Source organism: Rhamphochromis sp. 'chilingali', assembly GCF_963969265.1.
Source record: "Rhamphochromis sp. 'chilingali' genome assembly, chromosome: 3".
Lineage (NCBI taxonomy): Eukaryota > Metazoa > Chordata > Actinopteri > Cichliformes > Cichlidae > Rhamphochromis > Rhamphochromis sp. 'chilingali'.
The window spans coordinates 31,862,504-31,923,451 of NC_137931.1; the positions used below are offsets into that span (position 1 = coordinate 31,862,504).

The 60,948-nt window shown below is 39.1% G+C and overlaps 5 protein-coding genes across 7 annotated transcripts; all 5 read right to left on the reverse strand.

Annotated features, from left to right (window-relative positions):
• Nucleotides 1-1,476: 1,476 nt before the first annotated feature.
• On the reverse strand, nucleotides 1,477-30,269 carry gng12b (guanine nucleotide binding protein (G protein), gamma 12b). Of its 3 annotated transcripts, XM_080878696.1 has the most exons (4): nucleotides 30,029-30,269; nucleotides 25,747-25,810; nucleotides 3,617-3,737; nucleotides 1,477-3,515 (listed from the first exon to the last, which is right to left on the reverse strand). In XM_080878696.1, exons 3-4 carry the CDS (start codon nucleotides 3,707-3,709, stop codon nucleotides 3,390-3,392), a joined length of 219 nt encoding a protein of 72 aa, XP_080734822.1. In that variant the 5' UTR covers nucleotides 3,710-3,737; nucleotides 25,747-25,810; nucleotides 30,029-30,269; the 3' UTR covers nucleotides 1,477-3,389. The 3 variants fall into 3 exon arrangements, with proteins under 3 accessions (XP_080734822.1, XP_080734823.1, XP_080734824.1); XM_080878697.1 differs by lacking the exon at nucleotides 25,747-25,810; XM_080878698.1 differs by lacking the exons at nucleotides 25,747-25,810; nucleotides 30,029-30,269 and adding an exon at nucleotides 7,334-7,783.
• Nucleotides 30,270-31,920: 1,651 nt separating this feature from the next.
• On the reverse strand, nucleotides 31,921-36,299 carry LOC308394011 (protein wntless homolog). Its single transcript, XM_080878105.1, has 12 exons — nucleotides 36,120-36,299; nucleotides 35,264-35,527; nucleotides 35,041-35,165; nucleotides 34,794-34,949; nucleotides 34,545-34,681; nucleotides 33,780-33,948; nucleotides 33,596-33,693; nucleotides 33,457-33,520; nucleotides 33,219-33,362; nucleotides 33,008-33,091; nucleotides 32,708-32,873; nucleotides 31,921-32,599 (listed from the first exon to the last, which is right to left on the reverse strand). The coding sequence occupies exons 1-12, from the start codon at nucleotides 36,223-36,225 to the stop codon at nucleotides 32,499-32,501; spliced, it is 1,614 nt and encodes a 537-aa protein (XP_080734231.1). The 5' UTR covers nucleotides 36,226-36,299; the 3' UTR covers nucleotides 31,921-32,498.
• A 128-nt stretch (nucleotides 36,300-36,427) lies between these two features.
• On the reverse strand, nucleotides 36,428-39,707 carry dr1 (down-regulator of transcription 1). Its single transcript, XM_080877606.1, has 3 exons — nucleotides 38,791-39,707; nucleotides 38,503-38,666; nucleotides 36,428-37,622 (listed from the first exon to the last, which is right to left on the reverse strand). Exons 1-3 carry the CDS (start codon nucleotides 39,008-39,010, stop codon nucleotides 37,476-37,478), a joined length of 531 nt encoding a protein of 176 aa, XP_080733732.1. The 5' UTR covers nucleotides 39,011-39,707; the 3' UTR covers nucleotides 36,428-37,475.
• Nucleotides 39,708-41,420: 1,713 nt separating this feature from the next.
• On the reverse strand, nucleotides 41,421-43,942 carry LOC308393799 (retinol dehydrogenase 8). Its single transcript, XM_080877807.1, has 6 exons — nucleotides 43,689-43,942; nucleotides 42,762-42,923; nucleotides 42,484-42,663; nucleotides 42,314-42,407; nucleotides 41,758-41,941; nucleotides 41,421-41,673 (listed from the first exon to the last, which is right to left on the reverse strand). The coding sequence occupies exons 1-6, from the start codon at nucleotides 43,783-43,785 to the stop codon at nucleotides 41,443-41,445; spliced, it is 948 nt and encodes a 315-aa protein (XP_080733933.1). The 5' UTR covers nucleotides 43,786-43,942; the 3' UTR covers nucleotides 41,421-41,442.
• A 421-nt stretch (nucleotides 43,943-44,363) lies between these two features.
• Nucleotides 44,364-55,777, reverse strand: scinla (scinderin like a). Its single transcript, XM_080877806.1, has 17 exons — nucleotides 55,621-55,777; nucleotides 54,578-54,770; nucleotides 54,323-54,477; nucleotides 51,809-51,970; nucleotides 51,544-51,693; nucleotides 51,343-51,429; nucleotides 50,138-50,270; nucleotides 49,145-49,233; nucleotides 48,825-49,037; nucleotides 48,614-48,747; nucleotides 47,718-47,808; nucleotides 46,969-47,139; nucleotides 46,698-46,872; nucleotides 46,503-46,618; nucleotides 46,285-46,362; nucleotides 46,130-46,190; nucleotides 44,364-45,566 (listed from the first exon to the last, which is right to left on the reverse strand). The coding sequence occupies exons 2-17, from the start codon at nucleotides 54,753-54,755 to the stop codon at nucleotides 45,421-45,423; spliced, it is 2,139 nt and encodes a 712-aa protein (XP_080733932.1). The 5' UTR covers nucleotides 54,756-54,770; nucleotides 55,621-55,777; the 3' UTR covers nucleotides 44,364-45,420.
• Between the last annotated feature and the right edge of the window lie 5,171 nt (nucleotides 55,778-60,948).

The following is a 60,948-nucleotide window of genomic DNA, read 5'->3' on the forward strand; positions in this document are numbered from 1 at the left end:
CACGAGACAAAGGATGCATGAGTCAGGGCTATTCAGCTCTATTGCTAGAGCTGTACAGTACTTTAGCTTTATGCCTAAAAATAGCCACATGAATAGAGGCATACCCTCTGACCACTGGCAATAATAGTTCTTGTAATTAACATGCAGTGTACGCACAGAGACTGACCCACTGAAGAGATGTCAGTTTGCAGGCAGGGATATCACAAAGACAACATTCCTGTCAAGCGGAGGGCTAACAGATGGGGAGGGAAAACTGGGTCAAAAAGGGACTGGAAGACTGAGGAGGATTGTGGGGTATGACAGAAGCTACACGGTCTGTGGTTGTCTTAAACTGACCGCAATAAACAAGAAAATTTTGCAAATCTGATAAACTGTATAGAAGTCTGTACATGTAAATAACGTTAACCTTGATAGAATTTTTAGATCTGAAGAGGTTTTTTAGGTTGTTAAACAATATCAGAAATAGTAGAGTCTGATCTGTATGACATGACACCTCCTGAAAATCAGTTTGATCACTGAAAGGCCTTCCTGACACTGAGGGAGGAGCTTCTAAAAGTAGGTGAGATAATGGAGATAGTGGATTATTGGCTTATCCCAGGGCTTCTTCATTACCAGGTAACACTATCACTGCAAATGATGCTGCTACAAAAGCCAGCCATGTAAGTCATCTGACTCGAGTGGGGATTACATGAATGTGGGCCAACAAATATGGCCTGACCTGATTGTGGATGTAACATCGCACCTGAGAAGACTGAGACAGGAGATAAAAGGGTGCTCACAGAAGTAGGGATTATTGCATAACATGGTACTCATGGCTTACGGGCATGTAAACAACTTTGCTGAGAAATTAGAACAATCAAAAATGTTTGGGTCTTTGACCTGATTCACTCACCCACTTGTCTAAACATTGTGACTTGTGATTCAGACAAAGGAGTAATATTCATGTTGTTACAATAAGACATTTTCTATATAATTACAGTGGTGGGCGTGCATATAAAACATGCTCAAACTCTCAATTAATGAGGTCAGCAACCCCTCATAGCCAAAAGCTCAAGCTCCAAATTGCTTTAGATGCTCGATATCAGGACATTTTTCTGCTCTCGGCTCTACATAATGTCAGTGAGAGTGGATATCCCTACTATGAATTTCTTAATGTCAGGAACACAGCTACAGCTACAACCACAGCTGTTCAAACCCTGCTGTTTACAAGGGGCAGCCAATCAGCAGATAGCTTGCTTAAAAGGTAGTTCAGTTTGTTTTAGATGTTGGATTCACTTAAGATCTGCACCAATGCTCAGTCTAAGACAAATAAGGATCATCATGAACTTTAAATGATGAAAACCTACTATTGTAAAGTCCAATATCAAACATATGGAGCCGAAAAATGAACACTGTAGACCCTCCATTTGATTATATAAATGATGATTCATGCAATGAAAATGTCTAAAACAGGCTTATGTAAATTTAGTTGAATAATTTAACTTGTTTTCCATATTTATTTGCATTGAATATATGCAACAACAGGCAAAGGTTTGAATATGACAGTAAGCTGTTATTGACACCACGTGTGAGAAACCACAGACTTATCAACAAAAACATAAATCCATACAGACTGATCAAAATCAACCAGATGTATCGTTAACACAGCAACACGTAACACTTTTTAATCCCAAACATTGAACTCATGAAACAAAATAGAAAGTCAAATGTTAAGGTTTGACTGAAACCTGAAAAGAACATTTACAAGCAAGCACATACTCTGGTACATGGGCACAGTGTTACAAGCCTTTAGTAAGATATACCCCATATATCTCTTAATTCACCTAAAGAATCTTATAATTCACAGTTTTAGACAACAGCACTTATGTGACTTAAAGGTAGTCAAGAGGTTAAAGTAGGATTAACTTCATTATTAAGGCCCTGGCTGGTAAAATTACAAAAGTAGTTGCTCATGTTTTAGCAAGAGTATAGCTCACAAATGACATAAAGTTGCAGCTATGTCAACATGATATAATCAAAGGAAGTTTGAGCTGTAAACATGAAATGTTTCAAACTCATAACAGTCATTTGGTGTTCATTAGTTTCACAGTGCCTGAAGTGTACAAACAAGAAGCCTCAGGTCTGCAGACAGAAGCAGCGAAACTAGATCTGATGAGTCTGATTACTGTAAATATTTTTCTTCTACAGTAACGGCTTCATGGCAAGGTTAAGGTTTACTCCATTTAAGAGTGTCATCCTCCAAGTACTTGCATCGTAAGACTTACAGATATCATGTTCGTGTTCTTTTATCGCTCTCCGCTGAATACAACCAAAGTTGCAAAAACAGCAAGCTTACAGCAAAATTAAGCATCAATTCATCCTGAAATATTGGCACTGCACTGTACAAGTGCACCACATCATTTTTTGAAATGTCTAAAAAAATCAAAATCTGAATTATATTTGAACAAACTCTTTGCATCTCTGGAAAGGTTATATAAGGTTAGATATAAGAGACACGTATGATCGAGTAATCCCTATGATCTAAAAGCTCAGCCTTCAGACTGCTCTAAGCACAGCTTCAGGCAGTCCCCCTCCCTCTTGGGCAATAAGGTATGGTGCAGAAGCCCCACCTACTTGTGAGAGGCAGCCAATCAGATTAAACGTGACATAAGAGGAGGGGAATAGGAAGTAAAGTAGAATGCATAAAAACTAAGGAATATTTTAAATTGTAAAATCATATAAAACTACTGTAGTAGAGTCTAAGGATAAAATGCGGAGCTGGAAATTATCATAATGGGTCTCCTTTGATGATTCTAGACCATTTCTTCTGAGTCAAAATGCGTGACAATAAAAAGTACATCAGTGGTTATGGACCTCCCTTTCTGTTTATCCCGGAAATGCAGGTCCATTAGAGTTTGGACAGTTAACTCATCTGACAGGATATCATTATCTTGTTAATTGTCTCATTCTGAACAGAATACAAACAGTTTCCTGATGAAAGCAAGAAGTGAAAACCCAAAGCCTAAATCTGATTAGACCAATGACTTGAAGGGGGCTTGTTTATACGTGCTGTCATAATTACAGTCATCAACTCTCCCAACTCTCAGCTCCTTTCAGGCTGAGGTCTGTGGCCTTCCAGATCCTGTCAGATTACAGTGCAGACAAACAAAAGCCACCACTTTTAATCATCTTTGTTAGAGCCGCAGCTTTGATCAGAGGCAACGGCTTCAGCCTTCTGCCCGTTCTTTGGTGTCACAGCTATTTGACTAAAAGGCAGAGAGGACTACATTCCTTATCAAACTCAAGCAGGCATGTGAAAAAGTTAAGGGGTATACTGGCCTTAAGGCAAGTTGTGAGCAGAGCTTTTACACATAGGATTTAGCATCAAAAGCAAGAGTTCAGGTGTTTCCCTACAAAACTGTGCAAGGCTTCTTGTCCTTGAAAGGGTTTTCTGAAGCAGGGATACCCATTAGCAGCGGGTCATTCTTGGCGTGCTCTCCACAGTAGCGCATCAGCTCCGATGAAGCCTTGGACACCTGCAAAGAAATCAGTAAATACACCAATCTCCTAAAAAAAAGAAAAAAAAAAAAAAGAAAGTGGAACAGTCATAGTGGTGTGAATGTGACTGCAGACATACCTTTATCCTCTCGATGCTGGCTTCTATCCTCAGCTGCTGCACCGTCCGTCTGGCCTGAACTATGCTACTGGAGCTCTGCATTTTTGATGACATTGCAGTTTTTAGACAGCTGTGCTTAAACCTGTGTAAGACAAAATATGATCCTTACTGAATGCACGTTAATTAGTGTAGAGATGCATCTGGTATTTAGATAAAGGAAACCAAATAAACCACAGTCTAATTAATTTGTTGATATGCTGACTGGCAACAAGATGTTCCTGCGGGAGATTAAAGAAGTGACACAAAGGCCAAGCTGCTGCTAAAAATACATGCGAGGCTATAACAGCAACAAAACAGAATCTAAGTTGATGAACATAGACTTGATGCTATTAGTATATAGAGACGAATGAGCTTAGCATCAAGTCAAATTGCAGTTATTTGGCTTAAAAGCTGTATTCGATACCTCCCATGTCCCAGCTGCACATTACCTTTCTGCTAAGGTTACAGCATTTAAATGCAATATTAAGTTACAAAATTAAATGTTGAAAAAAATATTGTTTTAAAATGATACCAATAAGAGGAAAGATGTGAAATAGAGCTATAAAAGTTGAAACGGAGCAAGAAGGAATCTGGCTCGGACTAAAACAAAAGAACACAAAAAAGTCTCTTCTGCCAAAAAATTAATGCTGATGTACTAAGTGGGAAGTGCAATTTTATTTCATGACCCAACGACAAATCATTGTGGCATGATTTGTCATACCTGACATCAATTGGCTTGATTTTCCTCCACCTGCCATAAGATTCTCCCAGGAAAGTAAAAATCCAATCAAATGACAGATCACTACACGAGGTGGTTCTAGACAAAACATCAAGGACCAATGGCTTTAACCATCTTTGAGATACAGTCTATATCACTGTGTATGTCTGCATAAAAATGTTGCAACAATCTATGTAATACATGAAATATTTCAGTTATTGGCAAGCACTCACTAACAAAAAAGGGCTATAAGAAAAAATACAAAGCTGCATGTTTACGCATTAGAGGTTTTATGCATGATGTCCTTAGATATAAGAAATCAAGTTACTAAAATGTGGAAGCTGAAACAAACTCTATAACTGTGCAACTTCTCAGAAGTGGCAGTTGACCAAATCCTGAATTCATTCAATATGCATAAAAGCTGTGACCCAACCCAGTTTCACAATTCCCATTTCCAGGATACATTGGTTTGCTTTTACCGACTCATTACGTCATTGCTCGTAGGGGAGGCGACACGCTGGCCATTTTTTACATTTAACTTTAGCCAACTGTCAGGCAGAATTCAAAGGGGAAGCAGTCTTTGAACAAAACCTTGTGTTTCCTTTCTGTTTTCTCCACTAAAAGCAATTTCCTTTAAAAACCAGAAACAGTCTCTAACGCAAGAGTAACACAATGTCTTGTATTCAAAGTTAGAGTAAAACACAGTAAATGCACTGTTGAGCAATTTTATTGAGAACTTAAACTGTGCATAGCAATTGTTCAGCTGATAATTTGCAGCTTTTGTTCCTGGAACACATTAAGAAAACACAGCAGAGAGCAGCTCTGTGGGACTGACAAAAATAACCTTTGGCATGTGGTGCAGTAAATGTTAGCTCTGTGCTCTGATGCAGGATATTACGGAGGAGGGGAACACGCTGAAACGGAAGGGAGATGAAACATGGGCAACTGCAGAACTGCCTACAGAAAAAAAGACAAGACCATACATCTCTCTAACCCCCCCCCCCCCCCTCACCCACCCACTCCTTTCCGCTTCCTCCACAGGAAGCAGTATCGCCTGTTACCCTCCAAAGTATAAATGATTAAATATGGGGTGGAGGTGCTAAAAATAGAAGCTACAGACATGGGATAATAACCTAGGATAGAGAAAGTGTAGCTGTTATTGCTGGAGTGCAAGGCTTTTGCAAGGCAGTTGTCAAGGTAGCTTTCCTGAAAACCTGCATGCTGACATTAAAACCAAAAGCACGATTGCACATATTTACTGTCAGGCTCGTGTACAACATTCTGGACCTGTGTACTCATTGTACAAAGGAAGTTACCACTTCATGTCATGCATCTCTCGTCAACACAGCTGTGCTGGCCAGGCAGGAGTGGACTCTGAAAAAGGTTAGAGCTGCGTCACAGCAGGGTTAGTAACTACCCACTAACGTCTGCATGGACACTGTGTGACGCTGGCTGTTACTATCAAGCCCTGAGACCAGAAACATAAAAGTGCTGGGTAACAGTGACTGTTTACACTGATCTAAACATTAGATTTTTGAGATGGAAGTGTAGAGACCTTTCATCTTGCAACACAAGTCACAGACTAAAAAACATCTAAGGTATTTAGGGCATCCATACCTATCCTGGTATGGCTGTGTAGGTTTACTTGCAGCTTGCATGTTTAATGTTAGTATAGCAAAGGGCACTATGCCCTAAAAAACTGTGACCCCCTGTTGCATATTATTCCCCATACAAACTGCCATAATAAGTACACTTTAGAGTCCAAAAAACTCTTTCCCAACTAAGCAGCTTATCCTTCTAAATATTGCAATCCTGCTTAGCACATTTTATGCCTAAATGAAAAGGAATGCTGCACAAACATGCTACAGCTAGCATGAGTAACCTGTTTGGAATTTCAAATATTATAGCAGATATACTGATCCAAAAGAAAACTTCTATAGGTGTACTACTTTGCTCATATAAAACTGGGTCAAGGGAATTAAAGAATTTAATAGATAAACAAATTCAGTAATGGAATTGCTGTCAATTAGACGCATAATTAAGAAGATCCACTTAAGATTGCACTAGTTGTATGACAGCTTTGAAAGTGAAGCAGATTGGTGGCTTTCAGATTGTTTAGGTGAAGCAACTTTTAGCTATTGTTCCCTCACTGGTTATGCCTTAAACCATTAGGCAAGAAAGCAAGTAAACCTGGCTATGCCTCACATTTCCAGCAGACCAGGTGTGTCTACCCTGGAGCAGAGTACCTGAACTTAATCAAAACCCTGACCAAAAACAAGCCACACTCCATTCTTCAGAGAGATGCTCCACCCTGCATTTTTCTGGAGAATGATACATACTGCAGCAGGACAATGAATCCAAACACACCTCAAAGCTTTGAGGGCCTACTTGAACACCAAAGTAGACCAGGGAGTGTGGACTGCTACCTGACCTCAACCTCAAAGAGCATTTGTGGGGGCACTTCAAAGACAAGTATTCCTGGCATCTCAAGAAGTTCAGTGGAACACTGTCAGATCATGCCAGTTTGTGTCCATGATGTTATTAAAATACAAAGAGTGAAATAAAAACCCATTCTGAAATAAATGTACTTTTTTTCTAGAGATTCAGCTTCTCACTTAAACTATTAGGCAAGAAAGAAAGCAGAACTTATTTATACAGCACATTTCATTCTAGGTGGATTCACAATGTGCTGCACAAAGCACGAGCTACAACAGAGGCTGCAGGCACAAACCTAGTCAGATAATATGAAACTAAGTCAACAGACTGACGTGAGCAAGTGAATAAATAAAATAACTAAGAATATACCCATAAGATCCATAACACTTCACCACTTTTGACTGATGTCCCAGAATAAGCAGGCAATGAAGAAGAAAAAAAGTATTAGGGGTTTAGTTCTAAAACAAGCAAAAGCCAATACAATGACCTCAGTACAGGTGCTATAGTGGTCATATTTCCTGTAGAGCTGAAATTAGGATGTTTACCTGATAATCCTTTGAGCTGCACATCCAGACAACTAAAAGTAAAAGCATGGACAATTCTTTCTGCACATTAAACAGATAAAAGGTTTAAAACCTTTGTGCTATTTCCCGATTTATCAAATTGCTTGATTTATTTTGGCTCTGCTGCTGATTTGTGAAAAGATTTATAACCTATACCACTTTCTATAGAAAGCTGTAAAAAGTTCATAAGAAAAACAAAGTGAAATTATTTGCAATAAAAAATAAGTTCCAGGTTACAAAAAAAAAAAAAAAAAAAAAAAACTCATGAGAACAGCTAAAAAGTAGCTGCTGGGAGGTGATCGTCCACCAGTCACAGAGACGTGGAGACCGCAGAGACCAGATGTGGCATACTGTCTTCAGCAGCCAGACTGAAAGAGGTGAATGGGTTTACAGATCCTTCCAGCAGGATTGGTTCATCACACACAGACTCTGCTGTGCAACTTCGTTCAAAGGAACTGTCTGATACAGGGAGGTCCCTCTCCTGAAATGAGCTGGATTCCAAGTAATCCCTTATTATAAGTCAAGGCAGTGACTAGTGTTACAGTAACCCTGCTGCTTCTGAGGGATCAAAATAAACTAATTACTTCTAAATTTCATGCATGTCAATAATGTGACTTTTGTTGTAGGTTCTCCTTAAGATTCTGACCGTACTAAAGCTATTTGAATAAAATGAGTATTTTTATATTTCTTGAAGAAGAAAAAAAAACTCCCATACTTTTCCCGTAATATGTATGTACTGTAGTGAGGCAAACCGGACTGGTTTATAGCATGCATACTCAAATACAAGAAACGTTTAACCTGGATTTGCCCCAAAGTCAAAAAACATAAACAAGCTCATTTGCCCCGAATGAGCTTGTTTATGTTTTATACTTCTTGAAAAACATGAAGTATTCCTGAGTTAAAACCACCACTGCACTATATGCAGATAGTTCCTACTGCAAGGAACACTTTTTAGTACACTAGAAATTTTATTTTTGAAATAAGACCTCAATTAAACAAATGCGTGGTTTAAAAAAAAAAAAAAAAAAGTGCACTCATTCCAGTAAAACAAACATAAACAAGTAGTGAACTTTTATCACTGCGGGTGTGTGATTCCAAGTGCGGCAGAGTCTTTAAGATCCTGCTAGCCAAAAGAATGTCTGAAATGTCTTCAGCTGTGTTGCGCCTGTCTGCATCTAGCGTGTGTGCTTATGTGTGGCAAATGTAAACATGTGGCATACTGAAAGGATTGATGAAAACATATTTGAAGTTTTACAGCAGAGGGCTTACTTTGATGTGGCTTCAGGGCTTTTGCACAGGTGGGCCCTCACAGTGCCAGCACAGAGGTCCTGCAGAGTTTATGACAGCAGCTTTTGCCCTTTAGTGTGTAATAGTGCACACAGATCTGCTGCCTGACCAAATACTCTAATGACCTAATGACATATCATATGCCCATATGTGTACTGAAATACTCCTTAGCTGTTATTATCATTTCTTTGGTCCATATGGTCCTCCCTAACCCTAACAAGCTCAAAGCGGGAGTGATTGCTACAAAAATTTGCAAAACTCATTAATGAAAGCTCAAACTATTCCCGTTTCCATCCGTGACTAGCAAGAGTTCAAGAATTGGCTGTTGGTGCTGCAAATTCTTCATTTTTTAAAATTATGTTCTGTGTTTAACCTTTCTGAGACAATTCTTTTTTTTTTTTTTTTTCAAGAGTGAAATGGTCAAGAGGGTGGAAAAAGATAGGCACACGCAAACATACAACTGAACAAATTAATTTTCGGTGCAACATTCAAAAGCATGGGTACCGTTTTCTTGATGCTTTACAAATGACTTAAATTGCCCCACTGCATGCTTCTCATGCTCTCTTTTTTTTTTGGCATGTTCCAGTTCCAAAGCCTCACTTGGCATCTCCCTTTCTCACCTACAGTGGCTCCAAGACCCACAGTTTGAGAAGTGAACTTGTTATTTAACTGACATTTTGGTCTGTTTTCTGGTTTTTGACGTGCAAACCTTAGGCTAATTAGAGATTTATTGCGCCGTTATATCGATACACCTCGTTCTCATTCCCCAGGCACCATTTAGTGGTATTTTATTAAATTTGTGACTCATTTAGGTACAAAGTGTCCTGTCCTGTGGCACTGGGTAATGGCAGGTTGGGTTACTGAAGTGGCTTTCATTTCCAAACAGAGTTACTGTGAAGTGAGCAATTTTAAGCTTTTTTTTTTTTTTTTTTTAAACACGAGTTATGAGAGTAACCACAAAAGTAAAAAGCTAGTGAGAACAAAAAGTAACAGAAAACCAAACTGTAAGAGTTCCCAAGGTGATGCACTTCCACCTGCATGTGCGCCCAACCTGCAGTGTCTCCATGCCTCCATGCTTTGAGAAGCACTGCAATAGAATACTGAAGCCTGTTATTTAGCTGGCTTACAGCCCACTTGCTGGTCTTTGATTTGCATGTTTCAGGCTAATTACAGCTCTAGATTTTTATGCATCGATTCAGCTCATTCTCATCCCCAGGCTTTTAGTTCTGTTTTACTAAATAAGCTCACATGGCTCATTTAGGAACAAGGTTAGCTTCCGGACCCTTACGCACTGGGTGATGACATTAGTGATATGTGGGTGTAACGGAAAACTCCTACAAGCAAGGTTACTATTGTGAGAGGGCATATTTCAACTTGAAAAACAGTATTTTCCTAACCCTAATCGACAGGAAAAGGACCTTGAAAAATAAAGCAAATCAGCAAGTGGAGAAAATAAAGTGCAAGCAGGACACGCACCAGGGTATTCATCCTGATAACAGGGTTTGGGTTAGAACTGACGCATTGCCTGTCAACAGTGTGGCAGTGTCATGAAAAAGCACTCCCCCCCTTCCTGATTTCTTTTTTTAATATTCATCACACTTACAGATAATCAACAAATAACAACAATAGACAAAGATAACCGGAATAAAAACAAAATGCATTTTTTACATGATGATTCAATTCAGAGTTAACTCATTAATTAACCATATTGTTTGGAAAGCTGAGCTCAATTTCAATAGAGACACAAGTGTAATTATTTCAAATACTGTTGAATCAAGAAATCACTTAATCTGAACCTGTCTGATAATATGAAGTAAGCTAAAAGATCTATAAACGCAACACATCATACCACGATCTAAAGAACAAATGAGAAACAATGTTATTTATATCTATTAGTCTGGAAAGACTAATAGCCAGATTGCAAGCCGTTCAAGGTTCAAGGTTCTTTATTTGTTATCCACAAATGACAAAAACTGGGATCAGTGGTGAAGACTAAGGAGCTGGTGGTGGACTTCAGAAGGGGTCAGCACAGAGACTACAAGCCCATTATCATCAATGGAGCTCCAGTGGAGAGGGTGCAGTCCTTCAAGTATCTTGGTGTCCACATCTCCTCAGACCTGACATGGGCTGCCCACATTCAGGTCCAGACCAAAAAGGCTAGGCAGCGCCTGTATCACCTATGACAACTGAGGAAGTTCAGGGTCTCTCCAAAGATCCTCAGGATTTTCTATACAGGCGCTGTGGAGAGCATCCTCACACAGAACATGACATCGTGGTTTGGGAACAGCTGTGTGAAGGACCAAAAGGCTCTCCAGAGAGTGATCCGTACAGCAGAACGCTGCTGCAGGATTGCTCTCCCCCCGCTTCAGGACACCTACACCAGGAGATGCCGGACTAGAGCAGCGCAGATACTGAAGGACCCGTCCCATCCTGGCAACAAACTGTTCCAACTTCTGCAATCTGGTAGAAGGTTCCGCATCTTCCGGGCAAGGACAGAGAGACTCAAGAGGAGCTTCTATCCCCAAGCCATCCGTGCCCTAAACACACACACCCGCCCGCTCACATCATCTATAATTGACTGAGACAGGACTCTCTTCCAGACACTCTAAACCCAGGCACAATGTACATTTCAACTCCTTTAATTTTAAACATGTTTATATTGTCTATCCTGTAAAATAGTCATATTAATGTACAGAATTCGCCTGCTTGCAGTATTCACTGTGTGTTATACTTGTATAACTATGCATGTGACAAATAAAGAACCTTGAACCATCCCAGGAGTGGCCAGCCTACCAAAATTACTCCAGGAGCAAGAAAGAACCCAGAACTACGGACATGCAGCACTCACTTGTCTCTGTTAAGGTCAGTGTTCAGAATATTTAAAAGAGTGGGCAAAAATGGAATCTACTGGTGAGGTCCAAGGTGAAAACCACTGTTGACCAAAAACAACACGGAAAAAAACATTTTGATGAATAGATTCTGTGGACTGATGAGACAAAAGTTGATATTTCTGGAAGGTTTGCGTCCTGTTATATCTGGCATGAAACTAACACTAACACAGAAACAGCTCATGTCCTGAAGCTCAAGCTGGGCAACTCAAGAGTTGGGAGTTCGCCTTGTAATCGGAAGGTTGCCGGTTCGAGCCCCGGCTTGGACAGTCTCAATCGTTGTGTCCTTGGGCAAGACACTTCACCCGTTGCCTACTGGTGGTGGTCAGAGGGCCCGGTGGCGCCAGTGTTCGGCAGCCTCGCCTCTGTCAGTGCTCCCCAGGGCAGCTGTGGCTACAATGTAGCTTGCCATCACCAGTGTGTGAATGTGGGTGCAATGTGCTTTGGGGTCCTTAGGGACTAGGAAAGCGCTATACAAATACAGGCCATTTACCAAGTACAAATGATTCTGAAATACTCCAGCAAATTAAATGAATAAATTTTTTTTTAAATATGTAAAAGTCAAAGTCTGGACTTAAATCACATTGAGATGCTCAAAACCCCTCCAAAGTGGCTAAATTGAAAAAAATATATATATCAGCGAAGAAGCTATCACAGCTATCACAAACACGATAGAGTGCAAAGGGTGGCGCTACCAGTTATTACGTCTAGGGGGTAATTACTTCTTCGCAAAGGACCAGGTTTGGATATTTTTTGGCTTTTAATAAATCATATTTTCATTTCAAATCTTCATTTTGTCTTTACTCGGACTGTGTATGTCTAACATTACAAATTCTTTGATGATCTGAAGGATTCAGCACACATATGATAATATGTCAGTAAGCCATTAAGAGTGTTTGGTCAGGCAGATCTCTGTGCAATGTTACAAGCCAAAGGGGAGCAACTACAGCTTTGGATGGACTATGTAATTTCAATACTCTGCTGCAATATATCACTATTTATAATACTTAATTGCTTCAATAAAGAACAAATGCTTCATTAACTCCTATCTATTGCATACAAAGGTGTTATTCATTGTTTTGCCCAACTAAAGGCAGGCTACTAACCATGTCCTGTATGATTAGTTATCAGCTGCAGTTACAAAAGTGTTGCTCCGTGGGACACAGAGCACCTCTGTTATCTGTCCCTTACACTGAGACAACCCCGGCAGGCTCCACAGTCTACTCCTGGGCCAGGATCTGTGGCAGCCTCTACAATAAGCTCTGAGGCTTAGGCTCATTTGAGAGGCACAGTGACAATGCAGACAGGCTATCAGTATTGTGCCACACTCACAACAGCTATTTTTGCATTGTTCACAGCAGAGGCAACTGGGACAGGAGTTGTGAGCTTTTACAAGTTTAACTGCGCCCTCATGAGCACTAATCTCAGACAGCCTGATGTTATCAGGGAACCAGACTGCCCAGTCAGGCGTGCAGAGGAAAGAGACAGAGGCCTCCCAAAGAGAGACAAACACACAGCGTCTCTTCTGAGTGTTGGAGGAGGCAAACTGTATGACTAATGCTATAACATTTCAATGTGTGCATGAGCATCATCGATTACAAGCTTTGATGGTGACAGACTTTAAAGGCGTCGGCGGTGCTGTCCAAAAAGCTTTGAACACCTAACTGTGTGAAGTCAGCAGACATGAAAAGAATCACAGAAGGTGTCGGTGTTTGCGCTGCAGATTAAAAAGGAGATCGGGGTTCCGAGCCGCTGAGTCACAGGCTGCAAGTTTCTCTCTGAGCTTCTCACTTTACTTTACATCCATTTCCTGAACTACTGGCATGCAGATTTTTTTTCATTTTTTTTTTTCTAAAACCAAGGGTGAGGTCAGATTTAGGACAACAGATTTTCACTCCAGTTTCCGTCTGCCTGTCCTTTCTTCCCACCTGGGCCCCATGTGCGGAAAAACAGGTTTCTTTTGAGAGCGTGTGCATGTTCGGTCACACAGCCTGCAGACAGGCGCAGCCGTTTAAAAGTTCAAAGCTTTGACTAATGTGCTTCTGATTCCCTGAGATATAAGTTCATCTTGGTCTTTTTCATACACACCCTGTGGAGAGGTACAGTGAATGACATCTATAGATTAGAATGCTCTTTGAAGTTCTGGCAACTTGTCTTTTATGTACTTGGAATTTAGTGAAAGACAAGCAGCTAAAAAGCCCCAAACCAGGTGCTGCTCTCTTCTACTACACTTTATCATGCTGTATTCAGTTTCCTCCTCCCTCTGCTTTGATTATTTTCCAAAGAAATTAGATTTGGCTTTGGGAGATATTGCCTTTATTTGACAAATACAGAAGAGCAACAGACGGACAAAAAAGGAACTACCCCACCATGTCTGAAGCTAAATCTGGACGGCCAGATGCAAGACAACATGCCAGCCAGCAGCTGTTGCTATTAATATGGAAATTAATGTGGGTGGGGGTTATCATGCAAACCTGTTGCAAAACTCACTTTGAACATGTGTAATAAAAAGAGCTTTGAAACAACACTTTAAAAACTTGTTGATTTTTTCATCCACCCACTTTGACTGCAATCCATCAACAGTTGTTTGATGGCTAACTTAAAAAAGTTTTCCATCTAAATCAGGGATGTCAAACTCATTTTACATTGCGAGCCACCTACAGCCCACTTTGATCTTAAGCGGGCCGGAGAAGTGAAACTCCCCTTTCTGAAGCCACATATTGGACTGTTTTCTACATCTTAAAGAAAAAGTTGCTGCGACAAAGAAAAGAAATCTGTCAGAAAGTTGAAATCTCTTTAGTACTGAATAGCAGAAATTAGGCTCTCTTGTCAGATGTCATTTTTTGGAGGAAAAAAAGGAGGCCAACAACACTGTACACAATGATAAACTGATGCGTAATGAGCAAGCAAATAAGGCAGAAAATAGAGATTTTTGATGGGAAACTGGTCTCAAAGTACACTGAGCGAAAGCTGTGAGGGAAGACAGCCAAAGTAAGTGGGAATTCATTACAATGTTTTTCAAACGTAAGGTGTAAAGTAGTCGTCTCCTTTTGCTGCTGGTTCAGTGAATTTTGGTTGGAGAGTGACAAAATCTGTAGTTTTGGAATCTGGGAGATGTTGGCTTCCCGCACCTGTTCGTTAATTGTTTGCCGATTTAGCTTTTTGGTGGTTGTTGAAATGGTTTTATGAGCTTTTAACTGAGATTCTGATGTTTCTGTTGTCTATATTCAAACAACAGATCTGGCGGTACATCACATTAAGCTAGATGTTCTCCCGCTTGCCCCCGATTGTTTAAAGCGATGTTCAAACAATCAAAATGCATTGTGGGAAATGTAGTTTATAGCCAACATATGCTTTAAGCAGCATACAGTAAATGTATTTGAAGACAATAATGCACAAGCTTTCGCGGGGGTTACGCTTGCAATATGTGAACTAAACGATCATTTGAGTCTTGTTACTAGCATCTGAAATGATGAACTTTCCTGAAATAGCACACATGAGTTTCCACTTCAAAATTAGTGACAAACTCCGAGTCATCACAAAGACATGTTATAGAGTGTGCACTCACATTTTTTACCACCTATTTGTTCATTTTAAAGTTAGAAGGCAACTATCTACTGATCCCAAGTAGTGCAAAGAAATGTATTCAGTATCTTTGTTTGACAGTAGTGAAAAGTTTAACATTTTAATATAATCGCCCAATCCTCCCTGACACCACGTTACTAGCGCCCTACTCCAGACAAGCCAGACATCCAGATTGAAGGGGACGGGGCGTCTGCAGGGATATTTCTGTGTTTATCCAGACTTTATTATCGTCACTTAGATTTTGGAAATGGTTAATAAGTCTGCTGTCAACCCTAAATCCTCCAGACAAGAATCTGTCTTGGCTCCAGGAAAGAGCCCTCAAGGCATGGCTGAGTGTAAGAGTTAATGAACCCTTAGTTAGTTCTGTCTGCTCACTGACAGTCATCGTCTTTGACTTATCTTGCTGCAAACAGCCACTCCGAGACAATTGAGCCACACAAAGGACGTCCATAATCAGAAAGCTAAAGACCCGTTTTACTTGTAAAAATGTTCTAACTGTGATCCAACTGTGATGGGCCCTACACAAAGTGGCTGAGTGTGTATGCATCTGTAAATGTGAGTATTCAGGATGTTATTTCCTGGTGAGTGTGAGACATGAAAGCAGTGGGATTTTTATGCCACTGATATCACTGCACACATGCACCAAGCTGTCTCCACCCGATCATGGGAGAAAAACTCCCACCACCACCAACAAAACAAAAAAAAACCCACTCTCAGCAATAGGCTGCATTTGCTGAAATCCCCAAAGGAAAGAAAAGTGAGCAGGATGGAGGAAAAAAAAATAACAGCCTACTCTCTCCCACCAATACTTCCTGGAGCCTGGGGCAGTCCTGGATCTGCATGGGTCTCCCCGACAACTGAGCTTTGTCTAGACAGAAACCAATGCACCGCTCACCAGATAGGAATTCAGTAAACCCACAACCCCTCAGTCTCGCACCACCTTTAGCTCTCACATGGCACCCAACGTACAAGTCACAGCTCTCATTGTTTAAATAATCCAGCATTTACACTTCTAACCAACTGCACCACCCTGTTATTCATGAACAGAAATGGATGCATTTAGCTCCAAAGGGTTCTTTCTCTGCAAGAAGACCAACCCGTTTTACTCCCTACTTTGTGGGAAAATAAACAGGGAGAAGGAAATTCCTCTCAGTCCACATTAAACTGCAGCATCACATCACAAGACGCTTCACATTTAGCTTCAAAAACAGCAATACTGAACACAGACAGGGGTGTGAATGAACAGTTGAATAACATGTCAAACCAAGTAATCTACAACTTTTTTTTTTTTTTTTTTTTACATGCTCTGTTGCTCAAGGATAAACGTCAGCAGGTCGTCCTCCCTTGTATCACCATTACACATTCAGCCACATTCACATTTTTTTTACTATTTAATTTGTAAAAATGTGTATACACACACACACACACACACACACACACACACACACACACACGTAGGAAAATATTTAGTATACACATCCAGAAATGCATACACTATTATATATTGTACATATATTTATTAGTTTCAGGTTGGCCATTCTTGTATTTTGCTCGTTTGTGTTGTTGTGTTTGCACATCTCTGTTGCTTGTGGGGCTCGCACACAAGAATTTCACTCGCATGTGCTGTGCCAGTGTGCCTGCACATGTGATGTGACAATAAAAAGTGATTTGATTTGATTTGATTTCAGCTGACACTTCCATGCCATTCCTCCAAGGTTACCAACACACAGTGCTCTCACCTTTTCCCCACTTCCCCACACTCAGCATGCCTAACCATCACACATACACTTATTAGCTTACATGCATGCAAAGGTTGTTCTTTCTTTACTGGTTCTGCCAGAGAGGAAGGCTAACTCACTATACCTTTACTACTGGGTGGCAGGTTTAAACATTTTATATACATTCTATTATAAAATAAAATTTTGAGAACATTTAATAGCAGGCAGTACTTCACACTTCACTCAACCATTAAAAAAAAAGTGCAAAATAAGAAACCACATTTTGTGGCAACTCATTAGCATACATTTTATCAATGCTCAGTGCACATTTTCTGCAAAGAAAGCATGCGATTAAAAGGGTAAGAACGTGTAGGAAATTATGAGCATCCTGAGTCTAATTCTGAGTCTAATGATGGTAAAAATCTAATCTAGTATATTTTTTATTTATATTGTGGAGGGTGCAAAAGACTCCTGCAAAGACAATGCAGTCCATTACTTTTATAGATGATTTTTGTGTCCATCTTTTCAGATATTACTCTCCTTTCTACTCTTTTCCACTGCAATGCAAAGCAGGTCAGTGGAAAGTTGCTCCAATTACCCAGGATTAAAAAGGGAAGTTTATCTGAAGCTACTACTCATTTTTTTTAAATGTTATTTCTTTAATGATTTGTTGCTTTTAAATTTTAGTCACTTTCACTTTAAAAAAAAAAGAAAAGATGATTATTCTGTAACTGACATCAGCAAACACATTCATTCATTTGATCAGCTGCTGTGCTCGCAATTGCTACCAAGGTCAAAATGACCCCTTCCTCCTGAGGTTTGTCAGGACATTTCAATGAGACCCAGTTTATCTTCATGTAAGAACTCCATCCTGCAATTTAAAAAAGCAGGGATGATAACTGATCTACAACTAAAATAAGTTAAGCACTCTAAATGTGCTTGATTTCAGCACATAGACTTTGCAGACTCAAAGTTTTGGTGTTATCAGTGGTGTAGCACTAAAGTCTGAGCCCTATACATGTGCAGGCGCAGTGCCACCCCGCTTCTTTTGATGACTCCACTATCACACCTCCTACATAAAGCTAAATCTATGTGTCTGAAGTACTTATCCAGATTGTCAGTAAATGTTAAACTACATTTAAATATATTCTTTCAACATACTTCAAATACTGTGTGAATTTTTTAAGCAAGAACTGTACATGAACATAGCCACTGTAGCATCATCTATTGGTTACTTTGTTCTAGACTTCACATCATGAGGCGTTTTCAAAGTGGGCATCATGAACCGGATCAGGTGGATCTCAATGGGAAACCGTCAGTAACTCTATGCTCTTAAGGTAGCAATTTCTCAGCCGATTCAAAGAATGCAATTGCACAAGATGCAACACAGAATGTTTCATAAGCATCTGAGAAACAGCACTTCCCTTCCCGAAATATATGTCGTGTCTGTGACGGAATCAGACTCAAGCAAGACAGATCTGAGTCAGAAACATAGAATCTGTAGTCCATCCTACATCAAAAGTGGCCAATGGAACAAAACCTGATGCACTCACAGGTCACATTTGAGTGATGGGAGCAATGTAAACACAAATCGATTAAATGTTTTAATTTAACTATGCAAGTGTGGATTGTTTAATGAGCCATTTAAAAAATATATATAGTTTTTATTAACAAATTTATGCGATAATTAGACAGTTAGACTGCACATATTTATTGCATTACATTGTTTGACTACATGGCATGACTTACAGAGCAAGCTGAGCTTCGAAAGCTGGACCTGAAGACCTGCTAAGTTTAACACATATTTACACATACAGTAACTGTATCTCCATACCAATATCAAACACAAACAAGTTTAGCAGCTTACATCTTTTATGGGTGTTTTTGAAATCTAAAACAAACACTTGAAGTTTGAAAAACTCTTCTCTTTATTATGCTAAGCTGATGTTCTGGTTTTTCATAAACTGGAAAAAAATTTGTTGTCAATAATCAGTGACTCTAACATGCATTGGGTGCATGCTAGATTTTGAGGCAACCAAAAAATTTATTCTGGTATGGCATACCACGTTGCATGGCAGATTACAACCTGTAAATATAATACTGTCTGCACAAATAAAATGAGAGTCTGGTTTTTAGTCAAATGAGAGCTTCCTGTGGTTTTTGTAGAGAAGTTGATATAATCGCATGATGTAATCAAACATGCCCACTAGTGAGAGAAGGTGGTGTTAAGTGATAGTGGCTGACAGGGAGACTACTTCTGCTGCCACCTGACTGCTTATCATGACGAACAAAGGACAGAGAGGCATAAAAAGAGGCTAGGGATGGGAAAGAAAAACACAGCCTTCTGACCTCACACTAACAACTCTCCCACCTCCCTCTTCTTCTCCCTCCGGTGAACTCTAGAGCACCCCAGAGCTGAGTGAGCACACAATGAACAGCCGTGGGAGAGGCAGAAGACAAGGCTGCAGACGTAAGAGCAGATAGGGTGGACACCGTGCAAAAGTGTCCTAATAGGGACACTACACAAGTGCTTGCAGCTTATGTCTCGTGACACCTGATTGTAAACCTGCAGTCCTAACCCATTACTAATCTGCCCTTTGGACTAACACGTTATTACCAGAGAGTTTGCATACACTGAGTTGAGAGCAATGAAACAGGTATTATTAACTGAGAAAGAATTCGAAACATCCACCTTGCCCATCTCTGCACAAGGAGGCAAAGTACATTTGGGAAAGTTTCAGGATGACAAAAACCTATACAGCACATCACTGAGGATTTAGTTTTCACGGAAATTCAAGTTTAACTGGTCTGAATGCAACTGCAATCTCAGTGGACATTTTGACTGAACCCAAATAATAATAAGAAGAAGAAGAACAAAATTACTATTTGAAAGTACATTAGTTTATTTAGTTAAGCATTTGTCTTTAACTTGTCCATTTATAATGTGTCACCTTAAACAGTCACACTTTCAATCATAAATATTTTAAATGTATTTTACAGGAGCAATTATAAAGCGCAGTTAAGCAAATACACTTGTTCAACAGATTTCCTGAAAAAGAAATTAAAAATAATAATCATATTTTATACCTTTTTAAGTTTGTATGCGAGTTACTCTTTCAGCTCTGTTTTTGTTTTCTATCAACTTACAAAAGTTGTTTTGTTATAGACACCAGATGTTTGCCAGCTACATTAATAACATAGTTACAGCTAAAATGAAAATAAAAGCATGTCTTTACTAGTTAGGGCACATATCTTTGACTGGGCAAAGGACAGAGAGACCTTCAGAGTCTACAAGGCAAATCAGTTCTCACTTTCACATTAACTGGCTCTACCATTAACCTCCTAAGACCCGAACTCTTCCACGACATGCATTTTTAATTTCTCTTTGATATTTGGGCATATTGGGGCCCGATGAATGTAAAAACAAAGAATTACCTGATTTTTTTTTACCTTAATTTTGTTTTGTTTTTTTAAAAATAAGAGCCACATGAGGATATTCGTTTAAAATTTCGATAGAACAGCAGCAGTATAATGTCCTCATAAGTGGATATCAGGCCGTTGTAGAGCAACATTGAGTATTTTGGTCGAAATACCCCAAAATGTGATGTCCACATATGTGGACGGCAGGTCCTAGGAGGTTAAACATGGCGTCATTGTGCAGTAATCTCATAATAACCATTAATATTGTCATTCCAGTTCTGTAAGATATAAGAAGAATTCTGCAACCCCTCCTGCCTTCATCTCCAAGACAGAAACAATGAAGTCTGTAGTACGTCTTTCCAAAGAGAAAGCATTGAAGGGAGGGATTATAAGACTTCAGATTTCCATGCACTGCAGCTTTAACAAGGTTTTACAATGTAGTGTAGGTTTTGTGTTGTAGTCATGCATCATGCATCATGGCTCATGTCAGAAGCATGCTGAGCAATAGATCAGTCAGTGATACTGCTCATTTCCAGTCATGACAGTTAAAACACCAAATAAACAGGATTTACTGCCGCCACCAACCAGTCAAGCTGCAGTTCACATTTTCCCCTCTAGTTCCTAAACAATGCACAACGGACAGAAAATCATTTTTGCAGAATATTATAAAGTGAGGTTGACCTTTTGCATTTAAAAATTAATTACTTTATCACTTCATTCTTTCTTTTTTCACTCTTCATACATTTAGTAAGGTTAAAGCAACTTTTGAACACCAAATTTGAATAATTTCATTACTGACTTGCATTTCACTCTCAGCATCTTCAGCAACTTCAAAACTTCAATGTCAGTTTGTCTGCCACATGTTCTGACCTGCTGTGTCACTGTTGAGAAGTGAATCACAGCTGCTTCGATTTTAACAATGAAAGCTAAACAGAGCGCTTTTCAATATATAATCTCTTGGCAATTAAGCATTTACATCAGTAAGAGCATTTATGCTGTCATTAGGTTACAAAGACCTAGACAGGTCTGCGATTTCAAAAGTGCAGAAATCTGTAGTTTCATGCAATAGCGACCTGCTTATTATCCAAAATAAGCAATTTAACTTCCCAAAAGATTACCTCAGTCTGCCTACATGACCTACATGATATGACAGTCAAACCCGGTCCAGTGCAGAGAGTTCAGATGGTGGCTGAGCCTTTTTCAGTCATGCATTTTGGAGTATTATAATGCTGCATTCATTCAAAGCACCGACCAGGATCTCACAGGGAAAGTATGTGCGCACCAGTTGGAGCGGTTTGTTTTGAGAACAGTGCAACTGCATTGGAACGTGGCTGCAGTGCTGAGCTGCATACCACCCTGTTTCATCTCTAATGAATGTCAATCAAAGGCACATTTTTACAGCAGCGCAGACCACCAAGTGTATACTTGTAAGGCAATGCAATTAAAAGCAACTTATTTCTGGACTGGAAAATATTTCGCTGTGCCACTGTCTGGTAGAGGAAAATGTTTTAGGAAAAAAAAAAAATCAAAGCAGGAAAGAGCAGCTTGTACAAAAGAATCCCAGGCATGCAACCAGTGGCTAGGCAGAGTTTCTGGGCAGGATGACATCCCGACGGCTGCTTGGCCTCCCTCTCTTAACTGCCAAACCCTTATGTTTGTTAACTGGACGCCAACACTCCCTGAACGGCTTCCGCAGCAAAGATCAGGGTGGCTGGAATTCTCGTCTGGCAGACATGTGGCACAGGAGCGTCTCAAAGTGGACACCACAGCACACGAACAGATAAAGCAGCCTGTGTGCACTGTTTATTGTCAGGGCCCTGAAACCATGATTAGAGCGTTGGGGTTTTTTTTTTTGTTTGTTTGTTTTTTTAAATGGGGCACATTTGTTGCTATGCAGAAGCACTTTCTAATGCCTTCTATACAATAGCATGTACAATGACAGATACATATGAAAACAAGCAGCTGCTGCTTTGTCTCTACAAGGGAAAGTCACCCATGCTTTGTATGAACTATAGCTGGAGTGGACAGGTACTATAGTTGCATGCTCAAAAAACAAAACAAAACAAAAATGCAGGTTTGCAGGATAAAAATATGCCTTTAGTTGCATTTATGTGTACCAAGGACAGAAATGGAGCTAAACAATGCATGGAGCCTGTGCAGACAGCTGCATGCATTGATTAATGAAGATCATTACTACATCATCAGATATGCAGTACAGGGACAACTGAACGCTTCCTGTGTGGACACAGCTTAACTGCCTATTGCCGTGTTAGTACCTCCATGAGGATGTACACAGTCCACAACTGGGGTAATTACAAAAATCTTGCTAACCTACCCACATAATGCTAATGTTGAAACGGATCATGTTTACCATGTTAACCATTATTTACAATTATTTTTTCTATAAGGAAATGGCAGTGGATCATCTTTCAGTTCATCTTTAGAAAACAACTCTGTTGTTGCAGACTGGAGAATGTATTCAGTTCTTGAACCATGCATGCGTGCGCAAAACTTCATGGCAGTTGCATGAAAATTCTATTGATGGAAACTGGATATGCAGTGACCTAGTTGTTGACTAAGCTGATATTTCATCGGGAGCAACAAGAGGGCGGCATTGTAATTACACATCTGAAACTGTAGCAATAATTCATTTGTGGCTTTATGTCTACATAATGATGGGTAGACTGGACGTTCTGTTTTATTCTCACAAAGCATGCCATGGAGAAGGTTCCTGTGCTAACAATAAACTACATAGTAGATTTATAGTATTAGTCTAATGCATATGGTTCCCACTGAAAAGGGTTTTACAGGTAAACAAGGAGCAAGTAGAATCAGTGGCTGAAGTAGCCCCAGCTGCACACTTCTGAGACTTTATGTTCTTTGACTTGCAAACTTGATGAATCTGTTTGTCCTACTTCAAAGCCAACATGTGTCTACATTATAGTTCTGCAGATAGAAGAGCTAATCTCAAGTGGCATCTGCAAGCCTTCGGGGCAATCAAAGGCCACCCAGTGAACGCCAGTCCATGTTAGAGGTACATAAATAATACTAGAACTTAAATCTCTGTTTCACTGCAGTTTCTGGGAACACGGGACCAGTGCAAAAGAAAGTCCAGATGAAAAAGAAATGCTATCGAACGCATTCACTTCCCATACACTTCAAATACGTTTTCCAAGAAACAACTTGAAGCATGGAATGTGCGACATGAGAGGAAAAAAAACTTCGCAAAGCAAAGTACAAAATAAGTGCTACCCGGCATGAGAACTGGTGAGCAAACTACTTCCTGCAGAGGGGCCGGCCACTCCTGCCTCAGCCCATTGCTAACCGGCATGAGTAGGAGTGTGCGTGCATGTTTGCGTGTACAGTAAGTGATTGTGGGGTGAGAGGGAAATTCGAAGGGAGGGGTGGGGTTGTTGTTCAGGAAGTAGACAGTGCAACAGAGGAGAAGGAAGGAAGGAAGATGCCCATATATGAGCAGGCGCTTACGAAACAGGATGGAGGACATGACTGAAGAGGCCTGGGATCTCCCGTGGGTGCAGAAATAATTAAGTAAATGTGAAAAAACCTCCTACACATATAAAAACACACACACTGTCAATCAAAAAATGCCAAGCCCCAATTTTCATGCATCCTGACGCTTGCACAGTAAACTGCTGTGTTCAGTTAAGATCTCACATTAAACCTGCTCAGTAAGAAAAAAAAAGGTGTTAGAAATTGAAGCAGTTATTGAGGAACCAAGATAGTCCCACCAAATGCAAGACATTGCCCCACAAGGTTTCTGTTAGCACAGTGGAAAGACTATAGACAGAGGCCCTGCAGCCAATTAATAACACACCTGCACACAGGCAAAAAGAGCCTTTGTTTAACACCTGCATGTAGACTGGGTCACCTTTTTTCACTTGCTGTTTGATTTAAATTCAGGTGAATGCATATTTTTCAAAGTACTTACTTTGGACCTACAACTGATTTAAAGCTTTTATTTCCTGAGGGGCTGCCCCCACAAATTGCACAGTAGTTTACATTACACACACCATAAATTTCACTATACACCCACAGGTTCCTATAAAAGGCAAAAGGTTTGTGTTGTACCCCTACACAAACATGTAAAAAAATAAAATAAAATAAAAAACCTACACGTTATTAACAAATGCAAAGTTCTTAACAGGGTCACTCTGCACAACACATGAGTATTCACACACAAGAGTCCCAACACAGCTGCAACAAATGAGCAGATGTGCATGCTTATGGAGGTCCCAGTGTGGGACATTTCAGATTCTCAGTGTTTCAATGGCATAAGCGAAAAAGGAAAAACAAAGCGGTTTCTACATCAGTTATTAATTTAACAGACCTTCAATATGCTGCAGCAATGAAAGGGTTATCTCACGCCTAACATAAGGACAAACCTATAGACTGTATAATACTGCCACCATGTGGGGGAAATTTGTAGAATTGAGTCATACAACTATCTGTAAGAAGGTATCCACAGAGAAACTAATCTGAAACTAGCTTTTTCTTTCATTTCCTAGATTGATATTGTGTTAGCAGCAGATCTCTTAATTAAAACAGATACAAGTAACAAAGAACAGATTGTTTCCTTATTAGTACATGTGTATTGATTGGCAAACCTGAGACTTTTATTATGTGTAATATACTTTTAACTGAGTTATTAGCCAAGACATTTTTATTATATTTAGGTGCATATTTTCCTGACCAAGAAAATAACAAACATTAGTTCAAGTAAGTATCCAATGCACCTAATCATAGGTAATTATTTAGAGAAATTAATTCATTAATGCTATCAAAACAGCTTCTATTTCTAGTTAGAGAAGATTCTTTGGATCTAAATCATGATTTTGTAGAAATGTTTTAAGTACTGATATCATTTGGAGCCAAAACGTGTACAGGCTTTTCTTCCTTTCTTCTTTCTGGCCTGAATCTAGTAATGTTTCACATTTTTCCCCTCTAATATTAAATGAAGAACCACTCAGAAAATAGGCCATTTAAGGCCCTCACAGTAAATTCATATTAAAGGGGTTATCAAGTATAAAGTTGGATGCTTGAAAACAGGGGCAGGGGTGAGTAAGATCCAATTTCATACAGTTAAGTGAAACAAATTATAAATGTTATGTTTCACTGTGTTTGAAGCATACATTACCAGTAATGTAATCAGTAGCATGTATTTGTATCTTACAAATTCCACACCTGTGATGCCTTTTTGTAAATGTAGGACCCAAGTCATAATCCTAAAGAGCAATCCCCTATGATTTAAGAATATAAGAAGATACAGTGTAGACTCTTTCTAAACACAAGAGGGCAGCACCTCACAGATGGTCCTTAAGTCTGAAGATATGAAATACTCAAACAGGCTGTGCCTAATTAATAATGAATAGGCTGGTGAAACAATGTTTGCAACCTGAGCCACCTTGCAATTACAGAAATGGCTGGTGGCGATAGTTGTTTTAAAGATGGGAGGCAGCCTATAAACAAGGACACAGACCTGTGTGCGAAATGTTCTCAGGGAGCATGTACTTGGTGTTTCTGTCTGAGTGGGCAGCATAAATCTGGAAAGAAAAAGCAAAGAAAATATTATTTTTCAAAAAATTAGCCAATCGTGGATTCATGTTTACCATTTCTTCCAGATGAGGCCAAACAAAGAGCTGTGAGCTCCCACGGTGTAATTAATGAATGCTAGCCCTCTGACACTAGTTTCCACATCATTTAGGACAAAATGTGAAGCAGTGGTGGGTGGGGTATACCCAACCCACTGCTCTACTTGCATTCATTACCACATTCCAGTGAGACCAGTTAGATGGCCAGTCCTTTAGTCAGAGAACTTTGTGTCTGGGCAGTTTGTCCCAACAACAGAGAAGAGGCAGGACTTGGTGGTTTAAAGTAAGGAACAGATATCCTCAAATATTTTTAGTACTTTCCACTGTTTATTATTTTCTTTCCACAGTAGTAATTCATCTTACACATTCTTCAAGCCTGAGCAATACTCGGAAGAGTTGGTATATAAGCATTAACATATAAATAATATTCTTAACTGAAACAAATGCAACAATTAAATACAACATAAAAGGTTTTTGCACAGAGTAGTAGAGTTTTTGGGGACAAACATTCATACTGAAGGTACCATTTATTCAAACGCACAAATTAACTTGGATTCACTTTAAATGTGTAACTGTTATTTAGTCATTATTTACAGTAGTTATACATGTTCAATATCAAATCAAAGCACACACACACAGTCCTGGAGTTGGTTTATGCAATTGTCAGTTGAGCTGTACATCATGTAGAACTGCTCAACGAAGCACGTGTCTATAAATAACCCACTGCAGCAATATGACAAGTCCCAAAATGTCACTGAGATCAGACACAGGGTGACACGAACAAGTAACCTGGCTACTGTCACACAGGGTCTGTGTGTTGCTCTGCGGGTCAGGGGGAGACGCGGCAGATGAGATGTTAATCCTGCCACAAGGATGGGAAAAACAACAATGAGGCTGCAATTTCTGCTCCCGCTAAAGGAGTTTACAGCAGATGTTCGGCGGAAATAATTTGGAAAATTAAAGGAATCTTTGATGAGAACGCAGAAGTAATAAAATTTCAACACGCAATGTTCTAAGATGCTAATATTGGGAGCAACAAGAAAGCCAACAAGTAAGGCGAAGTAAGAGACGAGAGCGTGAGTTGGTTTGGATAAAACAACAACCTCCAGGGACTATCCAACAAAGAAAAAAGCCAGGACTGAGGTTTCAACATGTGGAATCCCAAAAACAGATGACGTCATGGTGGCTACATCCATCTTCTACATACCATCTATGGTTTATAGACAGATAAATGAACTGAAGTGGCACAGCAGTTATAGTCAAATATACAGAGAGTTTATTTGACTACACAATCATCTTGTTCAATCAAACCACCTAAATATTGTGCATGCGTTTCATTCTGAAATGTTACATTATAGGGCGCTCATTTCAAAATTGCTTTCCAAGTAGACAAATAGTAAAAGAATACACAATCCCAAGTGACATCTTTGTTCATTTATTTATCCGAATATTGACATAAATCCTAAGTATTTTTATAAAGGTTTAAACTGGAAAAAAAGGGAATCCTTACACTTACAGAACCTTTATGAATTGCTGCTTGATGAATACCTGCATCAATTAACTTGTAGCTGACTAGTTCCCTGCATTAAAATATCTGTTAAATGTCCATGCTTTTAACTGTCTCCATGACATCTGGAGGAAACAGCTGCTGTGTGAACAACGGTCTGATTTTGATTAACTGATTAAGAGCTACACTGGTTTTATTGTAGAAGGTCTGAATATTACAATATTAATAACAAAAGCCCTTCTCTAATCTAATAACTTTAAATAGAACAGTACACTGCCTGGTGGCCATCACACAGTTTTCAGAAATGCCGCATCTTGTTTGAAGACAGAGAGAGTCAACACTGTAATTACAGGGTGCATGTAACTAACTATCGGTTTAAAAATGGAAAGTATTTGAGAGGTAAAGTCATTGAAAGCTAATTGTGAAAGCCTTTCATCACTTGCTGATAAGCAGTTAATGCCTTGTGCACTAAGCAGCCCTCTTACGTGCGACATATTCTCCTCGTTGAGGGTATAATACCTTCATCACTGCGACACGCTCCAGTGAGGAGGCTAAGAGAGCTCTGACATACGTCAAAGCAGGAGGACATTTTTCACATATTGCTGTGGACTAACAGCTCGAGGGTGCCGGCGGCGACTGTGCTGTGTTGACTGGAACTTCTCTCTAAAGGTCTTTGTGACCAGAGCTGTGACGCACAGACGAGTTCCCCAGAGGCTGAGCGTGGAATTTGAGTCAAGGGATAGAAGGGGGATAGGGGGGGGACCTTCTCACGAGATTAAACCACGCTAAGGTCTGCACCAGTAAGTGTGGGGTAACCAGGCAACATGACCATACCCACGTCAGCACCACAAATGCACTCAGGTGGAGTCACGCTGGACTGCCAGAAGCCATGACAAGATAATTCTCCTGAAAGATGAAAATCATTTGTCATGGACACACAGAGTTACGTTGCATGCTCTCCACAAACATGCTCACAGGTTCAATAATAATAACAGCCATACCAAAATTATCTCACAGAAACGTCATCATACTACTGAAAGAAAGTAAACACGTGTAGCGCTTAGAAAAATATGTAGCATCTGTTTATGCAGTGTAAAAGACAGCTGTTTTGATCAAAACTTTGCCAGTTTTACACTCAATTTTTATATTAGATTTTGGCATGCTGCACTTTCCTTTGGGGTGGACCGAACATTTGCTCAACAAAAAAGCTTCAACTGAATGCCCCCTAAATGCAAAATTTTCAAATGCATCCCTTTATTCATTTAAAAAGTCTGACAGACTAACACTAAAACACTGCTGAATACTGCAGATGGATTTCCTGGTACTAAAAATCTTGATCAATACATATTTAAAATGATCATCATTACCTGTCTCATTAGCTACAAAAACAAACAAAAAAAGCTATTAACTGAGAGTTAATAGATTACTAGCTCGGTTAGTAAACTGAGACTAGTTTTGCCAATTTTCTGTAGTAATTGGAGATGGGAATCCAGAAGTGGTTCCAACTGATTCAATACATGGGAATTATGTGCCTCAAACTTCCTTTTATCATTGCTGGCATGTTTGTTTTCCTGACAGTTGGATGTTGCAAAATGTCAGAAGCTTTTGCACAACTCAGTCATATGCAATTCTTTGTCTTCTACTCTGTTTCTGCAGTCTTCAAAGTCAGAAAAAAAGACTAAAGACTAGTGCAGGTCTTCATATTATCCACAAAACAGATACTGTGTGGAGTAAACGGATCAGAAATCAGAAAGGGATTAATACCAAATAAATGTAAGTACTAAAAACACTCTTAAACACTTATTAACATTTAAATAAAAGCTAAACTCTACAGTTATTTTTTAATCATAAATCAGTCTATCATCTACATTACTAAAAGTCCAGTCCAAGAGTTTGTGCAATGCATAGGCTTTAAGAATGCGACTTCACATCTTAAATTCAGATTTTAGCTGAGCACATTCACCTGAGAAATACACCGCTTGGAACGTCAGATATTATAATGAAGTGTTGCTACTCCTATAAGAACAGCAACTCCTCCCGAAACACGTCTGAGTTAAAGAGAAGTTTAAACATTTAAGGCAGACTATGTTAATCTACTGTTTACTGCAGCTCTAATAAAGCACTTCACTCACATTTACTGAACTACGTTTAAAAAGAAGAGCATCAGTTTCCCCGCTCTGATAACCTACAGTATGATAACTTCCCACAACACGCTGTAGTGTTTTCACACTGTTGTAATACTGGCGCTGTTAAATTCAAAGAAAGCCCTGCTGCAGGTAGGCTTTCCAAGAAGTGTAATATTCCATCATACTTGTAAATCTCTCAAATATTCGCTGACCTTCACAGAGATTTATCCAGCATGTTTTCTCAGAAATATCGCCATGACATCACTCATGTCTCCTCTTGAAAAAAAAAAAGAATCCTAACCGCTGATTGAAACACCTGTTTACCAACCATGTATTTGCACAAAAAAAATTTGCCAACCATTTAAAGCTGCAAAGTGTTCTTTCCCATACTCTTACCTCGTGTTTACACTGGTTGTTGCCTCAGGTTAATGGACTGGAAGTCACAGTCTACCATCTGGCGTTTATTAAAAGCAGCAGCAGTGTGGACACAGCAGAATGAAGAAAGATTATTTATGTAATCTCTGTACTGATACTCACCTGGCCTCTCGGATCCAAAACCGGGTTTGTTCCTTTGTTTTGTTTTTGTTTTTTATGTGGTTGTTTTGTTTGTTTGGGGGTGGTGGTTTCAAAGTCGAGCCATGAAATAATCCCACACGAAGCTCTCGCAACTCGACAAAAATGTCGACTGAAAAGTTTCAGCTCGGATTAAACAAACATTCAGCCGTGTGGAGGTGAAAGCGCAGTGACGGGAGACGCGCTCAGTCATCTGCTGTTGGCTGCTGCTAGGCAGGACTACACGCCGCTTCCTAATCTTTGGACAAGGCAACAGCGCCCCCTGTCGGTGGCTTATACAGATGGTAATTCATAGGATCCTGATTGTGCTACATCTGCACCTGAGATATTCAAAATGTAGAAATCCAGGTGTCCACGTCCACGTTTCAAAATGATCCTGCACTTGCCATAAATATATTTTCAGTATGAAGTGCGGTTTTGTTTTGGTTTTTGTAATCTTGATAAATAAAAAATACAAATATTTTTCATTAGTCAGAAATAGGTTTTTTTTTCCCCTTTAATTTTGTCTCCTGATTGTCAATACCCAGAGAAGTTTATATATATATATATATATATATATATATATATATGGTAAATGGCCTGTATTTATATAGCGCTTTTACTAGTCCCTAAGGACCCCAAAGCGCTTTACATATCCAGTCATCCACCCATTCACACACACATTCACACACTGGTGATGGCAAGCTACATTGTAGCCACAGCCACCCTGGGGCGCACTGACAGAGGCGAGGCTGCCGGACACTGGCGCCACCGGGCCCTCTGACCACCACCAGTAGGCAACGGGTGAAGTGTCTTGCCCAAGGACACAACATATATATATATATATATATATATATATATATATATATATATATATATATATATATATATATATATATATATATATATATATATATATCCAAGACATACCTGAAGCACTGGTAAGCAAATCAACTAATTTTACTTACTTATCTAGCTCAGTGGTGTCAAATTTAATTCATGGACTTCTCAGAGCTTCATCTACTGACTTGACCAATAAAGCAACTGCATAATAATCTAAAAATGAATAAACCAAATAAACATTTTTAAAATTCTTCCCATTTCTTCTAGTATAGGTTTTAGCACATTCTGAAAACATTTACATTCCATAAAGCATCTTGCAGATGAACAGTCTGAGATGATGAAGAAAATTACATGCCATTCCAACAAAAGGCCTCAGGGTTTTTTGTTTTTTTTTCGCATTAAAGAAATGCTGTTATTGTAGATAAAGAGAGCTGTTAGCTGGACTCCTCGGGTTTTAACCACAATCAAGGAAATAAATGTCTAAAGTTACAGATACAGTACTAGCAGTCTTTTACCCGGACTTTGCTCCATAAATAAAAACAAACAGAACAGTGGATGTACTGAAACACAAGCAGGAAATTTTCAGTGATATAATCAAATATTTGCTGGAAAAAACACCTAATTTTTTATTTATTTTTTTGGTTTATCTCTGGCAGGCCATGGGAAATATCTTAGACGTCTATAAAATGAACACTTCAGACTAATTTTCAGACTTTTCATCTGGTGGCTACATGGGTCTGTTCTGGCGCTTTGGCCACATATTTGAGATCCCTGGTCTAGATGTATGATTTAATTCATTTGTTTGTTACAACCTTACGCTGCATGTCATGAAAGCTCATTCTTGCATAAAGTAATAAACGCCAGAAACATTCAGTAGCAAAGTAAGTTGAAATAAGCAATTTGAGCACTGTTTTATTAGTAGAAAGCATATATATAATACTTTCACACAATGCTTTTTCACTATTTACATTAAAAAAATTAAAGTTGTATTTTGTATCTGTGTTTTAGACTGAATGTGCACAAAACCTGAAAAATTGTGAAGAAATGTTTAACTGTCCATGCACTTTGTTGAGCCATACACTGTATATATATAGTATTAAACCAAGTATTTAACAAAGGATTTAGATTTATTTTGGCATTTTGCAAAGATACAAAGAGTGAAAAGATTGGCCACTTTTTCTTTTCATTACAAGTTTAAGGAAACAAATCTACATTATAGGAGGTTGTAACAACATAGTCACATAAGGGGAGTCACAAGTTAACAAATTTCCTGTCATACCACGTAGAAGATGTCTGTTAGATAACAATAAGAACTTCAATTTATAGCATGCTTTAATTATTTTTCCCACGGTCACAAAGTTTAAAATAAGCAGCTTTTGGAGGCCTCTAAGGTCTGACCTTCCAGTGAATCTAACTTTGAATATTCAAGCTTTCCTCACTTTTCCTTATACTGTAGCTTCCTGTAGCTTTTGTTTCCCCAGTCTGTTCACTTGTTAAAGGTTACAGTATTGTACAATGGCTCACTTGTACATTCAATAGTGTAGAAGACTCTGGCAAGTAACATCAAATTAAAAGATAACACACCACAAATATCCTGAAACGAGCCCAGCAGCTATTCCTCAGCCACCTTCCCAGTGATCCTGTAGACCTCTGTCGGCCCCTGCTCTCCACAGGTCAGCTGTGTCTCTTGGCGCTCGGGCTTGTCCGTCATATCTGCAACATAATCTCAGATAAACACCTCCAGCATATTTACAAAGCAAATATCTCTCGCCATCGGTTCGCTAAACTGGATTCTGACCAAACAACAGAACTGTTACGCACCTGTGTGTTGAGTGTCTCCTAACTTCTTCCTGTTGTGCTTGTGTGAGGGGGCATAGAGGAAGATAATGGTAAAAACGTACAGGTTCCACATGCCATAGATTCCTGTAAGAAAAGCACTGTGGACCTGGAGAGTGTAGTCTCCCCAGTGCCAATGACCTTCGCTGACCTATTTGAAAAAATAAGAATATTTGAAATAATTTTTAAGAAACCCAAACATGTCCAAATAACAAATCATAAACATATTTTAAAGAAGAACAAGCTGCAATTAAAACTGCTGCTCCTTAGAAGGCTAAAACTTACTTGATTTAAGATGAAGAAGATGATGGTGAGAGCAGCACATGTGAGTGTTGCCAGCATTAAAAATTTAAACCTGAAAATAATACCCTGGGGGGAAAGCACACCTACAGTCAGTAAAGTAAGTAGGATTTCTGCATAATCTAGTGAATGAAAAGCTTTTTCTTTTTGTCAAATTCACTACTTTTTCTTATGTGATTTTGATATAAAATTAAACCTTATAGCGCAGTCTCCGAGTCTCTGGCATTGTAGGAAGCTGTTGCAATTTCCCACTAATGGTTCTGAACACGCAGTGCACCATGCGACACAGGGAGAAGAAATAAAGGCAAACAGAAATCCCTGCCACAATAATGAAGGTAATATGTGGTTTCAGATAAGAAAAAAATCTTGGATGTTAATGGTAGCCTGACTGCTGAATTACTTTTTATAATAAAGAATAGATATTTGAAGGATACTGCAAACTTACTCCTGGATTCTGACGCCCACACACTGTAGAATGGATTGCTCAAACGAACCCCCCTTCGGTAAGAGAGAAAACAACTTACTTTTTTTATTAAATCCACACCAATAACACAAAAAATGAAAAACATTTACCTTTCACTCAGGTCAAATATGAGAAGAACAGAAGATCCAAACACCACAAGCCCAACTTGCCACCAATAAGCTGAGAGGAGATTCCTCTGACGTTGGTCCTGGTGATTTAATGAATGAAAGAATAAGTAACAACTGGCAGGAAGGTGCAGAGAAATGTGCAAGCAGCAAAGAAAGACCTGCTAACCATGAGGTGTTCACCACAGAAGATGATCCAGAAACAGAAGAGTACAGAGTATAAGGCGCACTGCTGGGCATCTTCAAACAGCAGCATCCATGTCCACTCAAAGCCCATAGACAGCCACTCCACCGGCATGTCCAGGAAGGCCATTGAGAGGCCCAGAGCAAAAATCACCCTGAGCAGGACGAATACATCAGTGAAAGAAACACTTACATCCACTCTAAAAGACAAATAACTCCTTCTGCTCTATTGCAAATGGAGAAATGACCTAGCTCTAGGCAATCATGCACTTAGATCAAACACTTTTCATTTCCTCTGCTTGGAAATGCTACACAAAAGTATGTTGGACTTCTGAAAAACAAGCTCTTAAAAGTATGCCAGAAGGTTTACTTGCAGTTTTAAGTTCTCATTGAGTATAAAAGAGCCAGGAGCTCCTTACAAGTAGCTGTATTGTATAACTTCACTCTACCTTTTAAATAAGATGATTTTGTTTCAGTCTGCAATAAAATCTCAATAAAATCAGTCCGCAGAGGCAGCAATCGCAACCTAAAGTGCTCAAAATTAAATATTCTTATTCTTATTAGTGGTAGTAGGAGCAGCAGTAGTAATATTATTATTATTATTATTATTATTATTATTACATTGTTTTTTATCATTTGAGAAATTATTAAAATTCAACTCAGTATTCTGACATAAAATTCATAAATATACTTAAATGTTAAAATGTCACTCTTAATCTCTCTTTCCACATGCAGGCTAGCCAAAACATACTTTTCCAAAAGGACCGGAGGTCTCGCCAAGAGCCGAATCCTGTACCAGTACCAAACTGTAGCCACTGATATCCAGGGACTGAACACAGTCTTCATGCTGATCCACACTTTGGTGAAGCCTCCATTCTGGTGGATGCCCTGAGGAAGAGGAGGGACATCAGATGTCAGAGTGCCAAATTTTTAGCTTTGGAGATTAATTCAAACACAACATGCCGTATAACAGAAGTTAACATGTAGAAATTATACTCACCACTACATGGATGTCCTTTATTTCCCCGATGCCAACGTTCATTGTGTCATTCACTGGCAAACGCAGGTTCATTAAAAAATATTTGTGGGCTACACTTCCCAGCTCCATGAATGGTATTGGGTCACAGTGATAAAAGCGCCCTTCGTTTTCATACGTCTGAAAAAAACACTGGGTTTTTCCTCACTAAGCAGAGAAAAGTGTAACTATTTCTCATTTCTGTGTATAACATGAAGTCATGCAGGTTTACCTTGGATACTGCAAATGTGCATCTGAGTGGCCTTTGCTCCACCGAGTGAAATTTTGTGGTCCACTCAGACGTCATGTCGTCCCTGTACGCCAGACGGGCATCGATAGTGATGACCACATCATCTTCTACACAGGCAGGAAAATTGCTCATTTTATTAGAAACCCACTGTAACTAGGAAACTACGCTATTTACATTTCTGACAAAGACAAGGCACATGTCTTACCAATCTGATTTATCATTTTGAATGCAATGTCAAACTGCAGAACAGCCAGCATGTATTGAAACCACGGACTCATTTCAGTGTTGGGTAGGGGTACATGCACAGCAAAAACAATGTCGTTGGCATCGAGTGTTTTTGCCAGAGGGTCGTCAAAACTGTGGACCTGCTGGCATCGATTTGAGCCCCATGGCATGAGCCAAGCACGTGTCCTGTGGAAATTGATGCATTTGGTGGCCAAGTAGCTGATTGCAGTGGTAGGACTGGGAGCTATCATAAAGGAAATCAGATATATATTATGAAAAAAGACAGACTAAAGCTTAATCATTAAGAGCATTGGGAAATTTTGTTTTTCAGAGCGCTTCCAACACAAAAAATAATGTTAATTAGACTTCATTTTCCTAAAATTGAAATCATTGAGGGCTATCCTGCATTTACAATCAAGCTGAGTAGCTCAAAAGCACACAAACAATAAAAAAAATATACAGTAGGTGCAAAGAAACTCCATGCAAAAACTATAAATATAATTAAATATGGAAACTCTACAAGATAAAAGATGCAAAACTGCTCACCCAGGTGTAGAAACAAGCTAAACTGCTTGATCAAGCAATCAAGAATTTAAATTAAATAAATGTTTAGTTTTTAGAATACATAGAAAATAGAAAACAGTGAGGAAATAATTGAGAACATTAAAGGAATGTCGCCAGCTTTCATTGGCTGGCTGAGTAGAATCTGCAGTGCAGTAACATCTAAATGCACATAACAAAGATTGAATAAGATAAATTACTCCAAATAATTATTAGAAAACATTATTATTTGCAAATAAATGGAAAAATATGTTTTAAAAAAATCATCTACTTACATATCAATGCTCCAACCAAGATGGAAAATATTTGGAATAATAAAATGAAGAAAACAAATAAAACCAACTTTTTAGTGCTCATCTTCTCTATGATCGCTCCTGCCATTTGTAAAAAATATTTTGGGTAAAAAAATATAAAAAGAAAGTGTTGTCCAGACAAGCCAAGTGCTCCACTGAAGCTCATCTACCTGCTCACACACATCTGACTCTCATATGGGATACGCCAGACATTAGGCTCAAACAGAGCATGTGCAGAAGGGACAGGAGGTGGAATCATTAGGCATTAAAAAGATCAGAGAACACTGGTCTATAAAACATGATTCCTTTATTGCTTAAAGAATACAACTTTGTAGTATAGGCAAGTGAATGTGTATCACAACTAGGTTACTTATCTTTACACTGAGGATTGACCACAGTCACAATGCAAATGTTTGATACTGCACCCAAGGAAAAGGGAAATAACAAATCTGGCCTCGATATCAAAGCGTCTTACAAAGTTATAGGTTAATAATATTTAACATTATTCACACTGATCTGGAGCCAGCAATGAGAATCACAGTAGCACCTACACCTTAAAAAGAAAACAAAACACGAACTCTGGGCTGTTAGTCTATCTTTGGTTCTATCAGACAAAAATATTCAGTTTTTCAAAGGTGCAGCTAAGAACCAATACTGTGTGTAGTTCAAGGTAGAAAGGAAACAACATAATGTTTCTGAATAAGCTAAAACAAAAATGTATTTTTCCATTATCTAATAGTACAATTTCAATATTGACGCCCCCTCAACTCTTCCACTGTCGAACAAATAACTCCACAGAGGGGTAAAGAAAACCCTTTTTGACAAAATGGCAAAGACAAGAGAAGAGGAATTAGATGCTCTGGAGTCGTCAGGAGCGATTCGCCTACACCACTGATTGCTATCTAGCACTATGGTTGACATAAACAAGCTAGTTGGTGCAGTACCTGAAAGAGCAAACACCTGCTGCACCATTACCAAACTTCAGTGAAATGTGCCTTCAGTGCATCCACAGTACATCCAGAAATCTACAAATTACTCACAACATAACATCAAGACATAATTAAACGGAAGTAACTTAAAAAGGGGGGGCGGGGGGATAATCCAAATTTTATTAACAGCTTTTCAAACCAAACAAATTTCAGGTTCTGGTATCATCATGTTGACATCCCCCTCCAACTCCATCTCCACTGTCGATACCAAATGTGCATTTTCCTTGTGTCACTGATGTGCACCAGCGGTCAAACACATCTCAAGTCTCTGTCAACAACAGCACTGGGAGGTTTGCCCGCCAACACTGTCCCAGGAAGGGATTCGGACAAGCTGAACGGTATCCTGGGATCATATGTCATCCTCTTCGTCTTCATCCTGAGAGGAACCGGCCTGTTGGGCAGCAGTGGCAGATGCTGCCGCCATCTGTGCCTGCTGGGCGGCCTGCTGCATCTGCAACCATTCCTGCTGAGCGAGTTCTGCCTGCTGCTGTCGCGCCTTCACAAACACATGAGAGGCATGAAACAGGCGAAGGTGAATGAGGATTATATCAGGCAATTAGAGAAGCTCATGGTGGTGATATCTGATGTCTAATTAGAACTTGAATATTTTAAGACACATTCGTTTTATATGTCACTATAGCACTGAACATTGAAAAAAATGAAAATAAAGTTTCTGCAACATATTACTATCGCTGAATTATACTTGCTTATACTTGTTTCTAGAAAGGGATTGAGTTAATAATTAGCAAAGTACTGCTGAAAGTTAACTAAATGGATCTGTCATGCATTACTGAACAGTATAGTGCAAATAATGTGCCTCAAGTGGTTATGTGTAACAGCCACTCAGCACACAGATGAGTTAAATCGGACATGGCTTTGTTGTATTTCTCCCTAAAGGTTTACTCATTTCCTAAGGAACTTAGCCCAAAACAAAAGACCAATCACAAAAGACCTACTTCAGAAAGACTCAGATCTCTACATAATGTGAAGTTCTGGTCCAATAATTTTGTTTATCATAACATTTCTGAGCAATCATAGTTGTGCTGGTTTGTTTAATTATTTTTTAGAACACAGTGTGGCAGCAATAAATTCACATTTTCAATTCCACTGTTTTCGCGGACTCTGAAAGCAGCACAGAATGATTTCCTCTAGTCAGAACTTCAAAAACAGCTATGCTCAGTTCAGTGGCTGTTGGAAGCACCTGGACATTTTCTAACAGCTGCTTTTTATCATTTTATTATGTCTTTGCTGTTTTTAAACCTGATTTTTAAATGCCCCTCAGAGTTAGACTAAATGACCTGGTGTGGAAGTCAGTTCCCTGAGCTGAATTATGTGGATTTGTACTGTTTCTTGTGTCTCCTCTCTCAAAATCATACCTTTGCAAACAATTCCTGTTGTTGTCTGAGGAGCTCTTCTTCAGGGATGCCCAGGTTCTCCAGTCTCGAGCTGGCCTTCCTCCTCTTCAGAGCAACAGTTTTACACTCCTGCAGGACGTCTTTCACCTCCGTGATGTACGATGCGAAACCGAGGCTCTCGAGCGCTGCGGTGCGAAAGCAAGAGGCGAAAGTGTTTCAATCACTCTCTGTGGTTTAAGGCTCATTACATGGTGCTGCACACACATACACACACCTTTCAGGGTATAGGGAAAACAAAGCTGGACTCACCGTTGATGACATGCTCTGGGGAAATGGTTTTCTTCTCCGACTTGTTGCATATATCATTGGCTTCTGAGGATATGAGGTGGATGAACTCTGTGCAGCAGTTAACAACAAGCTCCCTGGCATCGTTGGCCACCCGTACATTGGGGAGAGTTTCTTTAATCATTTTGTTGATAGCTGCTCTCGGGATGGTGAGGTCGTCGTCATTTCCAGAGGAAGAAGCCATCGTGGCAGTCGACGGGACAGAAACCAGGGAAAAAAGAAAGAGAAACTCCGATACTCGACGGAAGGAAACTGTTACGAGGCCTTCTCGGGTCGGCAGAATTAAAATATAACGGTCAGGTCAAGACAACGTCAACGCAGAGTTAAATGTCATATGGGAGAGTGACGTTCCTCCAAGTTAGCCGGCTAGCTTAGCTAGTAGCTAATAGTTGAAACAATTTCCGCAGAGTGGAGCCTTTGTGCGGAACGTGGTAGAAAAGAAACCGTTAGAAAACGCTAAAGCACATACACCATAAAAGAAGACAAAACGTCAATACTGTGTGGAAAGTGCTTAGCTAGCTAGCAGCCAGGCTAGCTAGTAGCTGTGGTCCCTGTCGCCAGAAAGCCGCCGCAACGCAAAAGACAAGTGAAAGCGGAGAGCATGGCTACCGCTAGGCTAACAATGAAGTGCCTCCCGCATGGCTAAACAGTTAGCTGCATAGACACAGAAACGGGACACACGTGCCACAACACTGCCTGTTGTTCTACCCTGCATCGAGAGATGATTTGGACATTTTAGATAAGCAGAAACATGGTATCGATTCGTTTATACGTTTGAAATGTGGGCAACATTAGCTTAATTCAGTCCGGATGCAACGTCAAACAAAGAGCCGGATACCGTTCTTCTTCTTTGGTGTTTAAAGCCTGTCTGAATCGCATTGCTGTGTCCTTGTGGTATTTGTCGTCCATTACTGCCCTTAGAAGATATGTTTGGAGAATTAATACAGATGGTGGAAAAACATCGAGATCAAAACAAATAAACTGAATATGTACTTTTTTACATTATCTATATATTTTGATGGTAGCTAATATTTCGTATACAGTCAGAGGACCGAATCCCATATGCACCTCACATCCAAAACATAAAAGATGAGGCCAATCCATAGCTGATTGTGTGAGTTTTATATCCAGGTATGTTTTTACTACATTATCTTTAAAAAAAAATGAAGCTGTTGCCAATCAGATGCTTTCCAGATGGTCTTGTTGTACCCATCTCCCGAATTTCACTTTTTTGTTTATTTTTCATATTCACCATTCCATAATACCTATTTCCATTGATCTTCAGTCCAGTTCAGCAATTTCTCCCTGTGTCCATAATTCCAGTGAAACCTCTTCTAATGAAGTTTCTGTTCGTGGATCAACTGATAGTCTTTGCTAGGGTTTTTTGTATTAAGGACATGATTTCCAAAGACTTTTCATTTGCTGTACATAGTTTTTCAGACCTTCCACTTCTTCTTTTGTCCTCCACTTGTCCAGTTTTCTCAACAACAACAAAAAAAGCACACAGTGCAATATGCCAGGTTTTCGCCTAATAGTTCAGTGGGATTTATATTGTTGGTGCAACAACACAAATTATGTGCTTTGGTGACAGGCTGCTAGTAACAAAGTGCCTAAAGACATCGTTTAGAATGGGTTCTTTGCTAAGCTGTCTGTTATGTGTTTACACAACACTGGTTCGTGTAGTGAACCAGTATCTTTGTACAGTACTGTATGTTACCCTCGTGTGGTAAACATAATTATCAAGAGCATCTCTTTTAACCCTGTTATCTCCTCCCCGGAAGGGTACGTCTGATAACGTGTCTACTAATGCTTTTTCATGTATATTTTTCAGCACAAGCACAGATCTTGCTGAAACAAATTTGAGCCGCAGTCATTTATGGCCCTATTTCTGCAATAATTATCTATTTTATTTTTGGACTTATCAGTGTTCAGCAGCATCCAGACTGGTTTCACAGATGTTTGAATTTCCTAATAATTGTTTACTGCCATCTAGTGTCCATCAAGAGAATACCAGCTTTTACTTTATTATTTTCTTTTTATATTCTAACATGATCAATTTTCTAACCAAAGCCTGTCAATATCCTACAAAAAATAAATAAATAAAAGTTTTCTCACATTAAAGTCCATGTGGCGCGAGGCTCAGAATTCAGCGGCTATATTCCAGATTAAGCCATGAGTAATTATGTTATGTAATCCAGCAGATTAAGATAAGATAACCTTTATTAGTCACACACAAGATTATGTAAGATATACATAATCTTCTGACACTGTAACAGAACCCATTAACAAAACAATGCTTTTAAAAAGACAAAAAGTTCATAAATTAGTCGTTATAACTCTGAACTACCTGATTTACTTTGATTTAATCTTGCTGTTCGCATAGCTTTGCTTGTTTCCCATATTACACAAGGCTCAAGGGCTTGTCAACTTAAGACAGTTATGCCACTTGAATGCACCAGGGTGTGGTTTAAACCTGCAAGAGCTTACTGCCACGTATGAAAAGAGACTGCATTGTCATGGCATTTCATAGCTTTATTTATTTCAGGGAGGTAACACTGCTAGACAATAACAGCCAAATATGCCCATGTCACAAAAATAACAAAGATATGACATGATTCAGTTGCTCTTCTCTAACTTAAAACTCTTTCGGCTTCTCCACTGCAAAAGCTTGATGAAGTTCAGGCTGGCCGTGAAGACCTTGTCGTGTTCAAACACCATTTTGTAAAACGTTTCAATCGGGAGGTCACCATTTGGGTCAGCGTACTTGAGTGTGGTCATAGGGGTATAGAGAGTGTTTGTCTGGTGCCGGAAAGGGGGATTGTCCATGATGAGGATCTTGAGGGTGTGCTATGAAGAAAGATCATTCATAATATAGTTTATTGCTCTTGTAGTGCATTAAAGGTTAAAGGTGAAGTATTTGCCAAATGATACCTCTGCCACGTCCTCAGGAGTCTGTCCGAGGGTTTCAAAGATCTGTTTGTAGTTCTTTAAGTAGACATTTGTGAACATGTCAGCAGTCACTTTGTCTGCTTTGCTGAGATCAATCTTTAGGCCCTCGTCATAAACCTTACGCTCAAACTCGGTTATCACTGGACCTGGCTCTATCAGGCTGATGCTGAGGAAGAAACAGAAGAGAAGAACATCAAAAAATCTCTTGAAATAGGAAACTGAAATTCAGTGCACAACTGTGAAAGGTAATTAAATATTACTTTCATTATACAGGAAACTTTAGAAACCACATTAATATTCAGTCATCATTTGATACTGTGTTAGAACATGCCTAAACATCACAGTGTGCTGTGGTTCAAATATTTTCCTCCTAATGGTGCAGAAAGTGCTAGGTGTTGTTGTTCAATATGACTTCACAAATATACCAGATGCAAGGGCTAGTTTTCAGGTAGTTACATTTTGGTTGCACTTTTTTTCTCTCACAAACATGCTAGTAAAAGATGAACAGGAATAAAAAATTATAGACCTAGCATCTTACTTTAGACCAAACCTCAGGGCTTGTATCGCTAGGCTTTCACAAAAGCCTTCCAGTGCAAACTTAGATGCTGCGTAGATATCGTTGAATAAAATCCCTGAAACAGGGAAAGAAGTTGTGAAGCAACTGTCTTAAAAAATGTTCTCATGATCAGCAGGTGAAGCAGCTCTTACCCTGAATCCCCATGACGCTGCTAATGACCACAATATGACCTTTTTTCCTTCTCTTCATGTCGGGCAGGATTTCCTTCATTAATCGCACAAGTCCAAAGAAGTTGGTGTCCATGACACTTTTCATCTCTTCAATAGACTGACACTCAATGGGTCCAATCAGACCCATCCCAGCATTACTTACTGTGAAATAAGGTCACACAGACACATATCATTTAAATTTCCACAGACAGTCGAAAAGCCAAATTAATACTGTTTCAAAGCAAATGGTAGGAGCTTACTGAGAATGTCTACCCTGCGCTCAGGCAGACTGTCCACGCAGGCTTTGATGGAAGCCTCGTCACATACGTCCAGCTGCTTGATCTCCAAGGTCCGGCCCAGGGTCCGACCTGCTGCCTCAACCAGAGGCTCAGCCTTACTCAGATTTCTCATGGTGGCATAGACTACAACAACAAAAACTCATCTGAAGCTGTTGTATTTTTATTAAATTTAGAACTGAAATTAAAATTTTACATTACATTTGAGAAACTATCACAAAAATTATCTCCACCAGGAGCAGCAAATGTGGATTTTTCTCAGATTTCAACTTTCAGGTGTTGCCTGTTACATCAGTACGACATGGTTACTAGTTACTCAGGGTAATCAACAGACCAGGAGGACCATTTCTTCCATAAAACATGTTTAAGATAAAAACTGTTGATGGTGAGCTGTATGGATTGTTTCTGGAACCAGAGTTAAAAAAAAAAAAAGAACTTGTCAATATTTTGTTTGTAGAAGAAACCCATCACATATTGATAATGTAAATAATGTGAATTTTATCAAGTTAATATCCTTCTAGTGAATGGTTTCAAACTGGTATCACATTTGCACAGTTAACTTTAATGAATAGTCTGCAAAGTATTAATAGTAGAAATTATTGAGCCAGACACAGCAGCCATGTAACGTTCAAGGAAAGTTCAAGTACATGTGAGATGGTAATATTTTAAAACATCCTACACACTTCCAAAAAATTCAAAAGGAAAACACATTTTTACACCATTATGTGCTAGTTTTTTTCACATAGTTCCTCTAATTTCTCTCATTTGAAGCATTTTCAATCACAATTTAAATACATTATATTTTTCTTTGATCCCTCCACACCTGACACAGAGTTTTGAAATGTAGTCAACAACCCCAGCTATCTTAGAAAAAGTCTGTTAAAAAGTTACCCATGAACCTCTTCTTCTCATCTTTTGCAATATGGACAGCCAATGCGAGGCCAATCCCAGAGGAGCAGCCGGTGATGAGTACCACCTTCTGGTTCATCGTGCCTGGTTAGTGCTTTTCTTACAGCTCCAGCAGTAGAGAATAAAACGGGAACAAAAGAGGAGAGGCAACAGACCACATGCGGGCACTTTTAAAGCCCCTTCCTTAATCAGAGGTTTACAACTCAGCAAAAAGCTGTGTGCACATGGTCTGAAGATTAGTATCATTCGTGGCATTCACATGGTGCTGTTACATGGTGAGGATTTAGGCTAATGATAAATCCAGTTGTAATATGAAGAAAATATCAGACCTATAAGCAAAGTGCATCATCTTATTTAAATAAAATAAAATACAATCAGACAATGGTGAAATATTTTATTTAAATTTGGAATTTCCCACAAATTGTTTTGCAACAAAGACAGCAAAAGGTAAGTTCTTTGTAAAAATATGGAGAAGTTAATTTGTGGTTTTTAAAAGAATCTATTTAAAACACAGTTTTCAAAATAATTTTGAGTAAATTGTAAGACCACACTTAATCTAGACAATGTAGTGGGTTGGGTTTTTTTTTAAAAGTAGATGTAAAGTAGATGAAAAAAAACATTCATTGCTGTAGCAAATAAAACTTTCTCAACATTGTATTATTTTATTTTTTTTTACTGTGGGCTGTGAATTATTAAATTCGGTTTTTTAAATATGTACCCTACTGCTCAAAGTTTTGAGATAAAAAATAATTTTTGAAAATTAAAGTCAAGTTGATGAGAAATGCTATTAATATTTAACATGAACATTGGTTTTTTTTATATCTATGCTGACACACACACAGGCCCGTTTTCACCAACTGCCATTCATCTGTTGTAATAGCACGCTGAGTCACCTAAAGCAAGTCTATCCCATTAAATTCATTAATCATTCAATTACAATCATCTCAGCACATCTAAAGTTTGTGAAACTGAGTCAGTGAGTTTGGTTATAGTCTCAAGAAAACAAAACAAAAAAATAACGTGTACTGCTTTTACAAAACAGGAATAAGTGGCTCTGACTGAAAACTAGAGAGCACAACTGAGTAGGACAGCTAAATCAGAAACCTTTTGGTTCCAAAGCAGACACCTCACAGGTCCTTAAATGACAGATTCATTAAATGATATCTCCAAGAGCCAAATTTTGTTGGTTTGTCATGAGAATACCTAAAGCTGTTGTATGAAAATTTCAGTTATCTGGTCATTTTCTCCTATAGCCTCAAACAGCCTTCATTTATTAGAAAAACTTTAAGATGATACATTTTCTTTGGGTTACACATGTTGCTGGAACACAGCACTGACAGCTGCTGAAAAGAGCCTGAATGCACTTATGTAGATATTGCCTTAAATTAATTATTACTTCTCTTCTATAACATTTATGAACATTGTAATGTTATTTTGTGTAAAAGCCAATGTACTTTTCTTTTCTTAAATAGTAGCTTGACTATATATATATATATTTTTTTTTTTTACTCTGAAAAAATGGGTTGGAAATCGGATGGGTTACGTTTTAACCTGCACCACAGCTTCAAGCACATATTTGCATCTGCACTTTACCTGCAGAGAAGTTCCATCTTAGGTGCCAATTTATGCTTCAAGGTCAACAAAAAATGGCAAACATCAAAACTATCCAGATTTTTCAGAGATGCTTAAAATATGCGTTTATTCCAATTTAATTCTACTGGGCATAAAGATTTTGGGACCACATCTTTGGGTCCCAAGCTTGGAACCATCCGGTGAAGGACGGGATCTCTTCCCCCTGCTTAAGGATGGTGATGGGGGTACCACGGCGGCCAGAGGGGTCTGAATCCACATATTGTTTGGCTGAAAGGAAAGCAGGATGTATTTGTGAACTGAGGTCTCTTCTGTACAGTAGGCTTAAAGGGCCATTCACTATAACCACATTCAAATTGGAGCTAAAATTATAGGAAGAGTGGTAAATTTAGAAATGAATGTAAAATAATATTATTTAATATTCTTTAAAATTATTCAGTCATAAATTTGCAAGATTAAAATCTTAAATGTCCAGCAAAAATATTTTATTCTCTGAGAGTAAATCAACAAATTTACAAACAACATAATATGAGAAAAAACAGTCTTAAATTTCTGAGCTTATAGTCAAATTTTTGAGAAAATAAATTTGTAAATTAATAATCTCAAATATTAATCTAAAGAAATTGTTTTTAGGTAAATTTGGTCATTTCCTTACTCATAAATTTACAATAGTTATCTCAAATAAAATATATTTGCTATCAGAATTAATATCTATAATTCATGCCTTATTTTCTGGGAAAATGATTCCCTCTATATATGTTTTTATTCTCTCTGAATTGACCCCGTTGCTGTATTTCTGTAATTCCTTCTCATGTCTAATAGTTTTCTCTTACCCATCTTAGGTGATTCAAGTTTCTCCGTTTCATTTGCTTCGTTTCCAATCCAAACAAAGATCTGATGGGAACAGTAATCAAAGAGCTCAAGGATCAAAAGGAGGAAAACATCAACTAGCTACAACTCGAGTCTTTCATCAAAAGTGCTTTTATACCTGATCCCATGTGTCCAGAATCATGACATCATCAGTTGCCAGATCGATCTGTGAGAAGTCCCCGGGAACTTCCTCAACCTGAAAATTGATCAGCACACAATTACAAAGTGGCCATTTAAAAATTGTTAAACTAGTTGGTAAGAAAACAATATAACTGTTTATATAAATATAACTACTTACATTTAAAAAATCTGATTGATGAACACTTGAATACTCACTGTTAGCCTGCCAGTTTTGTTTGAACATCCAAACAGTCGTGGTTGTCGGACCACTCCCTGAAGGGCCTTGGACGTCTGGTATTCTTTCTTACCACCCAGAGCAGCCCAGAAAACAGCTGGAAACAAGGAGAAAAGGACCGTTTTCTACTGGGGACATCTCACAAATACTACTTTGTGGAAATCAAAGCTCTTTACCTGGCTCCTGTGTCTCCTCCACCCCAGTAGCAGTTCCTCCAAGGAGGCTGGCAACATAGTTAGCTGCAGCCATCTCATCTGAACTTGCACCCTTTCCCTTCCACAGGAAAAGGCAATCAGGAGTCTTCAGCACAAACACATCATTGGTGTTCAGAGAGGATGCAGTGGGCTCCACCTGTGTGGGTGTGACAGAAAGATAGGGAGGAGTGGTGGCATCTGTTCATTATAAAGAACCAGTTTATTAACATTCGGTGTAATAAATGAGGCTGACCTCAACAGCTCGTGTGGTATTGTTGCCGCTCTTGCGGATATGAAAGAGCCGTGTGCTGCTTGGCTTAGTCTCGCCACACTTGCGGGATGTCCCACCCTGATGGATGACCATGGGCTTGTCCTTAAACAAGCTCACAAGATGGGGGGGTTCTTTACCTTGAGTGACCCGAACCTGCGGAGATACAGCCACACAGTCATTAAAATTGATGAGGAGACTGATCCCAGACTTACCTCTAAGTACAGCTGGGAGCTGGTTAATAGGAGCTCAGGGTAAAGACTGAAAACAGGGGACAGCAGTTCCTCTGTATGAAGGTTAAAAACATCAACCTACCTCTTCTTCTCCAGTTTGTATACTAAGCTAACAGCTGCAAGATGCCAAGGAGGTCATGTTTTTGGTAGTGTCTGCATGCATGTCATCGTGTCAGTTTGTAAACACAATAGCTCAAACATTTTTGAATGAATTCTGATAACATTTTGTAGGTGTGTTGAGTGGGGTCATGTTAACACTCCATTAAAATCTGGTTTAAATCCACCAAAGTCTTCAAGGTCAACTTAATGATTTGTTGGTTGAAAATGGAAAAAAAGTCTGTTAATGTGAATGATTTTGCAAGTGTGTTGTGTATTTTATTGCTTCTTGTTCATAATATAAAAGATGGACCTGAGAGTTGCATCATTCCTTTCACTAACTGTTGCCAGGTACTTTTATTTCTTAACATTTTAACTCTTACTTGAAATCTGGAAAAATCTTACCTGTGTTGCTACTCCATTCATGGAATCATCCAGCTTGACGGTGAGGAAGGCCGAAGCAGTCAGTTCATCCTGAGTGCATTTCTGCCCTTGCCTACAGCAAGCAAAATTAAGCACAATTAAATATGATATTCACAATTAAGGCATAAAAGTAATGTTTCAAAAACTCTTGATTCTCTCAGCACCCTCACACAGCTTACAAAAACACTAAATACATAAACTGACTACCCACAATTATATTTTATTATTTTACCACAAGTTTAAGAAATCATTAATGTTGTTGGTTTTTTTTTTAATCACAATGTCATGAGATTTCAGCAGTACTATAACTGGTAACTGTTTTCATTCTGTGGCATCATCATATCAGACAGACAGAATGGATGTGATGAAATTTGTTACATTTGCATTCCACTCTCAGATTATATTAATATTGGCACTCATTTAATTCTAGAAACATTAAAACTGCTTTAGGCTGATTCAGAAGGGGTCGGCATAGCAACCTCAAAGGGGATTGTGTCTCCTTCCAGGATTTTAGAATCATTAATGGGTCAATGTGTATAAACCCTGCCTAACATGCCTGCAACTGAACAATCCCACCAGCTTTGATCACTTTCATTTATTGGTTCATCTACAAATTCTGCATCATATTAAAGAGTGCTTGAAGATAAAGCAAAATTTCTCTATATCAAACCCAAACCCTTCATGAATAAAAATCTTGTTACAAAGACCAGTATGCTCTACAACTCAGTGGCTTTACTTCTGTGTGTGTTGTGTCACAAGTTCATATCATGCTTACATTTTTCATTCACCTAAACAGAGAAAGTGAGTACCAAGGCAGGAATCTTTGCCTTGTACCCCTTAAAAGAACAATTCTGCCACATTGAGCATGTTTTACGCACCAGGTGTAAATGATGTGCTTCTCTCTGCTTCCACTGTTGTAAGAGTACAGCACCAAGTAACAGTCACCTCCAAAGAACTGTCCATAGGTGGATTTGTCCACTGCTACCTTATCGCCTCCTTCCACACGCCAAATCTGCAGACATCCACCAATGTTGCATTTACTTATTAATTTTTAAAATAAATAAAACACTGTCAAGCTGGTTACTGTACCTGAACTTTCCCAGAGCCATCATCAACCACGCCATACTGGGCAGCCATGGCGGGGTTGTTGTGGAGATTGGATGGATCGAAGGGAATCTGCTCCACCTTGGCAATACGACCAACTGTGTGGGTCTGCCCTGGGCCTGTGATATTCCCTTCAAACCATTTGAAGAAGAACTGCTTAAACATGGTGGGCTCACTCCCTGCTGGCACTATCAGGACCTGCACATGACATAATAAACAACGAAAAACACGTTAAGTCATAAACACAATGAGACAGCAGAAGGATGAAGTTCTGGCAGCAGATGATCACTACATGCTAACATTACCTGAGTTTTACTGGAGTAATTTTTGTCTGCGATAAACTTGTCAGCAGCAGCCTTCGCTGCTTTGCGCTCCTCTTTGCTTGCTTTCTGTCCTGCAGATTAAAGTTTGGTACAGAGATCAGAGAGGTTAAACTGGTCAAATCAAAGTCAATGACTCATGTATGTTTAACAGTAGAAACCATCAAATGGTTCATTATGATTCTTTTAAAAATTGTGTAACTCTGTTAAAATAAATCCACATCATTTCATATTTCATGATTTTTTTTTTTCCTATAAAAGGCTTGTTTATCAAACAGGAAATTTGGGGGTCTGTAGGAAAAAGCTTTATGACCACATATACCTAGAACCACATATTTCCATATGAAAGCTGCTCAGTGACAGAGGGGGTATAGCTCAGTGGTAGAGCGTTTGACTGCAGATCAACAGGTCCCCAGTTCAAATCTGGGTGCTCCCTGTTCATTTAAAAGTCATTATTGCAATATGACAACTTTGAGTGTTATCCGTTTATAGTAATTAATATATTCAAAATTTATGTTTTTTGTAGACAACTATGAGGTCAGTCATGAAATATCACCAATGAGTTGTTTGATCTGTTTCACAGTGAGCTCAAATTCAGTTTTAGCGTTTCCTAATAACAGTCTTATTCTATAATTATTTGTTGCACCTTTTTGTTTATTAGTTTATTCAAATACACATTTTATCTGTACAATCCATACTGATCTGCATGTAAAAATTTATATTAATTATATTTCTAATTTGATGACAACTAATCTTCAAAAAAAGGGAAAATTTTCTTTCCCAGTATTGCTGTTGCAGGATGGGGTCAAACTGACACCCACTGACAGTACTTGGGGTTTAAAATTCTTCTAGGTTCTAGCGTTAAACAAAGAGTTTAACGCTAAAGAGAGTTAGTAACAACTTACTCAAATGAGCAGAGACTTGATTAATATAGTAGATGAGAAGTTGTAGAAATAAACAGATGTAAAAGCTTAATACCTTTCCAGACAAATATATTATTATTCAATCCATTGTCCAAGATGTAGCAATCATTCTGGTTGAGCATATCTTGTTTGAATGGGTTTTTATCAGCCACCAAAGATGTCTTCATGGCACCAGCAGCATCAGAAATCTAGACAGCAGAGAGATCAGAGCATCTGTATTTGTCATCTGAATGTCTTATTTACAAGGATCATGTCAAGGGACCATACGCCACGGTTGAAAGTCTGACAGAGTCTTAAATAATCTCTCATATTTTCATCTAAACCTTGAAATGATCCCATAGTGTTAAATTACAGAAGCCTATACACAATCCACACAGGAAGGAATGAAGAAAATCAAACATTTAAGTTTTTCCTCTATTGTTAGCTAGATCAGATTCATCTGAAGCACATGGTATAGTGGCATTAACTATGCTTGACTGCCTTGTGTACAAAGCAATACACAACGCAGGTAGGATTTCCACTGAAGCAGCATTCAGATAAAACTGTATTACAAAGAACAGATGAAACGTTTTAATTGATTCATTAGAGGCGTGTTGAGGGAAATCACCTTGCAGCCACTGCACCTCTTTTCAGCACAGTGAAATCAAACTCAGCATCAACTCTGCACTTGAATGAGGGCTTCAGTTTTAATGGGCTTTTCCATGACAATAAGAAGAATCTGTGGAAATTGTAGCATCAACCACAATCGCGCAGACTACAGGTAAGAGAGAATGCAATCAGCAAAAGTCTTGCCAGCAGAAGGCTGTGCAGGGGAGATCTCAGTGCATGGATGGATAGCATCAGGGGTAATAAGAAACCCACCATCATTTATTAACCTATACTGTGCTAAACATTTAAGATGGGCTGAGATCTTTAAGAGCATTTCTTCCTCAATCACCTGATCTCAACTCCACTGGATGTATTTTGGGCACATGAAGACTGAGAAACCCCCGAGGCTCTTTAAAACACAATGGCAGGATAACATGAATAATCAGGTGTTACAAAGATTTATAGCGTCCATGGAGCTTGAGGGCTGCAAAACTGGAGCAAATCAAATTCGTGGACATTTTTTTTAGAAATAGAACTTCTGATTTAAGCTGTTCAGCCAACATGAAATTTTGCAATAGAAATGCCTTTTACTAGACTAAAAAGTAATACAAGTAGAAATTTTTTCACTGCTGCTCCTTGACTTTTTGGGCTTCTCTGTATGTGTGTATTTACCAGATAAAGTGACGCCTTGTTCCTGTTTGTCTTTTCAACATCTGTATCACTGCCTCCTGGTGCGAGATCAGGCTTGGGTCCAAGTACCTATAATGAATACAACATTGTACTTAACATCCTCTCTAGCCACCAAATGAGACAAATAACTTATTTGTTACAGTCACAATGATTCTAAACAAGGAGGAAGTCACTAAAACTTACCTTTGTCACAGCTTCTGGCTCTTTACCTTCATCAATTGTATGGACTTCACCGCGGCCATTTCGCTCATTATCACGAATATCTCGGGCCATCTGAGTGGTTTTGAGCTTCTCAAAGTGATTTGCTTCACTGCCAAACCAGCAGTAAATGTTCTATTAATTCACAGAGAAGATGCAAAGAAAAGAAGAAGTAAATAAGGTTGAGATGACAAAATGCAACATCTAAACTCTGTACGATCTCTGTAAAACATTTTAAATTGTAGATCACCTTTCCCAGATCAATGATGAAGGAGTCTCCTTTGTTAAAGCTTTGCCAGGACAGATCCTCCTCAGTTGCTCTGACTGGTCGACGACCTTTCAAGTGCAGCAGGCGTTTGACATCTACATCATTGGTTACCACATGTTTAAAGCCTGAGGCAACTCCACCTTTCTGTGTTAAAAAAAAATCTGAGTTATGCTCTGTGTAAGTGATCTAAGCGCATAAGTTATGTTTTTGGCAGCGTACCGTATAAAGTACCATATAAAGATTTAAAATATTGTGTCACATCTGACCCCTGACCTCTCCTGCAAGGCCAATAGATTGATAGGAAGCCAAAGTGATACTAATGCTAAATACAGCTTTTTAAATCTATTTCTTACTGACATTTTTCCCCTTCCTGGACCTCTGACCTGTTCTTCAAGGTCAAACTTTAATAAAAATGTATTTTATCTTTAAAACAGTACTTAAAATTCTACTATATTTGTACTGGCAAAAGTAAATGACACTGGTATACTGGGATCTAAATATCACATTATAGTTTCCATCCAAGTAGCATGTCTTCTTTGACCTGTGTCCTCACTTTTAAATTTTAGATCTGCCTTTCTTTCAAGTTGACTGAAAAGCATGTTATATCTTTAAAGAAAGTACTGTCAGTAGAAAGAAGATGACCTGCCTAGTTAGTTAGAAATAGACTGTAGTATAATATAATATAATAAGCTAAAGTTATTCATGTCCACTTATTTACAAATCAATAGCTTTTATCCATTACCCACTCCTGTATAATCTTTTAGTAATCAAGGTACCCTTAACTGATATACAAAATACAGCACAGTGAGCTGCTTATAGAGGAGGTCTGTGCTTTCGGAGTGCTTTTTATATGAACGTTTTAGAAAGCTGACACCGCTGTTATGTCTGTAGTTGCTCTAGTTGCAAGAATTCACTTCTTTAAAGTCAACATAATCTCTAAAGATCACGCCTACTCGTTTGTTTACACTGTGCACAAAATGTCAGCAAATCCTACCGCTGACTGGAAAAATACATAAATAAAAGGCAAGAGCAGGTATGGCAAACCTGACAGACAACTAGCTTTGTTTCTAGGAAGTCAGTTCCTAGAAACAGTCCAGCACATAAATACACAGTATGCTAAACATAAAAAAATATGTAGTCTTTGATTCTGAAAAGTGAAGCAAATGCAGGTGCTTTGAATTGTCATGATGATTGAAAACACAAGTTTCCGTGCCATTTTCATTCCAATAAGCACTGTTTTTATTCATATCTCAATAGTTTAAGTAGCACAATAGTTGGACCTTTTTTCGCTCTCTGTTTTTATTTTATATACTAGTCCTTTAGTTCTTAACACAGTTTCATAACCCAGTGCTAAGAGGCAGGAAAACTAGTTAGTAACCAGGATTTCCCCTCTTTGAATGAACAAGTGGTGTAAAAATGCAGGGAATGTTCTTTATTGAATTCCACCATCCATTTAGTTCTGGTCCTCTAGTTATCATACTTATACAGGATGATCATCAATATGCAATAAAGTAATAATTTCTTAAAAATAGTTCTAAACCCAGTATTACTTCTCGTGACAGCTTTGGCTATGGTAGATAGGGGTTTAGCTGCATAAACATGTGGCTGACAAATATGCACGAATGATATGAAGCAATCATGATAACATCGAGCATTATCTCAAACAGCTGTCTTCAGGTCGTAGCAGGTCGTAGCAATTACTAAGGCAGTTCTAATGCTGGAGATTGATCAGTGAGTCTAAGGACCCTGTTAAAACTGTGAACACATAAAAAAGAAGTAAATACAGAATTAAAAGATGGTGCCTTAATCATTTAAATGGTTTATGCTCATATATTACATTTCAAGGAAACCCAGGTGTTCACCAAACTTCTCAAACCTGAGGCTTATAGAATGTGTTCTTTAGAATGGACAGCATGACACCATAATATTCAACATAATATTTTAGGTCTCCCTGACTATCTAAATGTTTTTAGACTCAAATTCTCATAATATAAAGAAAGATTTCAGACTCTTGTATGTCGCCATGTTTTGCCTCTCCTTTTCCAGGAATTGTGAAAGGGAAAAATTCTTTTGGGCCAGTGTGTATCACATGATAAACAGAGAAGGTGTTATAACATGCCTCGAATCCTGCACACAGTGACTATACTCCTCTGCTTGTCCTGAAAAGACCTGCTCATGTCTAACAGGGGGAAAAAAACCCTGTTTAAAGGACAAATTCAAGGAAGAATGATCATTCCTTTTCCTATGACAAACAAGAGCAAGGTCCCAGTCAGACTAGTCGCTCATTTTGGAGTCGCGTGGGTGGTGAATTATGACTTTTTAGAACTGTTTCCTTCCCTGAAGCTGTAACAGTATATTTACAGAGTTGACAGACATCCAATAAACTGTCACAAAGTCACAGTCATGGTTTGGTAGCTTAGACTCACAACTTTTACCTTTCTGAGGCAAACAAATTCAAATGACTTATACCACCGTAAGTACGCATGCAAATTTCACCTTGTATTTGATGCCAGACTTGAAGTAGCCCAGGAAGGTGGTTGACTCTTGGTTTTGAAATTCATTGTACTGGATTGCAGCTCCTTGCAGGTGGTCATCCAGCTGAGTTATGAAAATGGCAGCTGCCCCACTCTCATCCTGGGAAGCTTCATCGCCTAAGATAAAAAGGATGGTAAATAAACAGTGTGGAAAATAAAACAGAACATTGACAGGGAGGGAATTTAGCTATTAGGTTGTCAGCAGAGAATCCAATACCAATCCATGAATGAACATTGTATGAGGGAGCCTTGGTGGTGTAAAGCAAGATGTAAGCATCTCCGGTGAAGAAGTCTCCATAGAGTGCAGGGGGAACAGGTTTCAGATCCATGTTCTCCACCCGCCACACCTGCAGCCCAGGCTTCTTCCCTGCAGTCTCAAACTCTTTGTGTGCCATCGTGATGATGAGGACCTGAAAGGTGATTTGTCTTCATTAAAATCTTCAGGTCACAGCAAGGCCAACAGCTACCATTATATGACTTTTGGTTGGCAAAAAGAAGCAATTTTCACATCATTCTCTGACAATTTAGAGACTCAGCAATGAAAATAATCGATTGTTGGAGCCCCAGTTTTATATATAAATAGATATAAAATCTGCCTTCATACTGAAAGCTGCTGATCCCCACTTTCTTTTAAAGCCATCTGTAGTTCACATCACAACATTTTATATTACTATTTCAGTTACTTTTCATTGAATCCATGTCTGTTAAGAATGCAATTTTCAAGACCTTTTCTGCAGTATCTGTTATTTAACCTGTAACGCAGGTGCTTGCGCTGCTTAATTAAGCTGCGGTCGGTACGCATATCACAAGGTGTGTCTGCTCTCAGTGGCAAACTATGTTGTGGGGGAACGAAGAGCCGCTCCCAACAAGCAACCACAAAAGCAGGCATTTGTAGGTTATCTTCTGCCTGTATAATACGGTACTACTACCTTGTGCAGTTTTCTACCCAACCATGTAAAATATGGACACAAGGAAAAATGCAATAAACAACAGTTTATCGACGAAATTTATATTAAAAGCTTAACCAGTAAGAAGATAAGCACGTTTATTCACGCATTCTCTCTTTATCCTCAACGTAACTAGTTACAGACACTGAAAATAGTTTTTAGTTTGACTTCCTTAATGCAAAATGAGGAAGAGCTTTTCTAGAGTAGCATACTTCAGCATTGTAAGCATCGCTTTATAAATGCTGTGTGAAAGGCTAACTGCCAGCGAGTTATTAGCATTCGTTCTGCAGCACATAAGAAAACTTTATATTACCTGGTATAGACCGTAGACAGATGTTGGGTGTTAAGAAGATGCGCTGCTGCTCTTCCAGTTCTCCGCCCTGGTTTCCTGAGCTGTCCTCTGCTATATAGGCTGGACAAACATCCGCGTTGACAGAGGCGTGTCAGTTCGCCCATCCCAGAACAGCGGGTGATGGAAAACAACGCCCTTGAGTTGGTTTAGTTGTTTGGAATGCTTTTTTTTTTTCGTCTTGAAAGCCCAGTATGCAGGTCAGTTCCGTATTCCCCCTTCCCTATTTCGATTAAATTGGAGCGGTGGATTTCTACCAAATTCTGCCGAATTTCATTTTTATGTTATTATCTATGTATTATTTATGTATCTTACAGCTTTAGATGCTGAATACTATATAGTTTGTAAAGTGTAAAGTGTCTGATTATAGCCCTGTTTTGGGCAGTGCTAAAAAAAGCTCCACCTCTTCCAACATTCTGTTAGGATGCCTGGGTCGTCGACCCAGGGTTTTTGAGTTTATGATATTATTTATATTTTCTAGTTTTTTGGTTTCTTTGAGTTCTGTCTCATGGTTTATGTCTCTGTCTTCTTTAGTTGCTCTGTCTCCCCTATCACCTGCATCCCCTTGTCTAGTTCGCGTCTATGTGTATCCTTAGTTCCTATATCCCCGTGTCCACTCAGTGTTTGTGTCTGCCCTGGTCCCACGTCTCTGTTCCCTCTGTAGTGCCTACATGTGAGGCTGTGTCTTTGTTCAGTCTGTGTTATGTGTTTCCTGTTTAACTTTGAAGGTCTCTGTCTTTTCTCAGTGTGTTCAGTTTACGCTTCTTTGGTCTCGTCAGTTCTGATTTGTCCCAGCTGTGTTTCCCTCCTGTTACTCATTCCCTGATTGCTCCCTCTGTGTATTTAAGCCCTGTGTTTCTCTGTGTCCGTGTCGCGATCTACCGTTTTCCTAGCTGTGTGTTCTGTCATTCCTCCTGGTGTAAGTTTATTTTGATTTTTCCAGTTATGTTATATTTGAGTTTAACATTAAAGTTGTTTTGAGTTCACATCTGTCTCCGGAGTCTGCACCTTGGGTCCTATTCCTGCCTGCACACAGCCACACCTAACAGATTCGTGTCTGAATGTTCATGTACCAGCAATACTGGTTGTACAACACAACAAAAATAACTCAAACAAAGTCTCTCATTTTACTGGTGGGGGGGATTTATTTACTTTTAATGCAACACTTGAATGAGTGACATTTAGTTTTATGGAAGAGGGTGGTTTGACTGGAGCCACCTTTGATGAAATCCATGCATTTATCCATAAAGTGTGTGCATTAGGTGTGGAAAAACTTTTAACTTTTATTTAAGCCAACATTTTCTTTTTCATTGAGAAATTCATAAAGTCATACTGAAGAAATACTTAGAGTGACAATTAAATCCTTATCTCATATTACAAAAACGTTTCAAATTCCAACAAAGTGGTCCAGAAAAATATAATACAATACAATAAATACAATAACGTCTCAAAAGGATCAAAAACAGGATGCTGAATCATCTCCTTCCGAAATCCTACTTGGACCTGTAATGGCAAGAACAGCTGTCCTTCTTCTGGAAGCAAATGGATTGTATGACCAGTGATTGAAAAAACTGAGTTGATGTAGCAATCACATAGTTGGTTGGGGATGCATTTGAGTTTGGGGTGTGATCGTGTGTCACTTGTCTGTCAGCAGCTTAAGTTAGCGACCACTCGGACTCCCATGTGGCAGCTTGACAGAAAGCAAAGGCACAAATCTCTCCTCTGAGCTCCGCCAGTCCCCTCAGGTTAGGGCTGACTCCATCACTCCCACTGCCAGAGCTGCATCAGCACATTCTGCCCCATTTAACAGTGTACACAAAACACACACAGTCGGTGTCTGGGACATACCGCCATGCCTCCACAAGTAAAAGCATACACAATCCTTTCATAGTGACTGAGCACAAAGGCTGCCGATTGCATCCTACTTGTTTTAACTTGAGTGGGGCTAAAACATCCTTGCATTTCATGTTCTATAATTGTTAACTAGTTCCCAGCAGCATTTTACTGAAATAATGCACTGAAGCATACACAGTTACATAGCAGAGCTTCTCCCTGGTATGCATGTGGCTACATGAATCAGTGAGTAAAAACTGACTGTAGGTTTGTCTCAGAATTGTTCAGCACTCATTCATATAGAAAATCCTTCACAGCCATCAAAGAGAGGTCCGTGGTATTAGTAGAACTGATTAGTATACCTGAGTGTTTATCACTAACTTTAATCTACAGGTAGATAGAGCTGATTTTTTTTAGATATTGTTAAACTAATTGTTTTAAACCAAAGTAAAAAAATACATAAATAAATAAAATACAAGTCTGTAGTGTTTCTGTTTACAAGTCGGAAAGTTTCTACTAGGGTTGAATTCTCTAGCCTGTTGTGGCCTGTCTGTGTGAGTTCCCTCTAGCACTTGAGCTTCCTCCCACACTCCAAACACATGCATGTTAAGTTAACTGGTGATTTTAAATTGGGCGTAGGTGTGCATGTGAGCATGAATATCTGTCTCTCAGTGTTAGCCCAGTAGTAGACTGGTCCAGAGAATCTTTCACCATGGCTGTACAGAACCAGGCAAAAAGATAAATAATATAAATTCTTACAATGTTTTTATACCGTATATGCAATATTGATACAATACCAGCATTTCAGTGTTTTAAACAGTCTTTTATAACATGTTAACTTGACACTCCTAAACATCCAGTTAGATTAGTTTTGAATGCAGCCTGAAGGCAAAGGAAACAGGTAATGGATGAACCATTGTACTTAACCACAGCAGCTGATTACTCTTTGCTATAGTTGTAGGTAGTCACTCTTTTTATCTGATTCTTGGGAAAAAGCCAGTGTGTGTTTTCCCAGAATAGCTCTTTAAAGCAATATATTTTTCTATAACAAAGCCTCAGCTTTTAGTGCAGTCACTGAACTCCTACTTCTGACTTATTTGAAAGACCAATAAAGCAAGGCAGCAAGTTTTCTATTTATTATATTTAGATGAACTTTGCAAAGCAATATTTCTGGATTAAGCAAAATCTCCATGAGGCCCATCACAACACCCTTCCCTTTTTTTTTTACCAAGGTTTACTTTAGATGTATATGGGATTCATACGGGATACAGAGAAGGAGAACAATAACTCAGCTGGAATACTGCATAATGCTGCAAAGGACAAGGTATTCAGTCTTCGGTGTATGAGTTCACCTAAAGTGTGCAGTTGAACAGGAGGTGAGGGTCAGGACTGTACAAACTGAATTTGTGCTCCTCAGTGTGTTCATGAACATATTCTTAGCTACGAAAAGACAGCACTGAAACATAGTTAAAGGGGAACTTGCATACATTTGTAAAATAGATGGAATTTATCAAATCAGCAGCTTTAAAACTGAGCCAGGCTGAATGCACAGACTTCTCAAGTCCCTGAAGGGGTACTCATTTCATTTTATATAAAATGTACTAATCATAGGAAGCTCTCGTGAGTGAACTGTGTAAGTTGAATTTTATACATATGACTAAATTTTTATGGAATGCAGATTTTTAACAGAATTTCTACATTCCCAATAACAAGGAGGGTTGAATAAAAACAAGACAAGTGAAGATTTTTTTAATAGCTTAATTAATAAAAAATAAATAATAATAATTAATTTTTAAAGACGTTATGGTATCTGAACCCTTCCTTTGGTTAAAATGGTTAAAACAATGCCAGAAGCCTATTTATATACACTTAAGCATTAATCAGTCTACCTGCTGTTACCTCAGAATAAAACTGGTACAGAGAAGGCCAGCGTGGTGGCTTGGTGGTCATTACTATAGCGTCACAGCAATAGGTTCAAATTACTGTGTGGGTTTACTCTAGGTGATGTACTCCTTGCACAGTCCAAAGACATACAGATAGCAAGTTGCCCATACCTGAGACCAAGCTAAGGCTCACAACCTTGCCAAGCCACTTGAAGAGGTATACCAAAGAGTTAGAAGCCAGGAGAATAAATCAGCTGTTTTCCACTGAACCATCCAAGGTGATTTTATCTATTGTTCTGATTTTATCTGTTTTGATTTTATATACTGTTTTGTTTGTTTGTTAATTAGTTTGTTTGTTTGCTTGTTTTAATCAATTTTAAATCATGCTTTTTATTTGTTTTTGTTTCTAATGTCTCTGTAAAGCACTTTGAATCACCTTGTTGTTGAATTGTGCTATACAAATAAACTTGCCTTGCCTTGCCTTGCCTTACTCTCAGTAGCAGAGGAACAATGTGGCAAACTAGTGGAGTTAAGAGCAGATGGGAACCTCTCTGAACAGGTTCCAGTAACCATCACAGTGGCAGACATCTCAAGCATGAAGGTTTGGACAGCACCAGGCCCTGACATGAGTCACACCTCCTGTCTAAAGAAGCTAACTACATTCGATGAGTATTTGGCAGCATAGATGAACCAGCTAATGGACGAGACACAGCCAGAAGGGCTAGCTGAAGACCAGACAATCCTGTTCCCCAAAGATCCCCAGAAGGGACCGCTCCCATCCAACTACCAATAATCTGCCTCAGTACCACATGGAAGCGCCTATCAGGCATTATAGCGGCTACGATGACTATTCACATGGCTCAATACATGAGCGGGGCCCAGAATGGAATTGGCAGGAGCAACAAAAAGAGGGGGAGAACACCAGCTACCAGACTAATCAACCTGTGTACTGCCTGGACTGAGTACAAGAAACCCTAAGACTCAGTGTCTCACACATGGGTCCTGGAATGCCTAGAACTGTATACGACCAAAAGAAAGAAGGAGGCAGGGGACTGGTGAGTGTCAGCACCATGGTACAGGATGAGACAACAAGCATCCACGAGTACATCAGGAAGATGGCCCCAACTGACAGCGTGCTCAGTGAATACCTCAGGCAGCAGAAACCCAAGAAATAGGAGGAAACATCATAGAAGGACAGGCCCCTGCACGGTATATACCACCAGCAGATAGAGGAAGTGGCTGACATCCAAAGCTGGACTGAAAGACAACACAAAGGCACTAATCATGGCACCACAGGAACACGCTCTAAGTACAAAATCCATAGAGGCTGGGGTCTACAACACCGGGCAAGACCGAAGGTGCAGGCTGTGTAAAGATGCCCCTGAAACAATCCAGCACATAACAGCAGGGTGCAAGATGCTAGCAGGCAGGGCATACATGGAACGCCATAACAAAGTGTCTGGCATAGTGTACAGAAACATCTGTATACTATGCCAACCAGACATAGTAGTGGTGGACAAGCAGAGGAAGATGGCCATAGTGATAGATTTAGCAATACCAAATGACAGCAACATCA

Coding starts and splice junctions, on each gene's coding strand:
- gng12b (XM_080878697.1), bottom strand. CDS start 3,709: ATGTCATCAAAAATGCAGAGCTCCAGTAGCATAGTTCAGGCCAGACGG. Junction 3,516..3,616: donor CCAGCATCGAGAGGATAAAG/GTATGTCTGCAG, acceptor ATTTCTTTGCAG/GTGTCCAAGGCTTCATCGGA.
- LOC308394011 (XM_080878105.1), bottom strand. CDS start 36,225: ATGGCAGGAGCGATCATAGAGAAGATGAGCACTAAAAAGTTGGTTTTA. Junction 33,521..33,595: donor ATATTTGACCTGAGTGAAAG/GTAAATGTTTTT, acceptor CTCTTACCGAAG/GGGGGTTCGTTTGAGCAATC. Junction 33,092..33,218: donor CTCGGAGACTGCGCTATAAG/GTTTAATTTTAT, acceptor CTTTCCCCCCAG/GGTATTATTTTCAGGTTTAA.
- dr1 (XM_080877606.1), bottom strand. CDS start 39,010: ATGGCTTCTTCCTCTGGAAATGACGACGACCTCACCATCCCGAGAGCA. Junction 38,667..38,790: donor CCCAGAGCATGTCATCAACG/GTGAGTCCAGCT, acceptor TTCGCACCGCAG/CGCTCGAGAGCCTCGGTTTC. Junction 37,623..38,502: donor AACAGGAATTGTTTGCAAAG/GTATGATTTTGA, acceptor GTGTTTGTGAAG/GCGCGACAGCAGCAGGCAGA.
- LOC308393799 (XM_080877807.1), bottom strand. CDS start 43,785: ATGAACCAGAAGGTGGTACTCATCACCGGCTGCTCCTCTGGGATTGGC. Junction 42,924..43,688: donor TGAGAAGAAGAGGTTCATGG/GTAACTTTTTAA, acceptor TTGTTGTTGTAG/TCTATGCCACCATGAGAAAT. Junction 42,408..42,483: donor CAGCGTCATGGGGATTCAGG/GTAAGAGCTGCT, acceptor TCCCTGTTTCAG/GGATTTTATTCAACGATATC.
- scinla (XM_080877806.1), bottom strand. CDS start 54,755: ATGGCACACAAAGAGTTTGAGACTGCAGGGAAGAAGCCTGGGCTGCAG. Junction 54,478..54,577: donor CAATGTTCATTCATGGATTG/GTATTGGATTCT, acceptor TTTTTATCTTAG/GCGATGAAGCTTCCCAGGAT. Junction 51,430..51,543: donor AGCCAGAAGCTGTGACAAAG/GTAAGTTTTAGT, acceptor TATTCATTATAG/GTACTTGGACCCAAGCCTGA.